Raw genomic sequence first — 63,005 nt, forward strand, 5'->3', positions numbered from 1 at the left:
TGGGAGTGGGAGTGGGAGTGGGGCTGGATCAGGGTAGACAGAGGGGTAAGATAGGAATGGGAAGGAGTCATAGCTCAGTGCCCCCCAACCTATGGGACCCCAAGGCTCAGGCCTATTCCTCTGATCCCAGCTCTGTCTCAGTTCATGGACCTGTATGTCTCCCAGCTGTAACTCTGTGAAGATCCAGGGCTCAGACCAGCTCCTTGATGGACCCAAGGCCCCAGAGTACAACAGGGCCAGGTCTCAGCCTCCAGACTCAGATTTTCTCTCCGGGACCAGCCAAACTGTAACTCAGTCTTAAAACTCAGCTCTGGAGCACCAAGGCTACTCCTGCCCTTGACCCCGGTGCGCTGTCTATATAAGACATTGCTTTGCAGAGGCTGGCAAGGAATGGGGGGCGGCAGGGGTGCGGTACTCCAGTTTACAGCGGGGTTATGGGAAGGGCTAGAGGGGAGTCTCAGACCCCAGCCCTCATTAAACAAAACAACTCCCCGGCTGGAAGAAGGAAACTTGGCTTTCTGTCATTGGCAGGTGCTGTTGGAAAGTCAGGAGAGGGCTGCTCAAAGCAGGCATCCGTCCCATCTCTGCAGGAGGCCCTAAGCATGGCAGCAACTCAGCCTCATAATCAACTGGCCTGGGTTTGAATGATAATGCCCTCATTTATTCACTGTGTGATGCTTACCTTCTCTGAGCCTTGATTTCCTAATCTGAAAAACAGAGATGGTAATTATACACGGGTCTATGGCTAACATCTGTGAGCCCTATATCTCTTCCAGACATATGCTTTAGATGCGTTATCTCGTCTAATTCTCATAACAGCCCAGTGAGGTAGATATCATTGTTATAACTCTTCTGCTAAGGGGAAACTGAGGCTCAGAGAGGTTAAAGTGAGTTAGCTAGGGAAAGAACAGAGCTTTTAATCCAGGCAGCATGAGATAATGTATGCAAAAAGTAGGGATAGTCTCGTTAGTGAGGTCCTCTGAAGGAAATTGGGGTTGCATCTCTCACTTCCTTCACTCCACCAAGACTGTGCACTGCGGGTGAGTGTCTGGGAATCAAGGGAGGGACCAAGGCTTACTGAGGTTGAGGATGTGATGGGTATGGGAGGGGAGACTAGCTTTGACCCAAAAAACATCTGAACTGGTAGGGTTATGAGATCATCTCTAGGCCAACCCTTCAACTGTGGAAACAGAACAAGAAGGTAAGGCCTCAAAGAGGAAGTGATTTGTCCAAGGTCACTTGGTAAATGTACAGCTCAAAACACCCCCCCCCCCCCACCCTCCCCACCCCCAACCACCACCATCACACTCAGCCTTTGGACAAGTCAAGGTCAGAAGAGGCTTAGAATCCCTTGCAAGGGTTGGGAAGGATGAAGGAGAATCAGTTCTTTCCACTTAGGGGGCTGCCCTGGGACTTAAACTCGCCCCATCAGACTGGTGGCTTCCCTACTTCCCTGTGGCCCACCCCACAGCTCCTCCAGCTTCCATTATTCCCTGTAAGAGTCCCCCATACCTCAGCAGCCCTCCCCTCCAAGAACCTTTGAACACGAGGGCCTAACCACCCCCCCTACCCCCTACCTTGAATGAATATGCTGAACAAACAGTATTGTTCCCTATACAATGGACACAAAGAACTTGGGAATTCACAGAATGGTCCTGAATTTCAGCTTCCTTCCCCTCCAAGCCCCGGAGAGATCTATTGTCTGTAAACTCAACTTAAAATATGCACCAACGCTCCAGCTGGGGAGCCACTTAAGACTTGAAGAAAAGCCTCCCCGCCCCCACCCTGGTCCCCTCCTCCTCTCACCCTTTCAGAGCAAGGCAGGAAGGAGGGAGAAGAGCAGCCACCAAAAATGAGGCTGGAAACTACCCTGCCCCTCCCACACCTCTCGGTGCCTCGGGCCCCATTTTACAGCCGAAAGGACTGACTAGCAGTGGGGTTAAGAGATCTGATCCACTGGTAGACCCCTAATCACAGTACCTTGCACTGAAATGAAGACTTCAGGACCCCAGTCTCTCTTCTGTCTGCTTACAGACCTCTAAGGACAGGGAACTCACTACCTTATAAGGTACCTACCGGTTCCACTCCTGAAAGTTCTCACTATTACAAAGCCTTCCTTAGAAGGGGCCCCACTTACCTTGCAGTAACAGCCTAGTCGTTCACTTTCTGGCTCGCACATTAACATGCTCTTCCTCTGGCATGTGACAGGCTTCCTGGAATTTGAAGGCTGCCATGGTAGCCCCACCCCCCAGGCTTTTTTTTCTGCAGGGAAGAACCACCTGCCCCCCACCTCTTTCCCTAGATACCATTAGTCCCTTCCCCATCCTATTCCCCTCCTCTGTGCTTCCTGGTGTGTCACGGGGGACTCTTAGTGGTAGGGCCCAGAGCCGATCCCAGCATCCATAAGTATTTATAACTATTTATTCAATAAGTATTATGTGCCTTCCAGGTACAAGGCACTGTGCTAACAGCTGGGGATACAGACGAGATCCCATCTCTATGGAAGCTTGTAATCCTGGTGGGGAAGTAAGATATTAATATCAGATAAGCACAAAAATTAATACATAATTACCAAGAGAGATAAGGGATCTGACTGAAGGAACTTGGTAATTTGAAAGCCTCCAACAAAGGAAACTGACTTAGTGTGGGAGGGAGAGGGTGGACCACCCTGAGCTTCCTGACGTCTAAAAATATACACTTCAACTAGAGAAAGAGGGTAGGGAACAGCATTCATGGTGGTGGAAACAGGCTGTGCAAAGTCCCTGTGGCAGGAGGGAGCTTGTCTTGTTCAAGGAACCGAAGAAGCCAGTGGGGTGTGAGAGTGGGGTCGTAGGCCTCGGTGAGGAGTTAAACTTGATTCCAAGAGTAATGGAAGGATTCAAATGTATATAGGCAAAAAGAGCTGATTGAAATTTGTCTCAGAAAGACACAGATCCCTAGAGAGGCTGGTCCTCAAACAGTTCTAAACTTGTATTTGCTCTTCCCTCTGATGGGATGCACTGTTTCCAGGTTTTTCAGAGGCTGAATTGTTCCCATCATTCAGAGCTTTGCCCAATCCATCCAGCCTAAAGGAGCTCCTGCTACATGCCCTGTCACTCTCTATCCCTTTATTTTTTATAACACTTTCACAACTGAAATTGAATTATTTATTTCTTTGCATGTTTACTCTTGCTCTCTGCTCTCACTAAGAAAATAAGAAAAAAAGCTCTGTATAGGCAGGAATTTTGTCTGTTTTAGTGAATGCTGCATTATAGCATCTGACATAGTGCCAACACACAGTAGGTCCTCAATAAATAACAAATGGACAAACAAATGAATTACTGAATGTATTCCAAGATAAAAGGACCAGGGTTTACCCACAAATACACATATATAAATGTATAAATATTTATGGGCAAGTACATATGTGTCCCAAATCACACAGAGACACCCCTCAACTACATAGACCACCTCTCAAGGGGTTAGACAATCCAGAGTCATGACCTACGCAGTTCGTTGCACTAGTTCAGCTAATCAAAACCCACCCTCTGGCTGGATGAGGGCTTGTACAGGCAGGCATGTGTCAGGTCAGCTGTTGGATAATCCAAAAGGAGGGTGGAATTTTGAGTGCCCTATAGGAAGAGCAATCAAAAGAGATTGGTCCCTGTCACCTGGAAGCAGTAGAGCCCTTCCCAGGATTCATCTTTTTCTCTTTCATCCCCCACATTCCCGCCCAGCCCACTTCCCACAGTTCCCATGTCCTATACAATTGAGAGTGGCTGAACCAGACATTGTATGGGAACTAGAACAGAGGGTTTAGAATTTAGTGGCATTCACGGAGTTTGGGAATATGACATGTTGGGCAACTTTTTTAACAAGTATTTACTGACTTATTGAGTACCTACTAAATGCAAAGCATGGCTACATACTGCCACACTCATTCATAGTAGCCGATTTAAAGAAGATTGTGAAAAATGATTTAGGTGGAAAAGGAGTAGAATCTTTATGTTCTCAGACTACATACCTATGGACTGGGACAGGGTGGGGAGGCACAATCAGTTCCCAGTTGGGATAGCTTATTGCGGTATTACTTAAAATAATGACTACATTGATCGAGTACTTTGTGTTAGGCCCTTTTCATCTGGATTTTCTTGCTTGAACCTCACTACAAGCCTGTGTGTATGCGATTGCTATTATTATCTCATTTACAGATCAGGAGACTAAGGCTGGGGCGGTTAAGCAACTCGCCCCAATTTTCAACCATGATTAAGTGACAGTAGATTTTCAAGCTCAAGAGGAGGGTCCAGATCCCTACTCTTAATCAGAATGGTGGTCATAGCTATGCCTAAAGCAAAGGTAGGACGTGGGTGGGCAGATAGAAGTGCCCAGCTTGAGCAAGCTGATGCCAGGTCTGCCTGTTTTTTAAAACCTCTGGTAGCTTGAGATCCTGGAAAATTTTAAAAAGAAAGAAAAGTCGGCTATTACTGCAGACCTTTTCCTCTCTCTGGCCTTTAGCAGATTAGCCTCAGGATGCATTCCTGCCCTAGGTATGCCTTCCTCTAGTCTCCAAACTCTTTATGCAAGAGTGGACTTGTAGGTTGGGGGGACAGTAGGTACTTAAGGTGAATTGGTCTTCTCCCTACCCTGGCTGGGGATGGGGGCCACTTGGGGACACTCTCTGGGCCTAGCTGGTCCTCTGCCCATCTGCATCCCTGCCTCCTGACTCATTTCATTCCAACCAATAGATTGGTAGCATGCAAATTTGATGAATAGGCAAAGAAATGATTGGCTCATTTTCCCCTGATGTAATAATGCCACTATTCAAGCAATTCCTATGTACCCCACCCCCACCCCAATTCAGGGCTTTTGATCATGTTTCTGGCAAGAAACTTCAACTCCTCTATTTTCCCTTTTCTTTTCTCATTCTGAGTTAGTGAGTCACTTAAAAATGTCCAACTCATCTCCCAAGGGTTGGGATATGTAGAGGACCAGGAAACCAGCACCCTTAGGCTCCAACTACTACAGTCCTGCTCCTATGCCTCTGCTGGCTGGGAGTAGCATCAAATCCAGGATTACAGAGCCCATTTGCTAAAAGATTTTTGTGAGAATCCATGTCCAAAGGCGTCCTGAAACCAAACCCCAGCATATCGGCTGTTCCTTTCAGCCCCTAATTTAGTAATTCTATTGAGAAAAAGAGATTGTGGGTTTTTTTATTTGGTGTGATTTATTCTTTATCATATAAATAATAATAATTTACACAAAGCTCTTCCCCAAACAGAAGAGAATCTGTACATAAAAATAAACAAAAATTAAACTGAGCTGGGCCTGGTGCCCAGAAAACCAGCCAATTCCAAACATAACCAGGGGGAAAAATTCTTCCAGGTCCTGGGAGCTCTGGGGCCTTGGCTAGAACTCTGGGTGGAGGCTCTGATCCGGGAAGCCACTGGTTCCTCTTCCCTTGATTCTGTGCAGGACGATGGCACCCCTGGCAGCCAGCACTAATGGAGAGCCAACCATCAGGCTCTTAGAGCTACAAGATGGGTGGGTTTTGGACTCATAGGAATTATCAATTTCTAACACCCCTGGACAGTGTTGCTTGCTGCTGTTTTCCGGGGACTGCAGGAGCTACTGTGGCTAGGAAGATGGGGTATTGGCCACCACCTAAAGTGGGTGGAAGCTGCCTATGATTCCATCTTTTCCTTGTAGCTCATTAGAAGAACAGGTTGGGCAGAATATCCTCTGATCTTCTTTTCTCTTGAAGCTTTGCCCCGCCCCCCCTCCCTGGAGGCTTGTTATTTCTATAGATATTGAAAGATGACAAGCAATCTCCTTGACCATTGATTAATTTCCCTCAACAGACGCTCTTTGGCTGTTTGCAACATCTTTCCCCGCTACCCCTCTTATTTTCAGAAAAGTCTCTAAGAGGAAGACTGTCATTCCACACTCTGGCTTCCTACCTTTACTGGAGGGGGAATACATATGGTGCGAGGAGTCTACAAGCTCTCTCCTCCCATCCCAAGGCAGGAGTTATATCTGCACGGGTCTCTAGGTTCACAGTCATTTACAACTAAGAGTTTTGTGAATGGTAAAGGGGATGCTGATAGTGAGCATGATAACATTGAAGATGATGATGGCAAAGATGACAGGGAAAATCAAGAGGACGGGGAGTGTGCTAGCTGTTTGGAGCCTGCCCTATGTCTGGGGCAATTATTGGGCCTAGATTGAAATGAAAATGAGGAAATGGTGGATTGTGAAGGTGAAAGTGAAGGCAACATGATGTTTGAAAGTAAGGAACGGGAGAAGGGGAAAGTGAAGGTAGATGTGTGCGGGTGAAGCTTTAGGTGAAGAGCAGCAGCATACAGGGGTTAAAAGCCAAGATTCTGGGCCAGACCTTCTGAGTTCAAATCCCAGCTCTACCACTTATAGCTTAGGTTAGTTATTCAACTTTTCTGAGCCTTGGCCTTCCCATCTGTGAAATAGGGATTATGAGAATGCCTGTCTCATGTGGTGGCTGGGGATGCCTGCAAAGTGCTGGCTCATGGTAGATACTGTATAAGGTTGTGTGATATCAAGTATTGATGGGGGTTATAGCTACATCCAGAGTGAGGGCTACAAAGCACAGCAAGCAGTGTTGGAAGGTTCAGGAGACCTTAATTGGCTCTGTCACTCACTTCACATGATTCTCCCTGTCTAGGCCTCGGTTGCCTTGTGAGTGAAACAGGAATCAGAGTGAATAATATTGAGACTTCAAAAGTTCCCCTGAGCAGTGAAGCTCTGCATGTGTGAGTGATACATCCAGGCCCAGACAGGACCCCTACAGATATGGAGGTCTAGGTGTCCATTCAGTAGACATGGCTGGAGCAGGGGTTAAACAGAGAAAGATGCTGAGCAGGTTGTACTGGCCTCCTTCTAGGGGGAATAGAGAGGTAAGAGGTGAGCTCCTGCCTGAGGGAGAAGGCTCCAGCTGCCCCTCACTCCAAGGCAGCTGCCAGGTCCCAAAGTGTAGCCCCGATGGGGCCACACTGCAGATCTCAGTTATACTGTGACTGTGGCCATGTTGACATCTGCTCAGTTATATTGTGATGGTGGCCATGTTGACATCTGCTCCCAAACTGGGCACATGTGGGGTTTCCCTAACAGAACCAGCCTTTCCCAGGTCTGCCCCTTGTTCACATTCCCACTAGTCCCTTTTTCCCTCTATGGCTAGAGGACAGAAATGGGAAGCAAAGGTCACTCATGCACAGTGTCTGACTAAACCTTTTCTGAGCCCTCTTGTTTGGAGCCTTGCCTAAGAAGGTCAGAGCCCTCTAATGCCTCCAGAACCAACAGGTGGCTCTCAGAGGCTACAGGGGAGTAATCGACCACAGAAATCCTCCTTCATTCTTGCCCCAGAGAGAGCCTGTGCTTTGGGCTCACTGGCCCCTGAAAATCAAAGGTGGAGGAGTGGGCTTGGCCTTCAGTGTCAAGGACCCTTCAGCAGTCCTTCACCTTTCCTCCTGACAAAGTGCTGTGGCCTCTCTCTCATCAGCCACTTATCCTCCTGAAGAAGGGAGAAGAGCCCCGCCATGTCCTGAATTCCAGTCCCGACTGTCACTCATGTTTGTTCTATGGCTATGGCACGATTTCCATCCAGAAGCCGAGGCCTGCCTGGTGGTGTCTGCCCTCCACCTATCCCTGTCTCAGGTCCAATCCACTTGAGCTTGGTAGACTTCGAGCTGTATGTTTGTACCTTTGCATCTGGTTGGTACTTAGAAGACATAATACAAATATTAACAATCTGCTTATTGAGCTCTTACTACATGCCAGTCTTTATGCTAGATGTTCCACATGCGTTATCTCACTGAATCCTCATTTGCAGGTGAGGAAACAGGCTTAGAGAGGTTAGGTCAGTTGTTCAAGGTCATACAGTTGAAAAGCATCAGAGTCTAGATTCACATACCTCCTGATGCCAAGGCTGAGCTCTTACCCACCTGGATGGACATGAGGTCTCCTTCCTGACACTCAGTCAAAAGGGTGTGCTGAAGACTGCATGGAAAATCAAGGAGCGGCCACTCATAGGCCTCGGATCCTCCCGTCTACTTGTGATCTCCTATCTACCTAAAACTGTCCAGAAAGCACCCCAGGAAAGCTGGAGCAGAGCCCAGGGCTACCCAGACAGCTCGAGGAGGCCACCAAGTCTCTGCTGAGTCAGCAAACCCCCATCTTTAGGCCCCACCATGAGCTTACCCTAAGAACTCCCCAGACACCTCTTTTTAGCCCTTGCTTCTCCATCAAAGTGACTCTCCACCCCTCTTCCTCATCACCTCTTCTACCTCCAGAACATTCTCTGAAGCATTCCCAGGCTCTCTTTTCCTTGTTGCCCCAGATCCGAAAAGTTATATTGGTCCAACCTGCAAATCTCCCAGTTGGGCCTGTCTTTGGGGTCCCAGCTTCAGACACATCTTTGCATCATGCCCGTAATCTATGAATCAAATGAAGACTTGAGCCCCCTCGTGGCTTCTCTGGACCCCCATCTCCCAGCAGCTTCTCCTTGCTCACCAGCTGCACGATGCAGTCAGGGGAGGGAGGTGGACCAACAGAAACCAACTTGTTTCTGAGGCTGGAAAACAGAACTGTGCGAAATTAACAGGCTGAGAAATGTCTGTTCAGCTCCTGTTTGTTTTGCACCCTCAGTCTTTCTCTCTGAAGCTCCCTTCTCCTGCCCTGGCTACCTCCGTGGGCTCCCTCACCCCCACCATTCAGCGTGGGTGCCCGGGGGCTAGGGGTTGCATCTTGGTGTGTGTGCTCCCTGTGTGTGTTCCTGCGTGTGTGTATGTTTAGGGATGGCAGACCTGCCCCTCCTTCCTAGGCAGCTTAGCCAGAAATGCCAGAGGCAGAGACAATTGTGCGGGTGGGGATGCTGAGCACAGAGCCGATAGAGCCCGCGGGCAGGCAGAGAAGCACCACACAAGAAATTGATTCCATTAAAAAGTAATCTTAAATTTAATAAAAGTTATGATTTGATTATAGCCACAGAACCTACAGGCAAGAGGAAAGGGGGTGGATTCTAGTGATGGATAAACAGAAAGAGGGAAAAAAGGTGGGGGAGGGGCAGGGGAGAGATGCTTAGGTTTGGATGGATGAGAGAATGGAAAGACCTGGGGGTGGGGTAGGAAACCATTTTCTTTCCTTCAGAGGGAAGAAAAAAGCCTGTGGCTGGTTTCCAAAGAAGAAGCAGAGTGAAGAGTGAGTGAAGATTCAAGGAGCTCTCAGGAGATAGAGCAGTTAGAGGAGGCTGGGGCGTGGAGGCAAGACCTGGGAGAGGTGGCTATGCAGGAAAGATGGCCCTGAGCCCTGGGAAGGTAGATAAGGAACATAGAGCACCAGTTTAGCAGCCAGGCAATCCTGGGTTTAGATTCCAAGTCAGCCTCTTTCTAGTAGCATGCCTTAACTTTCAGACCCTCATTGTCTTCATCTGCTAAATGGAGCTATGGAGATAGGACCTAACACACAAGGTGGTCATGAGGATGAATGAAACTGTGCAGGTGTGGTATCTGGCATCTCCTAGGTGCTCAATAAAGGATAGTTCCCTTCCCATCCCTCCCCCACTGAGGGCCATGGCCCCCACCCTGTCCCCTCCCATTTATTTGCAAGCACCGGTCAATCCCAGTCCTTTTTAAAATTATTTTTGCAGTGGTGGGACTGAGTGGCCTTTGTCTCCCATCTCAATGTAGAGAGTTGGTTCTCCTGGGTAGACTCATAGTTTGTCTTCATCCATCTCTCTAGAGCATGAGTAGGGCGTGGGGAAAGCAGGGCAGCCACTCACTCTAGGACCCAGTCCATTATGGGCTAAGGGACCATCTGGAGAACACATTTTCCCCCTCCCCACCCAGTGCTTTTTCTCTCCCCCACAGGCATAGAGCTAGAACTCCCCCAACCCCTGAGAAGTATCCCTAGCCCTCGGCCACTATAATCAGCTCGTTACACACAGCATTTGGCTGTCATGCAAGGCTCCTCTTAGTTCCTTCCAGCAATCCTGGGCCCAGCAGAAGGATCCAGGGGCCTGCAGGGTCAGCACCAACACCTGTGAGTCCGGCCTGGGAAAGAAGCCAGGACATCACTGTGAGATGCTAAGTGAGGTGAGAGCCAGAAATCTCAGCTACCCTGGAGTCTAGGAATTGGGAACCAGGAAATAGAGTTGCAGTAACAGGAATCTCCAGGGGATACAAGAAATCATTCTGGAGATGTGACCAGTTCTGATCAGTCGTCTCCCTTTCCAGGCTGTTTCAGCAAAGTAGCTCCACCTGAATTCGTTCTTACCTTTTGGCATATTAAAGACACCTGCTGGTTGGAGACATTGAGGAAGCTGGACTGGTGGTATTAGCATCTCCATTTTATTGATGAAGAAATTGAGATCAGGAAGGGTAAGTTATTTTCCTCAGACCACACAGCTTTTAATAGATGAATCTGGGACTGAAAACCAAGTATGCAGACTCCCAATACAGAGCTCGTTCTTCCAGGCCCCCCCAGCCTCCCTAACCAAGCCGTCACTCACCATGACCACATTTACTAGAGCCCTTGTCACCATTGCTGTCACTATGCTGTCACCATACTGCTCAGCTCCACCTTTTTTTGCCAAAATCTCCACCCTGGCCACCCACTGCAGCAGCCCCTGGGCTCACACATCCATCCCTTTCCAGGAAGGGCAGCCTAGTCCTGGATTCTCATGTCCCATGAAGTCTCCAGAAGGAAGAAATTATAACCCCGAAGGTTGGGGGAAGGCACTTAGGGAGAGTGGAGTACAGTGACTTGCAGCTAAGAGGCTCTCAGCGCTGCTTGGGGATCTGACTGGGACTATGGACACAGTTTGGCCATCACCCCCAAAGGATGGCCACCGTTGCCAGTGCTTTGTATCTCCTCATGAGCTACGCTTCCCCCTGGACTGAGATGGACAGGCCACCTCCTGGGCCGGAGTCTCCAGCAGGGCAGCCCTGTAGCTTTCTATATGCACGCACACGTGTTGGCTCTCGGAGACACAGATTCATGCTGTTGCCCACTCTCAGCCCTGTCTGCTGTACGTGTTCTTGCTATGTTCTCCACGCAAAGAGTGGTCCAGCACTCCCTATGATAAAATCCATCCATCCCACTCTTCTTCGTCAGGAGGGTTCCTGCCTGCCAGCCCCCTCTGCAGAGACTGAGAACATGGAGGGATGTGGCTGGGGTGAAAGGAACATTTAGTGAAAGGTCCTTCAGTGGATGTCACCAGGCTGTGTTCTTAAAAGCAGATCCTTATGCTTTACTTTAAATGGTCCCTAGCTCCAAGAATTGCCTGAGTGACCTTTAGAAGGAGCCACCGTGGAGTCCTAACTTATACATGACATTCGCTAATAAATCACCTTCTCTGGCCTCTCCCCAGAGCTGGCCTCCATGATGAGTGCAAAAAAGAGGTCCAGACAGGGAAAGGGCACTAACATTGGCCAAGAGCCTACTGTGTGCCAGGCTGGTGCTAGAGGCTTGACCTACAGGATGTCATTTGATCCTTGTAACGGCCTTGTGAGGAGGTTCTTATGATCCCTCACTTTGCAGTTAAGGAAACAGAAGCTCAGGTGGGTTAAGCGACTTATCCAAGATCACACAGGAAGAAGGTGGAAGAGCTAGGATTTGAACCTGAACATGTAGACTTTGATTTGAACCTGAATATGGACTTGAAAGCCCATGCTCTTTCCACCCCGGGTGACTTTCATCTCTGGTTCAACCCCGGAGAGGGCTCCTTCACAGGAAAAATGTTTCTACTCCAACTTGGCAGCATCTTTCAAAATGAAAAATTCATACACACTTTGAGCCAGCAATCTCTCTTCTAGGAATGAATCCTCAAGAATGAATCCTATATGTGCACAAGGTGTATTAGGTGTTCACTGCACAAAATGTGTTAGGTGTTGTTGTTTGCAAGCATAATAACCCAGAAACGACATAAATGTCCATCAGTAAAGAAGTGGATAAATAAACACAATTACCATATAGCTGTAAGAAAGGATGAGGCAGGTTTTAACTGGACCGACATGGAAAGCTCTCTAAAACACAGTAATGGGGGATAGAAATGACAATACTTGAATATGGTATATATCTATACATATTATATATAAAACATATATGCATTTTGTTCATGTAGTTTTCTTTTAAGGCATCAGTTTTGTTTTGTTTTGTTTTGTTTTGTTTTCCCAGTGAGGGGAAATAGGAAAAGGTGGAGAAAGATAAAAAGAGAAATAACTTCCAAGCCTCAGGAACTGACCTTCCCCACTCCCTGTCTTTTCTTCCTTTAGGGCCGTATCCTCCTCTCACCCTTCAGAGCTCTCAGTGCAGACGCCAGAGTGCCTGAGACAAGGGAAGGGAATTTCTTATCAACCCCGGGCATGACTTCCTCCAACCATCCACATCCCCACCTGCTACGTCCTACAAGCACTGAAAATAAGGCCTGAAGCTGGTGGTCCTAGGAGGTCATTTCATTAGGTTATACTCAATGGGATTTCAGTGCATCTTGCCTCTAAAGGGTAAGGGGGACAGTGGGGAGTCACTCTCTTTGGGCTGCGTCTTGTGATATGTTGGAGCTGTGCAACCTAGACCACATATGAGTCAAGCTTGTGACTTAGTTCCTCCTTCTGGTTCTTGTTTATCACTAAGTTTAGTATCCTGTAAATCAGATGAAACCTGGGGACAATTGATAAGGAAGGGGTCGAGGGGCGGGGGGGAGGGTGGCGGTGCAGAACACATGTGATAAACAGGGGTTGGTTGAATGTTTTCATTTGTCTTTAAAGATACGTCTCGGGATGAGGTTTACGTCATAAGAGCTGTTTATAGGGACATCCATTGCAACTAGGTGCTGTCAAGATAAACTCCAACTGACTGTGCCTTCTTCCCCACCCACATAGAGACGACCCTGCCCAGACTGAGGGCACTCAGACGAACTTCTATCATTATGCAGATAGACAGCCTCTGTAGCAGTAAAAAAGCTTTCACCCCACCTCAGATTGGCCTGGAGAATCAACTTTGGTTGTGTGTTCTCTCCAATAAACTCTGGTATTCCTGTTTTGCTGTTGAATGCCAGTTCTGTTATCCTAATGGACCAGCCCTCTCTCTGCCCACCACATACCTGCCTTCCCATCGGATTTGGTTCTCTCTCTCCTGTTTCTCTAAGCTGACTTAGAGTCTCTTGGATGCAAATTCAACTCAAACCGGCTTAAGCTTTTTGCTCACATAATTGAAAAGCCCAAGGATAGACAGCAGGTGTAGCTGGATCCAGGCACTCAGACAATGCCGTCTGGCATGTCTCTCTCCAACTCTCAGCTCTGCTCTCCTTCATGTTAGCTTTACTTTCTGGTAGCCACTCTTCAGGTGGTGTAAGCAGGTCCAGACTTAAACCTACCGACATGCCAACCCCAATAGAAAGAAAGCACTCCTTTTCTCATAATTCACCAAAAGATCCAGTGTTGATCTTACTACGTCAGCCTTTATTGAATCATGTGGCCCAGGGATGGAAAGCACAGATGGGCCAGCTCCAGTCACGTGCCCATCCTGGGATCCGGGGTCCAGTCAAGTAAAGCCAGACCTTTCTAAACCACAGGGACAGACAGAGGACATGGATGGTTCCCTAGGGCAAATCTGGTCATGCTCAGCAGCAGAAGCAGAAGCAAATCAACATGACACTGACTGGACGAGGTCTTCGTCTCTCAAGATCTTACTTTTCTCTTGTAGAAAACTGGGTGCGATGTCCAGATCGGATTCTCTGCTCCTGCACACTCCCGCAGCCTGGTTTCTTTTCATAGCCTTGGGCAAGTTAAAGCAGCTCCCAGATCTTTCTGTGTTTCCACTGCTTTCCCCATTTCTGCTCTCAGTGGTACAGGAAGGACGAGGAGGAAGAAAAGAGAAGGGAAGAGGTGGGATGGGAAAGGAAGAGAAGTGAAGAGCAACAGAGACAGAGAAAGGGAGGGAGGCAGACGCTCATGAGCAAACTTCCCAGGCTGTGCTGGTGCTGGGCACCTTGGCCCACCCCCACCCTGCCCACACCCCCCAGCCTGTGAGTGGTGCGTCACAGCTCAGCTGTGCCAGCACCCTGGCCAGGCTGGGCTCCAAGCCTCCGCAGCTTTGTCAGGGTATCATTATCCCCATTCTGTGGCTCTCATCACCTGGAGGTTCTTTCTTCTCTTCTGGCCCACACCCCAAACCTGCACACAGGTGCCTCTCTGCTTGCCTCCTGCCAGGCTTTTGGTTCCTGGTAATTGCCACCTTTTTTACAGCCCTCTCCACTGCCACATAGTCCATGCCATTGTCTGTCTCAATGCCAGCCCGGCCCCAAGCCCATTTCTCCTCTCCTCCTGTCTCCCTCCAACTGGGTTCTCCATTCTTGGTCTAGAGAGAGCCAATGCCTCAGCTCCAGGGAGCCTCTTTGTCCTCTCCAGGAGAACAAAGGTGGAAATGCCAGAAGCTGGAGGTTAGAGGAGGCACCACCGAGATGCTAGATTGATGACCTAGTGAGAACTGAGCCCCAGAATTGGTCTGTGATGCACCGAGTCTTCATAGCTTCAGGTTGGCTGCTCCTTAACTGCTTATCCCATACTCAAGACTTTGCTGGTTGCCCCGTACTAAGGATCCACTTTCCCTGGGCCCCATGTCTTGTCTAGTTGTACAACTTTCACCTGGGTTTTAGGAGACAGCAAGAGCTGTGAGATCTGCCTCCAATTCACTATGTAAACCTTGGACAACTCTCTTCCCCTCTGGGGTCTTCAGCTGCTCCACAATGAAGACGTTGAAACTAGATCAGGGATGTAAATTCTAACACAGATGCCACCATTTCTAATCCAGTGCCTGTGGCAGACATTGCTAATCAATAACAGCACTCTCTTCTCGGGACACACTCCCAGCAGCTGCTATTCATCATTCAGCTTTAGTCCGTGACTTGAAACTTCGTTCCCATTCTTGGACTGCTTGATCTCTAAGGGCCCTTCCAACACTGACAGTCAAGGATTCTTTTGGCCTGGTTGAATCAATAGCACTTTCCCTACGGCCCATTTCTCCCTCCAGCTCATCTTTTGATCACTCCAATCCCTTCCTCTCTGCCATATTGCCTTATTTCTAAGTTCCCGCTGCAGATTCCATGCAAACCCTAGGTGATGTCTGGGTCTCCAAGGTTCTGTTCACTGTCACTCAACTTCAGGCTCCTTGAAAGTTACATTTTCCAGGCAGTCACACTTACACATGTTGGGTGGTTCCGTGGCATTGGCTCGGGGGAGGGAGGCTGCGATAGAGATTTCAGAGACGGTCAGAGGAGGAGCAGGCACGATGTGACCAGAGACATATTAAGAAAGAGATAACTGGTTGGGCAGACAAAGGGGCTAGAGTTAAATTTATATATCAAGGCCAAACTGGTAGGAATGGGGAGAGGGAGTTTGAATGGAATTTATCCTGAACCCCAAGGTCACAGTGGGAGGGAGGACCAGGTAGGACTTAAAAGCCAAGGACAAAAGGAACATATATAAATTAGTAGCTCAGCTGGCAAACATGAAAGGGACAGAGGGGCTCTTTGGGGGCAAGGATTTATCAAGAATTGCAATAATGAGATTGACTTACAGTGGGGGCTTCATGAGCATTAAAGCACCCACTAGTTATTGATCAGAGAAGTTTGATACAGGAAGGTGAGTGCTGGCCAGCAGCAAATTAGAGGCTTAAAGCAAAGCCAGACCCAGGTTGTAGGACATGTCTATCTCTTCAGAACAGCCTGGAGAAGTTTTAGAATTTTGGGAAATCCTGCCAGTTTATCTGAGGGGCATGTGTACTTCTGGGACATACGCAACGATCAATCAGCTGGGAGCAGAGTGGCCACAAGAAAGTCACTTATCTGTGGGCCTGGGTTCAAATCCCAGCTCATCTACTTACTATGAGAATTTGGCCTCAGTGTTTTCAACTGTACAATGAGAATGAATAGCATGAAACTCATAGGTCTTTGCAAATATTAAATGTGTGTAAAGTGCTCAGCACGGTGTCAGGCTGGTGGCTGACAACAAACAGTAGCTGCTACACTAATAACGTTAGCATTGTTATTACCATTGGTGACACATCCAAGGGGTCCCTTGAGCCATCTCCCTAATTCGCTTGTAGTGTATGTGCCAAGTGCTGGCCTAAGTGTTTACCTGTTACCAGCTTTAATGGTAAGATTCTGCCAGGCACACCACCTAATTCCCATGGAATAGATAAATTTGGTCTAAATCCAAAAGGCTGTAATTCAACATGCCTTCTCTTGGGTGGGGATTGTGTATGGTATAGCAAGAGCTGGACAGCTCCCCTCGGCCCACAGGAAGAACTCATTTTTCCCCAAGATGCAAAAGCCAAGTGGGGAAAGAGCACTATGTCTTGGCTACAGGCTAGGAAAAGGCCCCAAGAAGCTGACTAGAGAGGGAAGCCAGTCTGTGTTTCCTTCCCAGTCATGCTGTGTTCGGATCCAGACAGGCTGCCAGCCCTGCCCAGCCCTGCCCAGCCCTTTGAACTCCCCAAGGAAATGAGAAGGTAAACGGGGCTTCTACTGCTGCCATGAGGCTGCTGCAGGAGGCTGTCTGTCTGGGGTTAGCAAGGGTCAGCCAGGTCTGTGGGCTGCAGTCAGGATGCCTGTCACTGGGGACAGGGATCTAGGGATGAGGCTGATGGGACAACTTCACAGATGCCCTGAAGCTGGCCTTTATGATGCTTTCCAAAGACTTGAACTATAAGTAGCTGGGAGTGGAAGGAGCCAGAGATCATCTGACCCCGTGGGTTGTGCCCATGTCTGTGCCACACCGTGCAGAGAGGAAGCCCAGGCCAGTGGAGGAAATCCAGGCCAGCACAGGAAACAAATCCTGCCTCCCAGCAGGCTTCTAAGAACACTGGGCATGCGAGTGGTGCCCACCAGAGCCTTGAGACCAGTCAATTTCAAGATGTCCCTCCAGCAGGGCGCCATATCCTAGGGCCACAACACAGAAACCGAGAGGACAAGGCTGTGGAATCACACGGTCATGAGTTCAAGTCCAGCTTTGCCATTTACCAGTGTGATCTAGGGATAGGGCCAGCTCAGTGAGAATCTGTGCCTCGGTTTCCTCACCTATAAGTTAAGAATGATAAAAATGGGCTCCTCAGAGGATTAAGTAAGAAAGATACAGATGTAGTATTTATCCCAGGTCTGGCACATAGTAAGTGCTTGAAAAATGGTGGCTATTCTTCTGATTATAACTATTGTTTGTGAGGTCCCAAAGTGTACTGTGATTGAACAGTTAAAACCATTTCAGCCAGGAAGTCCATAAGAACCAGTGTGGGAGTGGATCTCACCAAAGTCTAGTGTGATTTTTTTCCCAGTCCTTCTGCCACCCTGAGGAAGTGGCCTGGGCTGGCCATAGAGGGGCCTGAGTGTCTCTTCAGGCCACTGCAGAGCCCCCTTTCCAAGGCCTTCCGATCACAGCTGGGAAAGACAGAGATCTCAGATGACGCTCTTCCCGGACTCCCTTTGGCCTCTGTCCTGGCCAAGGTCCAGGAGGAGGCAGAGGGATGGGGAATAGATGTCTCTGAACAGCGCTGCCCAAAGTGGGCAACGGGGCAGGGGAGAGGCCCCCCACCTGCTGGAACTTCCCTGGGTTTTAATCCTGACCATAGGGGTAAGCAGCTCACCACTTCACCAAGCAACTGCTGAGAAAACAGGAGAGCGGCAGCTCATGATGACAGTCAAGGGAAGCCACTAGGAGACCCCAGACCTCTTTGTCAGGGACCTTAGCTCAAGAGCCCCACCCAGCAGGGAGCTGTTCCCCGTCCTGTGCCCGTCCTCCACAGATGCCTTCTTTCTCTTTAACGACAGACTGTGTTCCTGTGTTTACCAGGGAGTGAGGGGAGCTGCTGTGTCTGGTATTTCTCTGTACACTGGCCCTTCCTTGCCCCCCACCCCAACGGATGTCTGGGCTGGATTGTACATTTCCGGGAGTTGCCTACTTGAATCTCGGGCTTTTATTTTTAGAAGATTACAAAGACAGGGGCTGGGAGGAGAAGCCTGGGGGCCCAGAGCTGAGTGGAGGAAGAAGCTCAGGGGCCTGAATTTGGTGATTGTGGGATGGGAGTGGAGTTAGACACTAAAGGGAGTAAGTGAGATAGTGGGAAAAATGAGGTGAGGAAGGAGGAGGAGAATCCCACTCTCCCAGCACCCTGAACAGAGATGGAGTCTTTACCAGCTGGGGTGGGGAGGGCTGGCATGTGGAGGGGGATGGGTCAAGGGTCACCTTTCTGGCATGTAGCTGGATCCCCAGGGAGGCTGAGGAGCCTGGGAAAGAGACTGAGAAAGTCCTTCCCCTCCCCCATGCCCCCAGGGCTTTGGGACTGGGAGAGCAGCTTCCTGCACAGACAACTCCTCAGCCTCCACGCCCCCCACAACTCCCCACCAGCTAGGGATGTCTTAACCCTTCTGGTGCTGGTATCAAGGAAAGCAGAGAGCAACACAGATGTGCACACATTTTCTCCCGGGCATGACCCAAATGTTGAGTCCCACACAAGTGGGCCTGACACTTGCTGCCTTGCTCAATACACTCATCCTGGAGTCCCAACCCCAAAGCCCCAGATTGCCTGAAGGGCAAGAATTTCATTGGTTCTCTTCTCCCAGAGTGCAGAGGGAGGGAAATGGGGACTCTTTCCTTAGGGATGGTTGTTACAAGCTCTGCTCCTTCACTGGTGGGTGATGAGGGGACATCAGACAGAACTCAGAGTTTACAGGGTTAAAGTCCCCATCTTGTGATGGATGGGAGGCCCCCTGACTGAGGGAAACTTGCCTTAAAGTCAAGAGACCTGGTTTGTCTGCCTGACCCTCTTGTGACCTTGGGGACTTACATCTCTCTGGGCTTCAGATGCAGCCTCTGAAAAACAGTAGGAAATCAGACCAGAGATGGTCTGGTGTTCTAAGGGGCAGACCTTTCTTTGGCCCTTCATTTCCTGGAGTCCCCAGACCAAGACAGCCCCAAGTGCACAGACACTGAACTTCAGAGCTCTTTTCTCCACCTGCTCCATGGAGGCAGAAAGCCATGTGCTGTCTCCACCTGTGTGCCCAGCTTAGTGCCTTGCACACATGCCTGTGGATGACATTATGTGAGGACTTATGCAATAAGCAATAAATGGACCACCCAACTTTGACTTAGGGATAGGATGTCTTTTTCTTCTTCCATTGCTTCCTCAAAAGCTTTAGACTAGGAGTCAGAAAGACCTGGCCTGCAGTTAAGTCCTGACTGTCACTCACCAGCTGTGAGGCTCTGGGCAAGCCACAATGCCCCTTCAAGGCTCAGTTTCACTTATTTGTAAAGTAGGGATTAGAAATAAAACAACTACCTTATAAATGTGTCAGGATAAATCCAAAGAGCCTTTGTAAACTCTAAAGTGATATGCAAAAGCAAGAAGTATTGCTATCAGTAATATTGTTGATTCTAGACCTAATTCAGGGGTAGTACAAAGTGTGGAGGTTTTATGAGCCAGAGATGTCTTGATAGTTGTGGGATCTTGGGTGAGTTTCTTAAGCTCTCTAAGCCTCAATTTTCTCATCTTCGAAATGGGGATTATAATAGCAAAGAGTTGTTATGAATATAAATGAGAGAGTAGAGTGAAGTCCTCACACAATGTCCTCCATAGGCTGGGACTTTAAGCAAAATGACATATACCAAAACCACTTTTACCATAGGCTAATTGATACAAACAAGAGTTAAGTTCCTAGGATATCTCGATGTTATAAGGAAACGGTTAAACGACGTTATTCGAGACTTGCTATACACATTAATGGTTTGCACAGTGCCAGGCGCATGATGACCCCACAAATAGTGGCTACTATTAGTTTTACTTTCCCCCAGGAATTTCTCGGGCTGCTTCACCCCCACACTCCCACTTGGAGATGGTTTCTTCACCCATCTTTCTTGTATGATGACAGTTATTTCCAGCCTCATTTGGATGAAAATGTATCTCAAAGAAACTGCCTTTCTTGCAGCCCTTAGAAGAGGCAGAGCAAGAGTGAGTGTTGTTCAAGGGAGGCCAAAGGATGAGGGCTCTGTGAAGGACTGTGTGGCAGCCAGGGGTGACAGATGGGGGTCAGAGGCTGTCTCAGCACCCCCTACCAGCCGCCAGGATTGAGGCCACTTTGCCTGCCAGGCGGACCTCATCGATGCTGGGAGCTGCTTATCAGGTTAGAGCGGAGTCGCTGTCTCTGGCTGTCTCTGCACATTACCCGACCCATCCGTCCTGTTCTCCTGTGTGCCCTGCCTGCCCCCAGCTCTGCCTGCGCTAACTAGTTAATTGGATCTTGGCTAACCTGGTTATGGGCTAAGTCAGCCCAGCTCCTCTGCCTCCAGAAGCCAGGGCGGGGGCAGAATAGAGCAGCTGTGCATGTGTGTGCGTGAGCATGTGTGTCTGTGTGTAGGAGCCTGCCTTTCAGCCCTTGGTCCAAACCTCCCAGGATCTCCCAGGTCCATGGAGAATGGATCTTGATGCCTGGGGTGAGCCCAGAACACCCCAATCTGCTGCAATGTTTAAGGGCATGGGCACTGTGTCATACATAGCACCTTATTCTAAAGCCGAGCTCTGCCACTAACATAATCTGCCACCTGAGGTCAGGTGGTTGCGCCTCAGCCTCCTTTTCTGTAAATTGTATTATAAAATAATAAAATTACCACCCGGAGTGGCTGTGGAAATTAAGAGAAACAGAACATCCACTTCAGTTCCTGGCACTTAGTAGGCACTCCGGGAATGATAACTGTGGTCGCCGTCATCATCATTAGACACCTCGGGTTCCTGCCACTTTCCCCCCACCCTGGGGGTGGGGTGGGAGGGATTTCGGAGCGGGGGGCGGGAGAGGCTTTCATTCACAGTTCCTCGCAGGTGTTTCCTCTGAGGCACGACTCCAATCTCCTCAATTGTTCCTTATGCAAATGTTATGCTAATGATCATGTCTACACCCCTGTGCCCCTACTCTGGGAAGGTGGAGGGTGGGCTGATTCCCCAGGTTTCACTTCAGCCCAGTCCATCTCCTCCCTCCCTCAAAGAGGAGCAAACGCTGATCCTCTGACAATACCGGTCCTCAGGGCAGAGTGAGGCGGGGAGAGACCCTGATTGAGAGAGAAACAAAGAAAGGCCCCAGTCTTGGTAGGAGATGGACAGCTTCATCATCGCCATAATCATCAACATCCAAAAGGCCTTTGGAAACGTCAGATTCTTCCCCGCCCTGCTTAGGCTACTCTGCAATTATAGAGGCCCAGCCCCGGGCCCTGGGGAGCTGGGGCGGGGCTGGGAGTGGGGGGTGGCGGGGAGGAGTCGGGAGGTGGGAGAGGGAAAAGCTAAGGTTTGCTGAAAGACAAGTGGCCGTTCTCTGGTAGTCCTCCAGGGTAGGGGCCACACTCAGGCCTCCCCCAGTGCCCCAGAAGGCAGGCTCGCTGGGGAGACCAATAAAGAAAGTGATCTCAAGTGATCTTGAGCCTGCCACAGAGTTTCTTGTCCTGTTATGCATTCACTTTCTTACCAGCTGCGTGACTTCCCCTCTTCGTCTTGTTTCCTCAACTATTAAATGGGCACAGCAATTCCTGCTTCTCCAGGTTCCTGCAAGAGAATTAAAGGAGGTGCCTAACTGGCAAATAGAGCGATGGCAAAAGAAAAGCTAAGGTCCATCCCTGTTTCGTGGACATTGGGGCACTCAGACATAACCGGTCCCATTTTGTACCTGGCAACATGATGTATCATCAGTTTTCTGAACCAAAGTAAATTAAAAAGTCAAATGGTGTGTGCCCTCCCAAACTCGGTGGGTTTGAGATTGGGATCTCCACGGAACATTGAACCTGCCCTCTGTGTTAACGTTAGACAAGATTTACAGTTAAACTTTAATCTTCTCTGCTGTCCTCTCGGTGGTATAAAAATAGGTGTGGGAGAGATGCAAAAATGACACTGTAGGCACAAGTACAGCAGGGGGCGAGGGGTGCTGATGAGGCCAGTGTGGAACCAGCCCCTTCCTACCAGGAACCGTTTGCGAGCACTATCGTTTTGCTGAGATGTCCAGACCTGCAGGCAGCTCTGCCGTGACCCCTCCAGTCCCTGTGGAGAGGAGCTCCAGCGTACAGAGCACGCTCCAGGGCGGACCTGGCCCTCCAAACATAGTAGGTGCTCAGTAAACACAAATTCATTGGCTTGGGGAGACAGCCATGAGGACACTGTCAAATAAATAACAAACTGTGTAAGCGGCAGCTCACTGTAATTAAACTAAGGAGGACAGTCAGTTATTAATATCAGGTTAACAGCCACTGAGAGTGGCTATAATAAAGAGTTACCTCCTCGCTCTCAGGGCCTTCCCTCCATGATGGCCTTCTGAAGAGAGGTGAATAGCACCAAGTACCCTCCGGCCTCATGCTCCTCTTGCCTTCCTGGTGCCAGAAATGGTCTCCGTCTTGGTGCCCCACAGTTGGGCCCTGGTCTCCCCCATTCCTGTCTTCCTCCTAGGACCCCACGGCCTTTTATCTGTACTTCCATTATGATGCCTATCAGTATAGAGCCCAATCAGGGTTCTTTATACCCAAGCCTATCTCTTTTGTGGGATCTTAAACTCCCCAGGGCAGGATTTATCCTGTGCCACGGCTGCATCCCCAGTGGTAGAAGCCAGCCCTGTCCTGTAATGGATGATTAATCAAAGTGTGCCGAAATGGAAAATTAGGGTGAGAAGGAGAAGGGGAGTTAGAAAGATGTGAAGGGGGAAAAGAACAGGCTAGCTCAAAGAAGGGAGAGAGGAGAGGGTAGAAGGAAGGAAGAGAAGGGAGAAGGAAAAGGGAGATGGCAAGGCAGCCATGTCCGTTCTCTGACTCAGAGGACACATGGCTAGCCCTGCCTTTGGTGCTTAGAGTCTGCTTGGAAAGATAAAGTGGCTGCACAGAGCACTGGCTCCTGTCCTCCTGCCCTGTCGCTGTGTGTCCCTGGCCTAGACCTGCTCTCTGCCCTATCACTCCCCAGCTCCCCTTGGCAACCCACCTCTGAGGAGGTGCTCCTGGGTGCCATCCAGGGGGTAGGGGCCTAGCAGGAACCACGCCAAGCCAGGGAGCACAGCCAAGAAGGAGTCGGCAAGGCAGATGCCGCCCCTCTCCTGCTGCCTTGATTAGAGAAATTGAGATGTTAATAATATTCTGAGATGCAAGGTGCTAATTAAAGTTAATTACTGTTTCCTTGTGAAGTAACCTCTCCTCGTGTTTACCAGGAACAAGGCTGCCAGCCACTCCCCTGGCTCGTGCCAATCACAATGCCCGCCGCTCAGTGTCCCCACACTGTCACAGGTGCCCTCAGCTGCCCCAGCCCATCCGGTCCCCATGATCTGAGGGTCCAAGGCCCTTCCTCTTGGCATGGTACCTGACCAGCCCTGCCAAGGAGCATAGGGACAGATGGGCATAAATGGCCCATGGGGCCTGGGGACAGGACTAGTAGCTTCAAGAACTAACACCCATCCTCTGCCTCTACCTCTCATGCAAAAATCTTGCCCTGTCTCTTTCCAGCTCCATGACCTGGAGCAAGTTACTGAACCTCTTAAAATCTCAGTTTTCATATCTGTGTATGGGGCTAATAATTCCTGCCTTGTAGCTGTTGTGAGGATCAAATGAGACACTGCCTATAAAATGCTTACCACAATCACATAACTGGGATTTAATAAGCTCTCAATTAAGGTTAACTGTGATTATTGTTGCCTTTGTTAATAGTCACCTCCCTCCCAAATCCCTCTCCTGTGTGGTCTGGCTGCAGGACTGGGGGTGGTTCAGTTGAGTATATACATGTCCTCTATACACACCGGGACACCACCCCAGGCACACTACACACATAATCCTGCACCAACACACTCGAGAAGCACACCCCACCTTATGGAGGGCCTCCCCTCCCCTCTCTGGCCCTCTGACACATCCTCATCTCATAGCCCTGGTCTCAGCATCACCCAGGGAAGTAGAGAGAAGAAAGAGGAAGCTGATAGCACTCTCAGGAATAATTCTACAAAGCCCAGAATGTGTGTGTGTGTATGTGTGTCCCCACTCTTGTGTTCCAGGCTTCATAGGGCTTTTGGGGGAGAGACCACCCTCTTGGGAGCCAAGTCAGGTTGCCATGACAACCATTGCAGGAGTACACCTCCAATCTCCATTTCCCCGACCATAGCCACTCTGGGCAGTTCTGGGGGAGATGCCACCTCTCTTATAGGAGTCTTCCCATCCTCACCCTAGGCTACCTCCCTGTCCCTTGCCTGCCGTCTCAGGAAGCCCCTGGACCCGGGCAAGGCAGAGCCTGCGAAAGGATTCCTTCCTCAACTCAAGCTTCCTCTGGTGGCTTAGTGTTAGTGAGTTAATACTATACCTTTGATTTCGGAGGACAGAGGCTCCTGAAGGGGCCTCCCTGGGTATAGCATGGGTGATCAAAGGGTCAGAACCCCCTGCTGGCTTTGTGTACCTCTTTCACCCCTGGGGAGGATCCTGGCTCTTTCTGAGAGGGTAACCCTGGCCAGCCTAGCCTGGAGCATTTCCTGTTTATGGGCTTAGAAGGGCAAGATGAGGGGACCTGAGGCTGGGCTTCTGGCCCAGATGTGGGGGTGAAGGTGAATTGGAGAGACATTGATAGCACCAGCAGGCTCTGGGAAACCCCCATGGCTCAGCTGTTCCTGGTGGCTTTAGTATCCTACCTACTCTGGCCCCAAAACCAAATTCCCAGTGTAGCCTTGCTGACAGCAGACCCTATCCTTGGCTCCCTGTCCCAAGCTTGACCTCTTCCTTCCTGAAGCCCCTCTAGCATCTCTGGGGGCCTGGACACCTTTCTCCAAAGCCCATGCCTCCTGGCTCTTGCTCCGTCACAGCTCCCTCCTCATACCCGCCTCTTCCCCAGGCTTCCTGACATCCACATCCCACCTCCTCCTCCACCACCTTCCCCCTCTTCACTGCAGTCCTTTTCAGGTACCTCCTTGCACACCTGCGGCCCACTCTCCCTCTGGCCCCCTTTCCTTGCTCTGGCTACAGAAGCCCCAAGCAGATTTCCTCCCATTCATTCATTAATTCATTCACTCACTCATTCATCCATTCATCAAACATTTTTGAGTGGTGGGAAATAAGTTAAACAAGATTCTTGCCTCCCGTAAGCTTTTATTCTAGTGGGAAGAAACAAATTAAACAAGGAAACAAATGAAAAAACGATAGATTGGGTCTACGGCCATGCTACCCTGAACAAGCCCGATCCCATCTGATCTCAGAAGCTAAGCAGGGTCAAGCCTGGTTAGTACTTGGATGGGAGACCACCTAGGAAGATCAGGTGCTGTAGGCGTAAAAAATAAATAAGGGATCGTAAGCTGACAAGGACCTTGCAATCTGTGAAGTTAACCAAGGGTTGCCTTACCTACAAAAAAAAAAAAAAGATTGGGATAAGGTCAAGGAAAAGGACAAAAAGAGAGTTGTGAAAGAGATTACAAGGGCAACTTCTAACCTCCTACTTAGATATGGAGGAAAAGAGTCATGGAGAACTTGCTACAGTGGCCACCTGGAGGCAGGGAATCGGCAGGGCAGCCCCCCAGCTCATCTGTAAGCAGGGGACATGGAAGCCACTGGACTCTGCTACCACCTGCCCATTGCTCACCAGCTCTGATGGATACCTTCCTCCTCAGTCAACCACAACAGAGACAAAATCAGGGAGACCTCCTCCCTGCCATCCCCACCCCTACCCCTGGCCCTGCTCCCAGACCACCACCATTTTCCAACTACTTAGGTCTCCTAATACTGAGATTAGGGGCAAGGTTCTAGTCTTGGGGACCTTTAAGGGGGGAAACTGAATACACGGGCAAGAAGAATGTGACCATGTCAAAATGTAGCTTCAAACCTAAACAAACTACTACAGCGATAAGAAATTAAACATGCATGTGTTGAGAGGGTTTGGGAGGGCTCATGGCCAGGAAAGGGTTCTTCGGGGCAGTTTTCTGTGGGTGCAGCACTTTGAGGGATGGGGCACGTGCAGAGGGCACTGGGCATGTGGAAGAGTGCCAGGCCACGTGGAGTCACGAGCATATTCACAAACACAGCTCGGGACTTTGCCCTTCCCAGAACTGCAGCCCCATGAAATATTTAGGCTTCTGGATGCCGCTCATCCCTTATTGTCCCTCTCAGCAAGTACACTTCCGCTGCATCATTTATGGCTGCCCCCTCCTCCTCCTAGATGCAGAGAAGGGAAGATCAGATCCCAGACCAGAGGAGGGTCTGTCCCTACCCTGTGGGCCGGAGGCACAGGATCCAAGCTTGACCTTCCACACAGTACTCCCCACACAGGCAAAGAGAGTGAGTCTAGGAACTGAGAGGTAATTTTTGGCAAAAGAATGGGGAAGCAGAATAAAGAGGAGCTATGGAAGATGCAGATGTCCTGGCTCCTGAAGGGCCCTGGGGAAAGGGAAGGGGTCTGGGAGTGATGATCAAAGCTGCCTTTTATTGAGCACTTACTATTTATTGCGCTAAGTGGTTTACATACGTTGTCACCTTAAATCCATACTATAAATCTAGGATTTATTATGTCCATTTAACAGAGAAACTAATGCTCAGAGAGGTTAAGGAACTAGTCCAAGGCAATCCAGATAGTCCAGCTACAGAGGCCAAGCTCCACACATTGTGTTCTCTGCAACAAACTCCTTAGAGGTAGAAGGCTGAGTTAGCGACAAGGCTTGGTGGGAACAGAGAAGTGTGCATATGTGGTGGGGGTGTCATGCCAGGGCCACGCCTGCCCCATTCCCTCTTATTCTCCAAAGATGAAGCTCCTCTCAGTATAATCCCTTCCCCCTGCTCCTCTTCTAATCCAAAACGGATCAGCCCCTGTCACAACTCCTGTTTATTAGACAAACATTATCGGCCGGAGATTGGGAGACCCTGAGGAAAAGGGGCAAGGAGGGTGAGGAGACAGTGTGGGAGAGCAGGAGAGAGGGTGAGTGAGAGCCAGAGTGAGAGAGAGACAAGAGAGACACTTGGGCAGAGCAGAAAGCAGGTGATCATGAGGAGCACTAGTGACAGCAGGACGGGGTGTTACAGCGACCCACAGCCTGGACAGGTGCGAGCCAGCCCGTGGCGATAGAACGGATGAAAGGTGACAGAACTCCCACTCCCCACTCCCCCCCAGCTGTCTCCACCCACCCATTCCCCTTCGCACCCCAGCTTCTCCTTCCCCTCCCCCACTGTCCTCTCCAGAACAATTCTAATTAGACTAAGTGACTAAGAGGTGGTTTGAGCCTGAACAGCCAATTAGGCCCAGAAGAAGGGAAAGTGGCTTCCCTGTCTCCCACCCCTATCCACCTCTTCATCTGCCTTTTACTCAAAGTATCAGAGCCCAAGACCCCAGACTCTTTAATCAAGTTCCCCTGATCCTGCTTCTCCTTCAATACCCACTATGCCCCCATTATCTGTGTCCAGACAGCCCCCAGCCCACTGCTTAGTTCCCACCTTGAACCCCTCCACCCTCAGGCCCTGAGTCCATTCACGTCTTCGTGGCAGGGGGTACGAGGAAAGGGTGGGGGCTTCCTTGGGAGGCTGTCTTTCTGAGTCTCTTTATTTCTGCTGTGTCTCCTCTCTCTATCTCTCCCTCTCTCTCTTCTTCCTCTGGCACTTATTTCTAACATCCATGGACCAGGCCTACTGGTTGCCATGGAGACACAGTGTGCAGCTGGATGGTGAGTGTGTGAGAGGAGCTGTGTGCACTCTGTAGCTCGGGTGGCTGTGAGCGAAACATATCTATGTGCAAGGAAGCATTCTGTGAGATCTCCCTGAAGTGAAACCTAGGCCAAGGGGGAGACTTCAAAAGGCCCCAATAACCCTAAACCCCTTGGCCATATTCATGTGAGACACATCCTGTCCCTCAGCCCCTGCAGGTCAGTACTAAATGCCGCTCAGCTCAGGCTCTGGATTGGCAGATTCTGAAGGGGCCCCAAGCTGCCCTTCCTGTTCAAGGAAAGGACTGGGAACCCCGGGAAAGGAACAGGAGTGGGCAGAGACCTTTCTTGTAGGGAACAGCTGGGGTAAAGATTAAGTTGTACAGATGGACTGACTGACAAGAGGCCAGCAGCACCCCCAATACTACTCCAGGGAGTGGGGGCGGGGAGGTTGGTCCACCACACTGGAAATTCCCCTTATTTCTGTTTACTGTACCCAGTATTTATCCAGAAGGCTGGGAGAAGTAGAGACCTAGGTTCCTGCCCTCAGGAAACTTAGCATCTTAAAGAGGTCAGGCTAACTTCTTTATGGGCTCCCATCTCAGGGCCTTGGCAGCTGCAGCTTCCCGTACCTGGAATGCTCTGTTTGAGCTCTAAATCTTCAGGTTTCCTAAGAAAAGCTTCACAGGACGCACTGAGCAAGGCAGCCCCTGCCTCTCCCCCACCTCCGGTTACCCTCCTTCATGTCCCACTGTTTGTTTCCTTCACAGCACTTTAACACAATCTATAATTAGCTCATTTGTTTGTTTATTGTCTGTCTTCTCCACTGGAATGTAAGTCCCAAGAGACAGTAGGGACCATGCCCGTCTAATTCAGTGCTGTAATACCAACACCTGGCACAGGGCCTGCCACACAGTAGGTGTTAAACATGTGTTAAATAAAAGAGTGGACAAATTATTTCACTGAAGCCCCACAAGAATCCTCCACGATGGTAAACATTCTCCCCATTTTACAGATGAAGAAACCAAGGCTCAGTTTACCTGTCCAAGTTCACACCACTAGGAAGTAGTGCAGTCAGAGTTCTAATGTATAGGTCTCTGACTCCAGGTATTATGGAAGAAGGCATGGACCACCTTTCCTAACCTACCTTGCGCCTGGTTCCTCTTCCTGTCTGTCTGTGGGTGAGTCTCCACACCCAACCCAAGCATCCCCTGAGAAACCTGGGCAAAGGAGGGAGGCGGTAAATTAGAATCTGTAAAGAGTGTAAATCTGACCTTTTCTTTCAGAGGCTTAGGATGCTGCAATAGCTCCCTCCTGCCGTCCTTAGGTTGACCAGTGGGGCCTTCTAGTTCTAGCCCCTGCCTTCCTCTCCAACTTCTCCTGCCCTCCTGAATGACTTCACAGTCTCTTCCTCCACCTCTGGGCCCTTGTGCACACTACTGCCTCAGCCTGCGACACTAACCCCTTCCTCAGTGGGCTGTTCCCCATCTGCCCCTTGAAACTCAGCTCTGGTACCACCCTTTCCAGGAAGCCTTCTGGACTCTTGCTGGAGGAAACACCTTCTTTGGCTCTCCAGTCTGGATTTATAGTTCAGGGCAGGGCTGAATACATGATGGAGAAATGTTTACCTATCTGCCTTTCCTATAGAAACCGTGTGTCATTCTTGGGGTGTCCCAGTACCCTTGCGCTGAGCTGGTACAAGGGAGGGGCTCAGGAAATGTTTGTAGAATGAGTGAACCAACCAGGGGGGAAGTACCCAAGTCCCTTGACCCCTGACATCTTTTTCAGAGCTTGGCCTTAACAGAAGATGCTCATCCCCCACTGTCTGGCCAAGTCAGGGGTGGGGATGATGTGAGGCCCTCCCACTGATTCGGTGCCTCCTCTAAACTGTAAGTGAGACCTCTGAGTTAGGTGCCAATCACCCTGGCCACTCGTGGAGGGAAGGTTGGTGATTCTGTAACTGGAGGATTAGTGAGGGACACAGGGGTCTTCCGCTGAGCCAGGGAGCTGACCTGACCTTGTGGATTCATACTGCCAGAGGGGCCTTTGCCCTTCCTTTCCTTCCCCTAGCCTCTTACCCTCAACACTAGGCTAGGGAGCACATGATCCAGGCCTGATCTTGGTGGTATCCTCTTTCCCACCCCCACTCATCCCCCATAGCAGATCCAGCCTAGCTTCTCCGAACATAGTGAGGGCACTTGATGTGGGCACCAGGCCCTGCGAAGCCCTGCATATGGGAATAGATGAAGGGGCGCCCACGACCCCCGCCGTACCCGCGGTCGATCCGGGTTTACACGGAGGCTCATCCAGGATTAGTCTCTGCGCTGGGCTAATCCCTGCGGCTGAACAGACCCTGGGGTCCGGGATCCAGGCCCACGCTGCGCGGGCGGGGGAGGGGTCATGCGTGCCAAGCGGAAGTGCATGGCGGGGGAGGGGCGCCCCGGGAGGCGGGGCCGGGAAACCTGCTGATCCGGTCTGTGTTCTTCGGCCTCTCCAGAGCCGGTGTTTACCCGGGAGCCCAACAGAGGAGGCTAGGGCTGCTCAGGCGGAAGCGGGGGGAGGGCATCGCCGTCGAAGATGGGAACCGAGACCTTTTTAGGTCCCCATATCGACTTCCAACTGTAATGCCTGAGCGTGGGAGGGAGCGACAGACAGACAGATGTCTCCCGCCCCTTCTACCATCCAGCTCAGCAGTTCCTACTCTGCCAAACGAGGGAGGGGAGCGGGAATGGCTACATCCCGGGTGGAATAAGGCAGCACGGTGTAACTCCTCGCCAGCGCCGCACCACCCCCACCCCCATACCAAGCCTGCACCTCAGCTCCTGGTGAGGCTGTGTCGCCTGGAGCGGGTCCGGCCCGGCGGACCAGCTTGGGGGCACTTTGATGTGCACGGAGTAAATGTCCTCAATCTGCATCCTCTTGCCGCCACTCCTGTTTGGCACCGATTAATCAATGTGGGTCTCGTCCCTCTTATACCAAGCACATCCCCTAGTCGCCTCCAGGGTCTCTACTACCCCAGATTTAGCCCCGACTCTCCGTGAAACACAGGCCCAAGGGCCCGGAAGAAGCGAAGTGGGGTCCGGTTTTCACACTTTTATTGTAAAGCTCGGGAATAATTACACGGGTCTTTCATTGACAGCTCAGCAAACAAACCGGAAACGAACCGAACCGGAGGGGGTAGGGGCGGTGCCTGCGCATGCTCGCGGCGGGGGTTGGGGGGGAGGTCAGAGAAAGACAGAAAGAGACAGAAATCATTACAAATCAACGGGATTGTGCTCGCAGCGCCAGGGATGGAGGTGGAGTGGGGGCGGGGCGGGGGCCCTTCCCAGGAGGAGCGAGGCGGTGGGAAGTGGCACGAACCAAGAAAAACACGACCCCAATGTGGGCACCTGACGTGCTCAAAACCCCCCTCCCAGACACGGCCCCCCTCCCTACTCAGATAACCCGAGGAGACACAGTCTCCCCCTCCCTGCGGGTAGACACACCCGCCTAGGAACCCCATGGGCGAGACACAGTCCCCCCTCCCAGAGAAGTCCCACGTAGAGACTTTCTCATGGCCAACAGAAGCCCTCCCGCCACCAGGAGACAGCCCCCACTCAGGGAAGAAATGGCTCCAGAGGCCGGGCCCTCAGAAGAGAGGTACCCCAGAGCTCTAGGAGAACAGACAACTCAGAGCTGCCCAGTCTCTTCCCAAAGTGCTGCAGGTCAGAGACCCCCCGGAGCAGAGATGCAGGGAGGGCCAGAAATATCCTTCCCAGGCATGCTTCGGAGATCGCCCCATTCCCTGGGAAGACTGACATGCCTTAAGTATGCCCAGGAACCCTGGGAGGAAAACAAGCTCCCCAGGGAGCCTGGGAATGGGGGAGACATGCTCCCATGGTCCCCAGTGGGAATACATGTCCCCTCAGAGACTCCCAAGGGGAGAGATAGGGGTTAGGGAGCCCCCAGAGGTGAGGGATGCTCCAGAGACTCTCCCCCGGGGTGTGAGACACACTTCAGGGACCCTAGGAGAGAAATATGTCCCCATATACCCTCCCCCTACCAAGAGACATGCTCTGAAGTAGGGGGGTGGGGACCGACTAGGTCCCCTCTAGGAAGACACTGACTGGGTCAGGCTGGGTTTGAGGGGGTATCCTCTGGCCAAATGTCGCCTATTTGTACATAAAACTGTACGCGACACAAGGCATTGGGGAAGGGCTTCACAGACCTAGGACCAACAAGAGTGGTCCCCAGTGCTGTCACCCATCCCCTGCCCACCTTTGGTTTCACCTCTCGAGTGCCCAGGTGGTGACAGACTCAGTGCCCTAACCCCAACCAGGGGGCTAGGGGCTCTGCTTTTGCCTGTGGGAAGGGCTCCTCCTCTGTGCTTCTTAGCCCTCCCAGCCATCTGGGCCACCCCTTCCTTCTGGCTTCTCCATTGTGCAAAATGCTTCTCTGCCCTTCCACCTAGTGCTCTGGGGTCTCCAAGACCAGAGCAGGATGCTCAGGCCACCAGGGGCTTCTGGGGGGAGTCTACTGACCCCAGGAATGCCTCCTGTCTGGACCACCCTCTCCATCAAGCAAATGGGCCTCATACAATCTTCTTGCCAGAATCCTGACCTCCCAGGACAGCCCTTGAGGCCACTGCCCCACCAGCTGAGCACCCCATGTTACCAGCTCCGCCACTATTGCACCTGCCCCGTTTGTGCAGGGGGAAAGGGCTGTCTCTTCGACAAGCCCCAGCCCAATTCCTGGGCCTCCCCCAGGGAAAGGAGCCTTTGGCCAACCCCTGGACCTGGCTGCTGCCACCCCAGCCCACTCTACCCCCTGCCCTCCATAGAAGGGCTGTGGATGCTGGGGCTATCAGCCTAACAATGTTCTCCTTCCCAGCACTGTTACTCCAAGCCAAGTTAGGGGCGAGGAGCAGAGAATAGGGTGACTCTTCAGCCCCCTGGCTTTTCCGGGGTAGAGGTGGGGTCTCTGGGGTTACAGGAGTCAAGACCCCAGCAACACAGCTCCCAAAGGCACCAGACAACCCAGCAGCCTGTACTCACCCCGCCCACCCTTGGGCCATCCCCCAAGCTTTGACTAAGTCAAGCAAGGGCCATACCCTGAGTCTCCAGCCTCCCAGCCTGGGCCCCTGGGGAGCTGGAGAGGTATGGGCCAAGGCAGTGGGGGTTTCTGGAAGGAAGAGGGACTGAGACTTTGAGATGGCCACAGTGGGAGATGGGGGCTCTACAGGATGCCCCTCACACCCTGGCCCCCCGAGGTGAAGAAAGGAATCCCACCTCATCATGGCTGACTGGGCTTCTCTGCCCCCCACTGCCCACCTGCTCCCCCATGGGACCTCTGACCCTGGCAAAGGGAAGCCCAACTGGAGAAGGGGGCCAGGAGCCCAGAGTGCCCTGAGGCAGCCCTTCCCACCCCCTGAGATCAAGGCAATGGTGGTTTTACAGGCTGAAGGGTCAGTCATGGCAGGGGCTGGGGGGTAGGGGGCAGAGAGGAAGCAGGGTGCAGGTCCCCCTTATTGGGGGCAGCAATCAGCCACCCCTGAGCAAACCTTCCTGCTCCCAACTCACCCAACCAGGCCAGAGGCACAGTCATTCCACCCCTGTCTAGCTGCCCCCCACAGCCTCAGGGCCCCTATATGATGCTCATCTGGATGTGGGGGGCCAGCCTGAGCGGGATCCCCCCCCAGGGCACAGCGCAACAGTTCCAAAAAAATAGAGATTTGTATTTTTAAAAAAAATTAAATAAAAGCCCAGCTCTGCTGATAGGCGAATGTTACCCCCAACCCCACCCCCACCCACCCACTGGTTCCCTGGCCTGCACCCCCATCCCACCACGGCCCCAGGGGTATTTACAACATGGAACAATAGAGGCCTGGGGTGGAGGGCACTGCGACAGGGAGAAGGGGGCACAGGGCAGGTCCCCCCAAGAGGGGTCCCCCAAGACAACACAATATCAACAAGAAAAGTTGCAAATCAGGCAGAAATGGGGACATCATTCCAAGGTCCTTATATACAGACACTGCATGACCAGCAGGGAAGGGGGGACCAGATGGGACAGGCATGGGCATGTGGTGGGCAGGTGGGCCAGCCCAGGAGCAGGAAGAGAAAACAAGGCCTCCGCCCCACTCTCACCCCCATCCTCACCCCACCTTTGGTAACAAAAGCCCTTCGGGGAGCCCCCGGTGGTCAAGAGTTTCCTCTGGGAGTTCCCAGGGAGAGGCGCTCCCGAGCTTAGCCCTGCCTCAGTGCTGGAATGGGGCCTCCTACCCGCCTCCGGTCGGCCATGCGGGGAAACAATGAGCTAAAAGTGTGCTGCCCACCCTTGACTCCCCCATCTGCCCAAAGTGAGGGAGTGCTCCCTGGAAGTCGAAGGACAGGAGCCAGTCACTGTAGAAGAGCCCTCTTGGGCACTGGCTGAGGGAGCCCCAGAAAGGGGAAGAAGGGGCTCCCTGGGGGCTGAAGTGAGGGGAGAGGACCTGGACCCTGCACGGGAGAAGGGCCAGCGTGGTCATGAGGCCAGTACTCGCCCCCACTCAGGGCTCTGGCCAAGAAGTCCACGCTGGAGGGGTCAGGAGTGGGGGCCCTGGAATGGACCCACGTGGGAGCTGGCCGGCAGCTGGGCGAGGGGGTGGCCGCCAGCCAGAAGGGGGCTCACAGGTAGATCTCGCGCTTGGCCGTCTGGGCAGATGCCGGTGTGGCTGCGGGTGGGAAGTCCGAGGTCTGGGTCAGGGGGATTTCCTCCAAGGTGGCCGAGTCCTTGCAGGAATCATGGCTACTGTGGGAGAAGGCACTGTAGGAGGGCAGGAGGCGCACAGGGGCCGTTTTGGTGTTCCGGTCTTCTGGGGGGCTGGGGCTGCCGACGCCAGCAGGCTCCTGCCCTCCTCGGTCCTGGTAAGGCACGAAGGTGGAGAGTTTGAGGGCGCTGCTCTTGGTCCGGCGGCTGGGGGACGACTGGCCAGGCATCCAGCACGTGTCGGAGTGACCAAACTCGCTGCACTCCCGGGTACATGTGCCCGTCATGGCAACATCAGGCAGAGGGCGCAGGTCTGCAGAAGACAGAGGGAGGACGGTCATCAGGCAGAGTGGCCTCGCAAAGCTCCACTCCATGGCCTCCCACTGGTGCCTCAGAACAGGGGTGCACACGCATTCCTGCCCACTGAGCACAGAGGCACACGCACCCTCGAATAGACACACATACTCCCATCATCCACCACACACTCACTTTCTCACGCACACACGATCTATCCTTAAATAGACACATTCCTTCCATCTTCACTCACCCTCTATCTCTGCTCACACACACACACCAAATTTGCCCTCAGACAGGTGCACAAACACACAACTCATCTACACACTCCATCGCCTATCTCCAGGCAGGCTTAGACATGCGAGTCTACCCCATCTCATTTAAGGACTCTCTCTTTCTTTGTCCCTCTCTGTCTCTGTCTCTGCCTCTGTCTCTTTCTCTCTCTCACTCTCTCACATATACACACACCTGCCCTCAGATATAGGCACAGATGCACAAATCTACACTGGGCAACTCTGTCTTCAGACAAGGTGGGCACATATCTTCCTTCTGAAACCCCTCAAGCCTCACCATGCTCCCAGCTGTCCTGGAATCCCACCGCACTCCACCCCAGCACAGCAAGGTTCTGCTTTCAAGCCAGGGTGAGGGTACGAGCTTCTGTGTGAGGAGTTCACATAGAAGCACACACTCACACACCCACAAGTACACTCATGCAGCCCCCCGTCACCTCACTCTGGCCCCCTATGCCAACCACCACCCCTGGCCTTGCCCCGGCTCCCTGCCCAAACACCCACGGGAAAAGGAGTTGGCTGCCTGACATCAGCAGTAGACCGGTGTGGTTGCTGGGCAGCAGAGTCTCCATGGGAACAGCTGGGCCACAAGCACTTCCTGTCACTGTTACCCTGTCCCGCCCTTGCTCAGGGACAGCACTAGGCAGTGACCCCACATCAGGGACTGATTGAGCAGCACTGCCTGGGGCAAGGGCTCCCTTGGCACCACCCACCTTGGCTTGGCCTCCTGCCAGTGCAAAGTGAGGAAGGGACAGCTCTGTTGTTAAGCCTCAAAACACCAAGGCCCTTCAGCTCAGGTGGAGTTGGGGACCCACCATGGCACGGAGCAGAGCACGGACATTGGGTGGGCGGGGCTGGGTGCTGGGCCGAGTCCCCCAGATCCCAGACCCCAGAGTAGCTCCCACATACCTGGCACTCCGCCTCAGGGCCTGCTCCTGCCAGCTGGCTCTGCGCGGGCACAAAAAGGACGAGATGGGCATGAGATAGAGCACGGAGGGGCAGGGCGGGGCGAGGACACTCTGAGACCTGGGGCCTGGGAGGTCAGACAAGGGCCCTGTGCCTGAGGGGCGGGAGTAGAACTTTTCATCTCTCTTTAGGGGGCTGGGGGCATTTAGAGAGGGAAAGGGTGAGACCCAAGGACAACTCCAAGCTGGAGAGTCTTTCCATCCCAAGGGGAGGTTTACTCAGTCTCTCTTGCCACAGGCTGCCACGGATGCCTTCACACGCACACACGCGCACACACACACACTACATATACACCTTCTGACAGCACGCCCACCACACACTCCACATTGACCTCTGCTCCGGCCAGGACCTCCCTTCTGCCATCACCCTCCAAGCCCCTCTCAGACAAGCCTTTCCCGTCCCCAGACCTCCCCACTCCATTTCTTCAGCCAAATCCTCTCCCGTTCCTCCCCGCAGGGGATCATCGTACCCTGCCCTGAGATCCTCAAAACATCCAGGGTCCCTTCCCTTTTCTCAAGGTTCTCCAACCCTGTTATGGGACCCTCATTGCCTCAAGGTCCCCTCAAGTTTCCCTCACCACTACCTGAGCCCTCTGGCCATCATTCTCAGGTTCCAGTCCCCAGGGACGCAGGAGAATGTAGTGATGAATGCAAGGTCTTTTGGAGTCTGAGAAGCCTGGGTTTGAATTCTTCCCAGCTCTGTCACTTCCTATGTATGATTGTGGGTAAGTGGCTCATCCTCTCTGAGCCTGTTTCCTCCACTGTAAAGTGGGCACAATAAAGTTCTCAGGTCAGAGAGCAGTTGTGAAGATTAAATGAATATATACCTGAAAGCACTCAGCACGGTGATTACTGCTGAATATACAATAAGCTCAATAAATGGAGGATATTTCTAAGGTCTCATCACCATTCTCTGGCTTCTATTCATTCCTGGGGTGTCCCAACCATGCTGACGATCCTCACCGTTCTCGGGGTGCTCCATCTCTCCTATGCTGCCGTCGGGGGTGGTGCGCTCATAGTGATCCTCAGGCAGAGCCAGGGGACCAAGTCGAGGCCCCGAGGATGACTTGCTGGACGGCGTCTCAGACTCTTCCAGACCACTGTCGTAGTAACTGTGCTGGGATGGGTCCTGCAGCTCCTGGGCCTGGCTGGTGGCGGAGAAGGTGACGCGGCGGTGAGGTAACTGCAGGGAGAGAAACTGTCACTGCTGGCCAGCCAGCCTGCCTCTCGGGGCCCACCACCACACCAGGCCCCAGCCTCAGCCAGGCCCACCCCCCGAGCTTCCAGCCCCTCAGCAGCAACCAAGAAGAAGCCCAGCCCCCTAGCATAGCACAGTCCCCAGAAGGCGCAGACCTCAGCAGAGGACTGCCCCTTAATTCTAAAACAGCTCCCAGTACAGCCAAGACCACACGCTGTAAGTCCCAACGAGCAGAGGCCCCAATGTTATTATAGCCCCCAGGCCACCACAGTAAGCCTAATCAAGTACCTCTTGTTACAGCACGGCCTCCCGATATTGGCACAGCCTCACTTTAATTCCAGAACAGCCAACACCAGAATAGCACAATACCAGCCAAGTCTCCTAATTCCAGCATAGCCTTTAAACACTAGCAAGCCTCCGGTTTCTAGAACAGCTCCCTAAAAGCAGTACAGACACCTAATTCTACAACAGCTCACCAATACAACAGTCCCCTAATTTCCAAACAGCACCCCCCAAACTCCAGCTCCTCACCTGTCTCATTGCTCTGTAACTTCCCATTGCATCCATCCAAATGAGGTGCCAACCTCTTTCTGATCCTGTTCCTCATGTCTGCTTTGTAATGCTGTAGGCAGCCTCTGGACTCTCTGCTGAGTCCGCTCCCACTCAGCCCCCCTGTCCCCACTTCACTCTCCTCCAGAGAGGCCTGGGAGTGGAAAAAGGTGGGTGGGGGAGAAGGAAAGGGAGCCTGATAACAAACCAGGGCACCTCGGGGGTGGGGAAGCAGAGCAATGGATACTCCCCTGCCCTCCAGATTAGGAAATAGTGTTAACTGTAGCGGGCACTGCCCAGGAAGACCTGGAGCTGGGGAGGCACTGGGGGCAGGGTGGGGTGTGGTGGTGCTGCTGTCTGTCAGGGGTCGGGAAGCCTGGCCTCAGATGGACTCCTTCTAGAAAATAGGTAGGAGCTTCTAGAAGGGGCCACCAGCTTGGTGGAACCAGGACTTAAAAGCTTGGACTGGGGGCTGGGCTGGGGGGAATGGAACGGTCACAGTCTGCTCTCAGCCAGCAGCCCTGTCTGCCTGCCACGGGTTAATGATCACCCCGGGAACCTGGCAACCTCAGCTTGGCACTTGGCACAACCAGCCAGTCACCCAAACACCCACCTGGGACCGCCACCAATTTTCCTGCCAAACAGAAATTAGGACCCGGGGTCCCTGGAGGGCATGGGTGGGAGCAACCCAGGCCCAGGGCCCTGCTGATGGGTCTCCAGGCTCCCACCAATTCTCTAAGACATTTTTGGTGCTTTGTATTTCCTCTAAAACCCTCGGTAGAAGGTTATCTAATGGCCAGAAGTGGTTCCAGGATTGTAGACTCACCTTCCCGACACCTCACACAATCTCCATTTCATTCAAGACAGTTGGGGTTGGGGAGGATGTCAAAACAAGAAGCTTTAGAGAGCTGATGGCGAGGCAGCCCAGAACTGCCTTCCCATCCTGGCTCCCACCCCATCTTCAGGAACAGGCAACCCTTCTTGGGATCCATGTTGTGATCTAAAACACTGATGGGTCTGAATGATGACAGACAAGGTCCCCAAAATTGATCCGGACATTTGGGGCCAAGAGGATATAAAGAAGCACCATCTACCTGGTGTTGGCGTGAACAGGCTCCAGGAGGGGTCTGGGAGGCACAGGGCAGTCTGATTGTCAGGTACTCTTCCCAATTTCTTTTCAAGACTTTAGCCAGCAGCCCTCCCTCCCTGCAGAACCTGCACCTGGTAATCTAAGTTTTCAGTCTTGTAAAATGGAGGGTTGGGTTATACTCAAAACCAAATGTTTCCTTTAATCCTATACTTTAAATCTTAAAAAGCCTAGATCTGAATACTCTCTTAAGCTCCAGTCATGAAGTTCAGAATACTTGCTGAATATTTCTAATTGGCTGTCCCTGCTGGCCCTTCAGAAGTATTCCTGAAACCAAATTCCTTTTTTTTTTTTCTCAATCAGCTTCTGCATGGGCAAGGATCTCATAACTAACTGAGACTCACCCAGACTCAGAAGGATGATGTCTCTCTACCTGGGAATCCTGGTAGCTCATCCCTATTCCCCATCCCTACCCCACATCCAATTATTCCTTGAGTCCTATGCGTCTTTTCTCCCTAAGTTCAGCCAAATCCATCCACACATCATCCCCATTGCCACCATCTTAGGTCAGACCACAGAGTTTCAACCCTGTACCTTTACCTCTACCCCTTTTAAGTCCACCACACACTCCAGTGAACTTTCTAAAACTCAGTCCATCCAAAACTCATGAGTTTTCCAGGACTACCATTTCCTCTTAAGGAATTTTTGGCAAGACATCTGTGTCTTCCACAACCTACAGTCCTTCCGGTTTCATCTCTCAGCTCTCTCCTAGACCCTTCGCTCCAGCCAGAATATTTTCCTTTCTGCCCATTCCCTGCCCCCAACCTGGTCATGCTCACTCCTGCCTCAGAAGTTGGCTCACAGGGTGAACCTCCTTCTCAACTCCTGCTTATCACTGAAAAACTGGCTCAAGTTTCACATCCTCCTTCCAGGAGCCCACTCCCATGTCCTGCTCACGTTTTCCGATACTGTGCTCCTCAAAGAAAGGGAGGGGCACTATAGTCAAATAAATTTGGAAAACCCAGAGTTACACAAAGTTTAACAGGTTTCCCCTTTCTCGCAGCCTTCACAGAGCCGCCAATATGATTGTGTAGTTCTTGCTACCGAAATTAACTTGATCATGGAACTCCTTTTTCATATAACGGATTTCCTAATGCTTTGTGTTCGAATTCTGACTTTATCGCTAACTAGTTTTCACTTCTGTGAAATGAGCATTATAATGACTTATGTCACAAAGAGTTACAAGCATTGAATGAGCTAATTCACATAAAGTGCTTGCACCTAGTAAAAACTCAAAAAAAAAAAAAAAGGAAGCGAGAAGTAACGGAAGTAATAGTAGTGAGACGAGCTGGGAAGAATTTTACTATGGCACTTCTCACTCGAAACTTAAGAATCTCAATTGCCCCATCTTTTCACTTGTATGTCTTATACACATGTGACAATGTTTCCTCAGGGTCTAGTACCATTGCTGAGCACACAGTAGGAACTCGGCCTTTGTGTTTTGGTGATGACAATGGCATTGTTCAGTTGTATCGAGAAGGTATTCAGTGTGGCGCCATGCATGGGTTGGATTGGAGCCAAGTAAGAGATAACCCCTCAGACCCTGGGAAAGAGAGAGGTGAAGGAGCTGAAGGAATAGAGGAGCTAGTGGCAGCAGATTAGGAACAAGAGAAAGAATGGTTGGTCAGGAGTTGCTGGAGGTCACTCTGGAGACGCTAATTTGTCTGGGAGAAATGCGATGAAACTAGATTTCACTTCCCCACACCCCACTCCTCCAAAGCCCCCAGGAGCTTTTACTTTGGGGCTATCCCCAGCGCATTGGGGAGTTTGTGGACGGAATCGGAACAGAGAGCTGGCGCCTTGGACCTCTTGGGAGTGTCTCAGGCCTCCTCGGTTGCCATGGAGTCAGGTTGCCTCTGGCCTCAGAAACTCACCCAGGACCTGAGGGCCCACACCCAGACTTTAGCCCTCTCCTTCTCAGGCACAGCCAGAGACAGGGCAGACCCAAGAGAGCAAGAAGTGAGAGACGGAGAGAGAGAGAGCCAGCAGCCCAGGTGGCCAGAGCAAGGAGCTGAAGGAAGGGAAGGGAGGGGGCAGGACTAGGATGCTTCGGCCCATTGGCCGGGCGCACCCTAAGAGTGGCGATACAGAGCAGGTCAATCTGAAAGATCTGGAGAGTCCCTCCCCTCTCCCTGGGCCCTCCCTCCCAGCAGTCCAGGATGGTGATTGTGGGGACACACTGGGCAGGGCCAGCAAATTGCTGGATGTTGAGTGGTATTGGGATGAAGATGCTGGGAAAGGGACTTGGGAAGATCCTGCCCTGAGGGAAGGAGGTGGTATAATCAAGAGGTTCTTGGCCTTCACCTGAGGCAGGGAGGCTGCATTCCATCCCCACCAGGAGCTCTGGTCTGCGTTCTATCAGAGGCTGCTCAATATGGGCGGACTGGCAAGGTCAAGTCCCAGCCAGAGAAGAAAGGGCAGGACTTGGGTACACCTCCACCTGCCCTTTCTTGGTGAAGGGTGTCATTCCTGGGGAGAAGGCCTCAAAAACATGGGGTAAGGTGACATCCTGCCAGACACCTCCACTTGAAGGCTGCTCAGAAGGGCACTTTATCCGAACGTAGGGGTGGATGGGAAGACGATAAATTAAGATAGGGTTGGGGTAAAGGGGTGGGTCGAGGATTTGGGAAGGGGCAGAAAGAAGGGATGGGGAAATCGGGTCAGGATGTAAGGAAAAAGGGCTGTTTCCAGTCTCTCTCACTCCTTCTCTCAGTTCCAGGAAAATAAGAAACCAAAACTCCAAAAATAGAGAACTTTATTGTCAAAGATTAGCGTTTGGGACTTGGGCCGGGAAACTGAGGCCCAGCCCCAGGAACCAGGGGTGCAAAAGAGGGTGACACACAGTACACACAGAAGGCACAAGTGGGGAGGCCCCTCCCTGACAGAGTCCCCACCCAGTCACCCACCAGGTCTCCCTGTTTCCCTCTAGAGGAGCACCACAGCTGGTCTTATATAGGGACCCAGGTTTGGAAAAGACTTCATCTCCACTTCCCTCCCCCTTCTGCCTGCAAACCCTTCTGCTCACCTGCCTATCAGCCCCGACCTGTAAGACCCAGCAGCTGGTCTAGTGTCCCAGGATTTGACAAGTCACAGGCCTCTCCCAGTAGGGAGGGAGCTGGAAGAGGAGATCACACCCTCCCTCAATTTTCACTTGACCTAACCCTCCATGCTTGGGTGAGGCGCATTACCAGGGCTCCAGCATCCCCAGATCTTTGGTCCCACATTCCACCACTGGCTTGGGCCAGCACCCACACAGGACCACACTGTCACTCCCACACCTCAGTCCAGATGGCCCCGTGGTAGGGGTGGGGTGGGGGTCGGGGCGTGCTGAGCCGCAAGGGCTGGCCTACCTGCTTGCTGGGGTATTTGGGGGGGTTGGTGCGGTAGCTGTAGTCAGAGTACTGCTCAGAGCCCGTGGACGTGGTGTCCCCAGTGCCCACGAATGTGTTTGCAGGCGGCAGGTCCTGCACCACCTGGTGCTTCTTGGAGGCTGAGGGTGACTGGGGCTGCAGCTGGATGGAAGGCAGTGGGGAGTTAGAGCGGTAGTGGCGGCCCAAGTCAGGGCTGCCTGGCGGGTAGTTGAGGGGCAAGTGGATGCGGGGGCTGTCCCCAGGGGCATCACTCATCAGGTTGAACTTGAGAGACTTCTGCAGCCCGGCCTCATCCTCGTCCTCCACTGGCTTCACAGGCTTCGGGGACTTGCTCTTCTTGCCCTTGTTTTTGTTTCCCTTGGAGGCTTTGCTGCTGGGCTTGGGGGCGTATAGGTCCTTGGTCTCCTTCTTACCAGCCTGGTAGCCACTCTTGGCCTCCCGTTGCCGGCAGTAGCGCACGAGCACTGCCAGGGCGATGAGCAAGGCCACAGCCACGACGCCAGCCACGACGCCAAAGAGGATGTTGCCACGCTGCTTGGAGCGCTCATATTCCGGATCCCCAGCAATGTCGATGTCCAGCGGTGTGTCTAGGCTGTGGCCCAACAGGGTCTCCAGCAGTGTGCGGTTGGCCAGGGTCTCATTGACATAAAGGTGGACCAAGGCTGTGCCATAGCGCGGGGGCTTGCCACGGTCACTGACCTTCACCACTAGGCGGTGCAGCCCATGGTGGCGTCGCTCAATCTCCTTCTCCAGGGTGATGGCACCTGAATGTGACCCAATCTGGAAGAGTCCGTAAGGGTTGCCACCAGCGATACTGTAGGTCAGCTCAGCATTGACACCAGAGTCAATGTCCTCAGCTGTCACCTGGCTCACTGTCTCACCAAGACGTGTCTGGGGGGTCAGCAGCCGGTGGGAAGTGTTGGAAGGGGCAGTGATAAAGGGCGCATTGTCATTCTCATCCAACACATTGATAGTGACGCCAACATAAGCTGAGCGAGGCGGTACCCCACCATCCACCGCCTTCAGCTGGAAAGTGTAGGTGCTTTGCTGCTCCCGATCGAAGCTCAGGCTAGAGAGGATGGTGCCTGTGCCATTCTGGATAACAAAATCACCATTGTCCTGCTCCACTGTGAGCTGTACCCGGGCATTCTCCCCTTTGTCCCCATCAATGACTGTCACCATGCCCACTGGACTCAGTGCTGGCATGTTCTCCATTACTGAGAAGTTGTAGCCACTCAGCATAAACTTGGGGTCATTGTCATTGCAGTCTAACACATTGATGAGGACGGTGGCCGTGCCCTGGAGGCTAGGGCTGCCCCGGTCAGCAGCCACCACCTTCAACTCATAGTTTTCCCGCTGTTCCCGATCAAGGGATGTCTTCACCCGGATCTCTCCAGTCTCAGGTGAGATGGTGAAGAGGCCCTTGGCAGCCGGCTCAGGCTCGAGAGAGTAAACCAGCTCAGCATTGGAGCCCGAATCGGCATCACTAGCAGTGACCTCAGCTACCACTTCACCTGGCTTGTTGTTTTCTGGGAAGGTGACCTCCGTGACACTCTGGGTGAATACAGGTGCATTGTCATTGACATCCACCACTTGCACCTTGAGGGAGTTGGTGCTAGAGAGTGGGGGGTTGCCAGAGTCCACGGCCACAATCTCGATGGTGTAGTCTTTGACTTTCTCGTAGTCAAGTGGGGTGGTGGTCTGCAGGAAGTACTTCTTCTTGCTGTCACTTCCCGTCTCACTGGCCTGGCGTAGCTGGAAGGGCACATCACCCGCCACCACACAGGTGACGGCTGCATTCTCTCCTTCATCTCGGTCAGATACCTGCACCAGGGCCACAGCTGTTTCCTCGGCCACATCTTCTGAGATGTTAGCCATCCCATCTTGATGGGTCACCAGCCCTATGCCCCGGATCTCAATGGTGGGGGCATTGTCATTCATGTCCTTCACAGTCACCACCACCTGAGCACGGGCACTCTTGGGGTTGGTGCCTCGATCCTTGGCAAGCACTGAGAAGCGCAGGGTACTTAGGTCCTCACGGTCCACGGGGCCCTGCACAGTGATAAGTCCAGTATTCCTATCCAGTCGCAGAAGACGCCTCACAACTTCAGGCGCCTGGTGGAACATATAGTCGATCTCTGCATTGGCACCTTGGTCCGAGTCATTGGCCTTCACCTACGGGGCAGGAAAGAAAAACGAGGAAAACAGGGATGGGTTAGTTTTGTATAGCAAATTAAGGGATGTATGCGCTGCCTTTCCACTGAGCATGGCAGACACGACTGATCTAACGTGGCACCCTTTCCAAAAGCAGTACGTGCACTGCCCTTTTCCCAATCCTGACACGGTGGCACATATTACTGATCTGTTTTCCTAAAGAGTGCAGATGCAGCCTGCAACTCCTCAGCAGTGCTGCAAGCGACTACTAGAGATGGGAGAGGGCAGAATTAAATTCCACTTCTTATTCCTACACTAGTCTGCCCAGATATAGTGACGAGGGTCCAATCGTCCGATTAGTACAGCCCTTTCACTCAATTAAACTGGACTTCAACCCTTCTGAAGAGCTGGAAAGGTGTGAGCAATAGAGATGGTGTGTGTGCATGACATATATATATGAAACGTGTGCATGCATATACATGTATGTGAAACCGATTACGTGTGATCGTGGGAGGAGGTATATGTGTTTGTGAACATGTGTGTTTGCACATGAGTGGAGACCCACATGTCCACCTGGAGGCTACAAGTGAGGGGATTTCTTTTGAAAGCAGCCACGTAGGGATATGGGTCAGAGGGAGCCCGCCAGGCCACTGCTCTGTCAAACCGGGGAAACCTGTTTCGGCAGCTTCTTCCCCTCCCTGCTGGGCTGGTGCTGGCTAGGCACCGACTTGAGGAATCTGGCCGAGCCTGTGGCCAGGAGGGAGGGGTTGGTGCAGGCCACAGAGCCCGCTGGCAGCGGCTGGGCTCCCAGCATCCAACAATGAGCTGCCTGTCCCTTTGCAGTGGGCACGCCCTCCCACGCCAACTGAAGCACACACAATCCAACTCTATACAAACATGGGTGGTAACGGGGCAATAGGAACCAGGTGGGAATGACCATGAGGTGTCACTGGTCAAGGAGAAACATGAAGGCTAGAGTTTCGTCACAGCTCGACAGAATGTAATGGCATTGAGGTGGAGGATGAGCGGGGAGGACTGAACGGGCATAACTTGGCAGAGTTCTGAGGGGCAGAGCAGAAGGGTTTGAGGTTCAGATCCCAGCTCCCACTTCTCAACTAAATATGTGACCTTGGGCCAATTATTTAACCTCCCCAAGTGACAGTGGGGATAATAGAACCTATTGCATTGTGGTGAGGACTAAATGGAATAATACATGTAAATGCCTAACGCTGCCCGGCCCGTGGCAAATGCTCCATAAATAACATTGATCTCTCTTTTTGTTCATCCATCCATCCATTTATCCATCTGCCCATCTCTGAAAATCAGCTAACACAGTGCTGGGCACCAAACCTAATGGGCCCTCAAGCCACTGCTAGTCTCTTCTCCTTCCTGCCAGGACTTTTTTGACAGTAAAGACAGCTGGGCAGGGGTTCCCAGCTGCCCAGGTCTCTGCTCACCTCTGTGAGCCAAACTCTCACCCCTGTGAAAGCCAACAGTTTCTCCTTGCCCCGCCACTCCCTGAGTCTGTCTGTCCCCAACTTTTTCATTATGGTTCCCTCTGTCACCTTGTCTCTATATTGGTCACTCAGCCTCTTTATCTGCCTCTCTTGACATCGTCCTTCTCTTTTTCTCTGTCTAGGACTCTTGACTTCTGTTTCTCTCCCATACACGCTCGGTTCCTTATGCCTCTTTCCACTGCCAGTTCTTTCCTACACTCTCTGTTGCTGCCCTGTGTACCCCTGGCCTCACCTCTGCCCCACGCTCCTGCGTCACCACTGGGAGGGGTATAAATGGTACACGCACACAGGCTCTGTAGCCAGACTGCTGGACACGGACAAGGTGGGATCTGAACATATAGTTGGATGATATCAGGCAAGTTTCCTAATCTCTATGGGCTCAGCTTCCCATCTGTAAAATGGGGATAATGCTTACCTTGTACTGTGGGGATGAAATGGTATAATACACATAATGTATTTAGAGCAGTCCTGGCACCTAGGCTATTATTATTCAACATCCCCGACTGTCTGTCTCTCTCTTCTTTCTCAGCTTCTTTTCTATAGTTTCCTGTCCACCAGCCTCTAAAGAAAGGGCTGAAACTCCTCCCCATGCTCCACTTCAGTTTGAGGACGTAGGATGAAGGCTTTCCCAGGACAGGTAACGGTGTCCAGGGCAGGCCGAGCCCTCCTCAGCAACCTCACATCAAAGATAGACAGCTTCAGCCCAGGGAGACAGAGAAAGGAGCTGGGGCTGGCAGGAGGCCAGGGCTGAGATGACAGCGGGAGATACGCCCACCTGTCTGCAGGGACGCTTTCTCTGCTCCCTCCCAGGCCCTGGCCCGATCAAGCTGCCCAGCCCCTGGGGCAGTTCCCATGGAGAGGGGTGCTGAGAACAGCAGAGGCAACCGACCCCCCACTGTGCTAAGCACCCACACCCATGGCCACGCAGCACCTACTGGAGGAAGCCAGCATACAGACATCTGAGTAGTTTTCCAGAGCTCTGAAGACTCACCTGTCTAAAACAATCTCATCTGACTGTCAAGGATGGGGGCAAACTAAGGCTCTGTCCTCTAGCTTCATGAAAACCTTATCTGGCTAAAGACCCTCTGGTTTGGAAGATACCCTCATCTTTGGAGAGATTCTACCTGGACAGAAGGTGATTCCCTTGTTCCAGCTTGGCTCACAGGGGTAGGGGGAGATCAAGTGACTTGGGAGGGGTTTTACTTCTCAGAGATTTCTCCAACTCGAGTCTGCCTTAAGGATGGGGGATTACTGTTCACATGCTATGTCACTCTCACTGAAGTAGCCTGACAGAGGAAAATAATATCACCTGCTGGGGTGGGCACAAGGGGTCTTACCCCAGTATCCTGGTGGTTCTCCATCTAAGTGAAAGGAACTCTCACCAGGTTAGGGTGGGCTCCCATTTCTAAAGATGGGTCACTCCAACAGTGAGGTGAAGGGGCCTCTCACCTGAATGACCGAGTGGCCGATGGGGCTGTTCTCTGACAGCTCAGCCTCGTAAGAGGGCCGCTCGAACTTGGGGGCGTTGTCATTGGTGTCAAGCACGGTGACGCGCAGAAGGGCACTGCTGGCACGTGGGGGGCTGCCACCATCCTGCACCTTGATGGTGAGATCATAGGAGTCCCAGCGCTCCCGATCCAGGTTGCCCATCACGATAAGCTGAGGCTGTTTCCCATCCTGGTCCTCTGCCACTTGCAGCCCAAATAGCTCCTGGGCCTCAGGCCCGGCCTGCAGCTCATAGGATGCCACACCATTGGGGCCAGCATCACGGTCTGAAGCCACTGGGATGGAGAAGAGTGAGCCAATGTTGGTGTTCTCAGGGATGGGCAGCGTGATGACCGGTGAGGCGAAGTTGGGTGTGTTGTCATTGATGTCCTGTACCTCTATCTGGCCCTCAAGCAGCCGGGGACTGCCGTTCTGCACAAGGTCCGTGATAGACACCTCAAACTCCAGGATGCAGGGCTCACCGGGGAGCTGATTCTGGCATTCACGGAGTCCCTCGCGGTCGATAGAAGTCTCGGTGGTGAAGATATCGCCTGTCTTGCCATCTACCCGCAAGTACGGGGCACCTACCTCTAGTTTGTACAGGTGGCCCACATCTGGAAAACCATAGTCAGCTGCGAGGCTCCCAATGAGGGTGTTGGGCGGCTGTTCTTCCGGCACCTTGTACACCACCCGAGTGGCACAGCCTGGGGATGGAGCCAGCAGGAGTAACAGTGTCAGCAGCACAGGGGGCAGCAACAACTGTCGCCCCCCAGGGCCTCGGCTGGGCCTCAGGGGCCCCATTCTGGCAGGCTCCAGAATCAGGAAGGCTGCAAGGGGAAGAGGCAAAACAGGCAGTCAGCTAGGAGGAGGAATCTGGCCTGAGGGCTGCCCAGAGCCAGCCTCCTGCTCTCCCTCTCCCACCTGCACACTATTCTCCCAGAAGGAGAGCTCAGCCCAGCACAGCACCCTCATTCCGGACCACAGAACCCTGAATCTCACCCACAGCTGGGTGGAGCAGTCACGTCAGCCCCAGCTGGAGGAGCCGGTACAGGACCTGGAACAGGTCTAGAGCAGCTCCCGCCCATGGAACGCCCTGACCCACTGACACTCCCTCCTTCCCTCCCTGCTCTCTGCTCAGTGCTTTGCCCAACACCTCCTTCTCACCAGCATCCTGCCTTAGTCACCCACGGTAATTACCCTGATACTGAGATAGAGACAGCTAGCTAGTGGCAGGGTGAGGCCTCGAGCACCCCCCACATGTGGTAGGAGAGACATGGTACCTTATATTCCCCAGACCCTGGATCGTTAGCGCTCACGCTGAGGGCCACTCAGGTTGGCTGGAGGGAGAGGAGACAACGTCTTGTTTCTCTCCCTTCTGCGATGCCAAGTCAATGTATGTGTATGAGGTATGGCATCTTAAATCCCTCGTCTGACAAAAATCACTCATAGTACCCAATGTCCCCCACTGCCCCATGAAGGGCCAGCTTGAATTGGATACCAATTAAGGCCTAAAAAAGTTAGGGCTGAGGAGTCCTCCCTAACCTCCCCACCCAACACATGTGTGTTCCCAGGACTCCTCCCCGCTCCCTCTCTGCCTTCCACTGGGGCAGCATGGGGCGGAAGAGGGTATATAAGAGAGAGCGGACATCAAGATTGGGGTCAGGACCATGGTCAGGAATGACAAACCCTGGAATTGGAACTGGAGCTGCCTTGGCTTGTCCTTAGCACCCGGGAGCCCAGCATGTCTGACTGGGACAGAGCCACCAATGACACTGCCTGCCTTTCCCTGACCACCCCCCTACCCCCCAGCTCACAGTCTCTCAGTGAACATCTGGCTCCTATTTGATTCCTAGCCCCACAAACATCTGGCCCCTATTTCACATCTGGCTCCTCCTCCTCTTAATGGGTCCAGTTCCATCTCTCCCTGCCCATCCCCAAATCCTTCCAATTAGAGTCCTGTATGCTCTAGCCATCCATTAGCTGCACCCCATCACCACGATAACCCACTTCTTCTGCCCATCTCCCTAGCTTCGAGGCTGCGCATTTGCAGACCCAAGCCAGACCTTCCAGCTCCTATACTGTCCCCGTCTTGACTCCTCCTCTCCAACAAGACCATGGCCAAGCCCTTTATTCAAATCCAAAGTCTTTGGCCTAGAATTTTCAGCAAAGGGCTGAGGTTTCATCTCTTTTTCCCACCTCCCCATTTGCATCTGGAATACCTGTCCTACGCCTGGAAATCCCATCCTAGGCTCTGTCGCAGACCACACCCATCTTACTAAACACAGGCTCTGGTCCCCTTGGAATCCTTCCCAGGCCCCTCCAGCCCCTGGTGACCTCTCTTTGCTCCAACTCACAGCCGCTTATTGTCTGCCTCAGTCCCGCCGCAATGAATCACTGTGCTGCCTGGGACACCGCCCGCCTGCCTTCTTCCGTTCCAGTATCGTGCACCTATTCCTGTGTTCTCTGCCTCTCCAGGCAGATGCCAAACATCCTGAAGGAAGAGACAGGCTCCCTACACTCATCCCCCACCCATGTTCTTTCACAAAGCGGGGTACATTGTAGGTGCTCATTCATGCATTCAATAAACATTTATTGGGCACTTACAATGTGCCAGGCTTTGTTCTGGGACTGGGACACAGCAACAAACAGGACAGATGCAATTGCCATCGTGGAGCTGAACTGGTTCTAACTCAATGACTATTTCTCAATTTTGTTTGGTTGTACCCATTTGACACATGTCAGGCAGCAGGATGGAGAAAAACAGGGATTATGACCTCAGACAATCTGAGGCAAGCCCCAGCTGCCCACTTTCTGGCTGAAGCAAATGATTTAGAGCCTCAGTCTCCTCAGTTTCCTGATCTGTAAAATGGGGATACTACCTATTTCTGAGGGAGTCTGAAATCACGTGGGCTAAATGCGAGTCCTCAACAAATGCCCCTGAAAGCACTTCCAGTTGTAGTTATGTAGTTGTTTGGGAAATAATCTTTGAATTATTTTGTCTTTCCTACAAGATTGAGCAGAGAGCAGGAAAGTCTCTGCTTTGTTTACTCTTAGATCCTCAAGACTTCTCACCCTGGACTCCCACATACAGTAGGCACTCAGTAAAATAATTTATTATTTTAGCTCCCAGGCTTAGCCTACCCTGGCACTTTCCGTGTGGTCCTTGCTTGTCTCCTTGCCCAGTTCCTCTACTGACAACCTGCTGGGGTCAATTTAATCCCTCTCTGTTTAGGTCCGTAGTAGACTCTCAGTAGTGCTCACTGAACACACAGATTCCTTAAACATGAGTTCAACACTTCCCTTCCTCCATGTAGCCAGCCCAAAACACAGCAAGCCCCTCCCTGGTCACTCAGAATGTGTTCAAAGTATTGGAGGCTGTTATCAGATTAGTGTGTATTTGTTTCCAGTTGCAATCTTAATCTCTTTAAAGAAAGAAAAATTTATCTGATAGTCCATTTGCATCCACCCTCCAGCCACTTCCCCTCTACCTGCGTGGGCCTGGCACAGAGCTCATCTTACCATCATGCCCCAACCCAAAAACACACCTGTCTCCAAAGAACCTCATTCCCTTCTGGGACCCCACCTCATAGCCCACACACAACATGGGATTACTGTACGCACCAATTCCATGCATGATTCTTGGCAGGGTGAGGGTTACAGGCAATTACCCTAACCTGACAAAGAGAAATATGGCAGTGACTGCTTGCCTCTACGCACTCACTCCAGATCAAGGATTCTTAAGCTTTTTGGGTCACATCCCCCTTTATGAATTTTATAAAACTATGGTGCAAATTTTTCCAAAAAAAATGAATGCTCACAAAATCTGGCTACAAATCAGAGGTCTGTGGCCTGGCAGAGTTAGACTGACTTTGATTTGGGGTCACAACCTGGGACTCTAACCCCTCAGGCCTCCCAGGCAACACAAACACAACATGCTTGTGACCCACACCCCCCATCTCCCCAAGAGATTCCTTACCTCCAGCCAGCACAGGAGGCAGGAAAGGACTGTGGTAACCAACTTCTGAGTTGGAAAGAGAACCACAGAAGAATATCCAAGGCAAGGAAGGTATGGGGGGAGGGGAGTTCCTGGGAGGTAGGAGGAATGTGGGGGGGAAATGGGATTGGGGGAGGGTATCCTTAGTAGTGGCAAGAATTGAAGAGGGTTTAGGCCCTTGAAGCACCTGGAGTGTTCCTTTAAAATGAGGATTGTCTGGCCCCACCCTTAGGAATTCTGATTCTGAAAGGTGGACCCAGAGAAATCCCCAGGCAGCAGGTTGCAATGGCCCTGACCTGCTGGGAACAACTTTAAGATACACTAAGTCCTAGAAGTTAAGAGAGAAGTGTAAACTCTATCGTCATCACCTTTACCATCATCATTGCTGTCATCGCTAGGTCCCAGCTAACACTCCCTGAGATTTTACTATATTTGCATACATTATGTTATCTAATCCTCCCAACCCTCTGAAATGAGTATTATTTTTTATTACACCATTCCCCATAGTACAGAAGATAAAACTGAGGCTCAAAAGGAATAATTAATTGTCTTAGGCCACAGAAGTAGTAAGTGGAAGTCAAGATTTGAGAAAGAATTCCTCTTCACATCCCAGAGTCTGGGGGAAAGGCTGGATGGGGGAGAGGAAAGCAACAGAAATCACCCACTGAGGCTAGAATATGACATTTGTAATATGCCCCCCCACCCCCATCTCTGGGCTGCTAAACCTGCCAGGCAAGGAGGGCAAGGGAAAGGGAAGGCATAAGGTTCAAGGACTGAAGGCCCCAGGCCCTCCAGGCTGTTTCAGGGCCCCTAGGGATGCAGGGAGTCAGAGCAGCCAGAACAGCAGTTAGACGCCCAGCTTCAACCTTGCTCCCACATCCCTGAACTTTGTCCTGGTGGTTGGTTATTGGGAGTCATTAGTTCCAGGTGGCAGCCTTTGAGGTGGTTTGTGCCTTATCTGCCCTTCCCCAAGCCCTGGCTGCCTTCCTGGCAAGGGTGTCCTCACCTCTGCCCAGTGACATGGGCACCCAGAACCCTGAGAACCCAGAGCCTAAGCAGAGATACTGACTCATCTTCCTCAGGCTTAAGAAGCACAGTGAGGTGTGAGGGGGTAGAGTCCAGGGAGGGCCAAGGAAAACACTATCTGTGTCAACATCTAGGGAGGGAGGAGGACAGTGGTGAGGGTTTACCTGGAACCTTCATTTCCAGCCCACCTCAGGCACCAGGGTCTACTTCCTGCTAAATGTGTGGCCCGAGAAGAAACATGCAGAGGCAGCTATCACTGTCCCAGTGACCAGGTCAGCCCTAGACCCCCTCCCACACACACACACCTGCACTATTACACAACAGCTACTGACACTGTGAGCACAAAACACCAAAGGGACAAAGCTCATATCTGGGAGAGGAAGGTAAGCAAGCAGGGCTGCATGGGGTGGAGCTCTTCAGAGGCCTCCCACAGTGAACAAGTGCCAGCCCTCAGCTCCTCTCCCTTCTCTTCCACAACCCTCTATTAGCCTCCACAGGGCTTCCAGGCACCTGCATTCTTGAGTCAGATTGTTGGGGTTCAAACCCTTGTTATATCACTTCCTAGCTGTGTGACCTTAGTCAAGTGACTTCACCTTTCTGAACCTATTTCCATATTGTGAAACGGAAATAATAAATCCTGCCTCTCGAAATTATTTGACAGGATTCAATGAGATCTGATGCATTAAGGTCTATTCTATTGTAAAGGGTTTAATATATATATATATATCTTTCAATCCCTGAATAGAGCATTTTATTGCCAGCATCAGGCACACAGTAGGTGCTCACTGGTTTAATAAATAGATGAACTAATCCCCTGCCAGTTGGGAAGAACTATGATGGCAAGGATGGCATGTGTATGTTACTACTGTACTGCATCCTTGCCACCCATCATGGGCCCTGGCAGATAGTAGGTGCTCAATACATTGTTGAAAGAATCTCTTTCTGCAGCACCGACTATCCTTGCTCATGGTAGGGGCAGCCCTCACCCCCATACAAGAGGGCCTCCTCCATCTCCTCACCCTCCAGCCTTGATTTCCATTCAGCCACACCCCCACCTCTGCAGGCCCTCTCTTGGCTTTTCCACTCCACTCTTACATGCAGTTATCTCACTCTCTCAAGTCCAGCTCCCCCGAAGAGGTAGCCACAGCAGCAGCCCCTCTGCCAGGAGGATGCCAGATCACTATGACACCCCTTTCCAGCCAAAGTCCCTTTTGGAATTGGGGACTGGTGTGGGAAGCAGGGAAACCAGATCTGCTCCCCTACCACACTGTCCCTGGTCCTCTCTGGAGGTCCTAATCCCTCTTGCGTCAATTCCACCCCATGCCCTGGTCTAGTTGCAATTACAGATTTCAATCTTTACAGACCCCCATGTCAAGACGTCAAGAAAGTAACACCCCGCCCCTTCTCACACACACACCCAGACCTCTGGACTGTCACAAACACCTGCCTCTTTACAGGCAGCAAACGAAAGTTGGCCCAGAACAGGTATTAAAGGCTCCCTGCGTCTTCCAGAAGGTCCAAGACTCTGCGGGCCAGGGCGGCCCCCTGTCTACACAGCCGTGGCCAGCGGGTGCTCCCCGCACACACCCAGTGCTTGGGGCATCTCCTCCCAGAGGACGCAGGAGGGTTGGGGACCGGCGGGGGTGACTGTGCCTCCACCATCCTAGGGCTCCGGCGGCCCCACCCCCACACCGGCTGCGCTGGGCCTCCAGCAGCTCCAGGCTAGGAGGGGGCCTAGCACGGTGAGAACGCGCGGAGACCAGCGGGCTCCTTGCACCCCCTAGCTCCAGGGGCCAACGAGGGGAATCTCCCCTCCGCATCTCAGGCCCCTGCGTAGGGTACCCCGCAAGCCAGCGTCCGCCGGAGCCGCGCAGCAGGCGCCGGGAGGGGGCGGGGAGGGAGCTGGCGCCGGAATCACAAAGCCGTGAGCCCCGGCGGGCGGGGACATTCTCATAAACCGACCCTCTCGCGGCCCGTGGAAAAGGGTTTTTTGCCTCTCGCTCAATCTTCAAAGACCTCAAGGCCGCCCCGAATATTTCCTGCTAGAAGGAATAGTCGCCATCACTGCTGGGGAAACTGAGGCCAGAAGTCTGGGCTACCAAGGGTAGCTAGGGGGAAGGGGTGCGAGTCCATCTCACCTACCAATTTTGCTTCTGCGGGTGCCGCGATCTCCCTTCTGGCCCCAGGGCCTTGCCCGCGCACAACTCTAGCCTGTAGCCGGGACTTGGTGGAGGGGGCGCCCAAGTGTGAGAGGGACACAGGTGTGCTGGGACCCACGGAGCTCGAAGAACGCAGCTAAATGGTCCGAAGAGGGTCGCAAACACCGCCCCAGGCTTGCACCTCTGTAAAGGGACTAGGGCCATAGAGCCCTGGGGAGGCGGGATGGCGCGGCCTGCCAGGTCCAGCTCGTTCCGGGAATACCCTCTCGGCCGGCCCCGGAGTGGGGGTGGGGGAGGCGCCGGCGGGGGAAGCCGGTTCCTCCCGCCCCCAGGGTTCCCGCTGTGCAGATATTTACAATAACAATGTCGTGATTAAGGTGAAGGGGCGCTAGGGGCTCGCCAGGCGTCTCTGGTTTCCCCAGACGGAATGTAGCCTCGGAGGGAGAGGGGCAGAGTGTGTGTTTGTGTGTATATGCTGAAAAGTGTAATGTGACACTGCTGGTGTAAGGTGTGTGTGACACCCACTGTTAAGACGTGTGAAGCAATGGATTCTGTGCTTGTGATCGTGAGGCGCTGCTGCAGGTGCCACTTACTGTGTTAGGGTGTGTGCCATTAAGGCCTGTGTTGAGACACTGGGTTATGTTTCTGTGGATGCAGTCGAGGGATGCATGTGTACCTATGTTCTAGCCAAGGAGTACGTAACATAATTTATGTTAAGGCGTGTTCCTTAAAGGAATATATGTGTGTGAGGCTAGGTTTTGAGTATTCATCTGGCGAACTGTGGCCGTGATACTCCTATGGGAGGGCACAGGATTTTGTCTGTGTGTCCGAAAGTCACACCCGGTTGTGTTACGTTGCTGGTTATGGCCATGGGTTGTGTGTTTATGCTGCTGAGCATGCAGACGCTGAAGCGGATTCTGAGCCAGTGACGGTGCCCCAGTGGGCGCTGGTGTGCGGAAGGTACGTCTGTGTGCACATATGTACCGATGTAGGCATGTGTGTACATATGTCAGTGGTCTGGCCCTCCCGGTGCCCGCGGGGAGCTGGAAGCATCCGAGTGAGCAGACCTAGTCGCCCAACAAGTGTGTGTGTGTGTCTTGTGGATGAGGGTCCTTGCTGCTACGTCCTCGGGGAGCTTCCTCCCCCAAAACTGGGGGCTGCGCGCTTCCCCAAAACCATTTCCATCCTGCGCGCTCCTAGAGTCCCCTTATGCCCGCGGCTCCAAGCGCGCAGGGGTGCGGGAAGCCGAGGCTGGGGTCCGGTGCAGCACCTCCTTTCCTCGCTCGGCTACTCGCCGCCTTGGAGGCCAGGGTGCCCTGGCCTTAATCCCCACTCCGAGCTCCCAGTGTCTCCCACCTCTGCCCCGGAGCGCCGACAGTGGCCTCGCTCGGATGAGCGCCCCTCCCGCAGCTCCCGCCGGCCATGGCCGCTCCCGGCTGGGAGCCACGCCGCCCGCCTCCACCGCCGCCGTATCCATACCCGCCTCGGGGCAGCGCCGGCCACAGGCCCTGCAGTCCATGAGCCACCACCAGCCCCGGCCCGGGCTGCGACTCGGCACGTCTCAGGCTGGCACTGCGGTTCAGGCTCCGGCTACGGCTGGCTCTAGGTGCAGCAGCCCCGGCCGCTTCGCGTCCGCGCCGCGATCCCGCTCCCCGAGTGTGTGAGGCGGCGGCGGCGGCGGCGGCGGCGGCGGCGGCGGCAGCAGCGGCGGCGGAGCCAGCAGCGAGCGGAGCGCACAGCCCGGCCCGCCCCCTTCCTCCCCCTCCCTCCTGGCCTGCCTGCCTGCTTCCCGCCCGCCTCCCCGCCCCCCCTCCCGGCCGGGAGGTGGAGCTCCGGACCACTCTGGTCCCACTGGGAGGGGACCCCAAGCACCGCTCCCCAAAGCCAGGACCTCCCCCCCCACGGTTTGCTATCTCTCTGCTACCCGGGGCCCGGATACACAGGCCGTCCCCATCCCTGGCTCTTCACCTTACACTTTAAACCACCCAAGCGCTCATCTGGGACCCCTCCCGAATTTCCTTCCTAACCTCGCTCTAACACCTGTCCCCTAGGCTGTCCCCTGGGAAGTCGAGGCAGGGGTAGGGTCTTACCCAGTGCCTTTTCCCCTGGACATCTGCTTCTCCAGATCCACCCTCTTCCCGACAGGACCCCCAGATCACTCGATGTGGCCCTCCCTTTCCACTGCGTTCCAAGGAAGTCCACCCTTCCCCCTCTGGCCGAAGCCGCAGAGCGGTCAGCCTCGGGGCCGCAGCAAGCCGTGGAGGTGGGGCTATGGAGGGGACCATGAAGAGGGGAGGGTAATGGGACCCGGGAGCTCCTCTAGAATGAGGATGGGGGAGATATGCAAGTGTGAGAATGAGGTGCCGCGCCCGAGTCGGGCTATTGGAGGGGCTCCCCCAAACACCTGCCCTCAGGGCGGCAAGGAGTTGTGGCCCACGCATTACCAGTGACATACATACATTCACACAGAGTCACACAGGACTCTGCCTCTCGAGGCCGCGCAGTGTCACGGCCTGTGTCACACGCCCTCGCAGTGCCACCCGCTCCCTGTCACATTCACACTCACCGAGTCACACACGATGTCACACGCAGTGTCTCACACACTCGGATACTCAGTTTCTTCCTCAGCTTTGGCTCTCTGGCGCCATCTAGAGGTCTTGGAGCAGCTTGGGAACTCCCTTTCCTGTGCTCAGGGTTTGGTACCCCAGGTTCCCAAGTGCCCCAGTTCAATATGACTTTCCCTACTTAGAGTCCTCCGTGGAGAGTTCTAGGTCAGAAGAATGAGGAAAGCTGTCCTTGGCAAGGCCTGGCGCTGGATATGGAAATGCCTATGGGTGGCTGGTTGCTGGACCTCTATTTGCCATAGCCTAACTCTTCCTCCTTGTCCTCCCCCATTTTCCCATTTCAACCACTCTTCTATCAGTTGTTTCTTTCCTCTGCTTCCTCCCCTTCTCATACCTGGCCTTTCTATGGGAAACTCTTCAGGATAAGGGTGGGAGCTAAGGCTTGCTAAGGGGCAAGCAAGGACTGCCCAGGATTGTTCCCAGAGCAGCCCCCCTCAACTGGACTCCCTTTCTGGCCTGGGCCCTAATCTAGTCCCCACCCCCAGCCCTCAGCCCCAGGAGCCCAGGTAGGGGGTTTAGATGGGAGGTAGGGTGAACTAGTCAGAGGAGGATCTGTCCTGTAAGTGGATTTCTCTGTCCTCTTCAAAACTCATACTCTCCCCAGCATTGAGCACAGCTCCAAGGAAGTAATCAGTGGCCCAGAGAGAAGAAATCTTCCACAGAAGAGCAGCCCCAGCCTCCCTGCCCCCAGCGTGTGCCTGCTGCCCACTGCAGCAAACCCTCCCCAGTCTGCTTGCTGGGAGCCATTCAAAGGCTCCTCTGTTCTTCTCCCTTGCTCAGGGCTGAGCAAGATAGGCAGCCGCAGAGCTGGGCAGGAAATGCTAATCTCCCAGATGTTCTCCTCAGTCCTCCCTGCTCCACCACTATCAAATCCAACTCCTGCACCAAGTGGTAGGAGCAGAACTGGGTGAGAGCAAACCAGGGTGTGCCCACTCTTCCCCTGCCCCCACCCCCTCCTATCCAGCTGCCAGGCTGGGTTCCTGAGCCTACAATGTAGATATGGGAATTGGGGCTATCTTCCCCAGGAGGCGGGGCAGGCAAAGGGCAGGAACTGGGAGGTGACATCTGAAAAGGAGAAAAGCCAGGCTTCTAGTCCCATACCAAACTAGAGGAGGACCTGGTTGGCAAGTAGAGCACTGGGGGGAATCCTGAAACTGATGGTACTTGAGATTCCAGCTGAAATTTTATCCAGGGATTAGAGCCTGGGGGATGCTAGGTGTGGGAGTGGTTGGAATACCTGTGGCCTAAGGCTCTTGCTGTGACATGTATGTTCCTAGGATGTATCTAAGAAAACTGGAATTCTGTAGGCTCTGGCACTATAACAGAAAGGCTGTTGCCTTTTATTGCAGCTGGAACACTGTTTTGTTGCTGTGATACTGGTGTGCCTAGGCTAGAGCCAGAACAATCAGATTGCCAAGCTGTGTGTGTGTGTGTGTGTGTACATGTTGAGATGCTGTTGGACCTGAAGCTATAGGTGTGCGGCTGGCACACCTGAGACTGGCAATAGTTGAGAATCTGTTTTCTGTTATTATGACGTAAGGTGGGGCTGCAGCTGGATCCATTGCATAGGACCTAGGGGATGAGAGGCTGTTGCTAGGAGCCTGTACTTGAGAGACAGGCTGTTACCTGGGATAAGAGCAGAGCTACTGTTGTATATAAGACTGTAGGTGGGATGCTATTGGTCCTGAAGCTATAGCTGTGATGACAGTGTACAGGGATTGGCTATAGCTAAGATGCTGTTACCCAGGCTTGTGGCTGGGCTGTTACTGTGTGCAGGACTCTAGCTGGAATGCTGTTATGCTTGCAGCCATAGCTCTGAAGCTCAAGTGTAGCTAGGAGGCCATTTCCTGGTAGTATAGCTGGACCACTGTTGTGTGGGGGCCATAGCCCAGACGTTGCCTAGGAGATGAGAAGCTGTTCCCTGGGATGCTGTTCTGGGAGGCAGGATGCTACCTGAGATGGGAACTGATCTGCTGTTGGAGCTGATCTACTGTTGTGCTTGGGCCGGTTCCCAAGTGGCTGTTGCTGCTTCTGTGGCTGGCTGGGTGGGGGAAGGCAGGCAAGTTCTGCCTTGAGGTCTGGGAGATGCCAGGAGCTTGAGGCTGGGCGGGGGCTGCCGCTCTGGGGAGGCTTCGGCAGCTGCTCTGCTGTGGAGCTGGGAAGCCTGTTTTCATTACTGTTTTAACTCTTTTTTTAACCTTGTTTTTCTCTCGGCTGCACTTTCGCTCACTCATTAATTTTGGTATTTTTCTCACGGTGCCTCAGCCCCTGTCAGGGCTGCCATGGAAACAGGAGGCAGTGTGCACAGTGCCAAAATATCTCATCAAAAAATAACCAAAATAAGCAAACACCAAAACGGTTGTAGTGGGGGCTATGGCCAAGGGAGAGCCGATGGCTTAGGTCCAGGAAACCCTACATTCCCAAGGGACTCCTTTCACTCCCCACTCTTACCAGGAAAGCTTTGCTGAGCCTTCTGGTAACCTGGGAGGCCCCTTCCCAAGCAATTCTCACAACACATTCTCCCAGGACTCCAAGATTTCCAATGGTCCCTGCCCAAGAGCCAGCTCTGTCTGAGGTGGGAACATTGGGAGGATGTGAGGGCTGGGGCTCATTTCCCAGGAGCTGAGAGTCAAGCCTCTAAGATGCTCCCTACCTACCCAGCCTCACGCTTCTGCACCCACCCCTCTCCTGGCCCTTCCTTCCTTAGGCTTCTTCTATCTTCTCTGCTCTAAACCCCTATTTGACCACCTCCACTTTTTTCTTTCCATATATCAACATCCTGACAAGATGGACAGAAAGGAGGCAGCTGCAGTCTCCAGCCCCCTGCCCCCCAGTTCCTCAGTGGAGGTAGTAGGGAAGGATGCTACAAAAGCACCTGGCACTCCTAGGCCTTTGGCCACTTCTAGCCTAGGGGAGATTCCTGAACAGCCCTGAACACCGACACCAACTTCAATTTCCTTTCCTATTTCTTGTGGCTTTCTAGTTTCCTGGGGCGGGGGGCTCCTTCTCTCAAGTGGGCATGTCCCTCAGGAAGGATAAAATGATAGACCCTCATGTGAATTAGGAAGAGGCAGAACTCTTGGTACTACCTGTCTTCCTTCCTTATTCATCCACTAATTTCCCCACTGAGGGGGCTTGTCTAGATGTCTGGAGCACTGAGAACTAAAGGAGCAAGAATGAGCCCCTCAACTCTGCCTCCATCAGGTCACCCAATTACAGCTCTGGCCCCACTTCCTGATGCGTCTCCCTCCCACTCCCCTAGTGTAAGTCTCACTCCCAACAGGTCATCTCCCCTTCTGGGAATAGATAGAACTCACTTCCTGCTCCTTACTTTCAAGTCCTATCTTCCCCTCCTCCTCAAGATCAGTACTGGCCTTGGCCTCCTGGCAGAGCCTTCCTGGGCCTGTTTCTATAGAAACCGGGTAGTCTGTGCATTGCTGTAATGGGGAGACATGAGAAGGGAAGAGAGACTATACCTTAGGGCAGCCCCAGAAGAAGAGACATGGACACTGAGAGAAGAGGGGAAGCTGCCCCATCCCAAGGGAGGGTAGGACCTTGAATTGGGGAGAGAAGAGGTAGCAAAAGCTTCATAGGTTCTGTCCCCACGCAGCTTGCTGTGCTGCCTCCTGAGGAAGGGGTACACACTGGTTCCTCCCTGGTACAGGGAGAGGAGTTCCTCTCTCCTTGCCCCCCCACCCCACCTCAGGAACTGCTTGATCCAGGATGAATCTCCTTTCCAGAAGCCACCAGTTTCTAAGACGGGAGCCACAGGACACCTCCTCCCCCAAGCGTGCTCTGGAGGCTAGGCAGCCGCGAACCCGGTGGCCGCCGCTGACCCCTGGCGTGCGGCTCTCAAAAGCTCCATTCAGCTCTGGGGGCTGAAGGCGCCATTGTCCACGATGGGAGGTGGTGGGGGAAGTGGGGAGGTCTTGACTCAGAAGAAAGGAATGCGTCTGGAGAAGTTGCCCCCAGGGCTCCAGTCTCCAGGTCCCCACCAGATCTCCATCGGGACCCCTTTACGACCCGGAGCCCTTTCCCCCACTAGCTCCCAGCAGCCTTTGCGCATCTCCTGATGGTGGGGACTGCGAGGCGAGGGGAAGCCTAGGCCCACCTCTCCAGCTGACTCCCGAGAGGCTTTTCTGGGGCTGGGAGCTGTCCAGCACTTCGGGTCCTGACGGACCGCTGATTCGCATAGATGCCATTGAACAAGAGGGTGCTTGGCGCGAGCCCTGAGGGCTCGAGAGCTGTCCTCCACCCCGGCTAAGACCACAAACCATACCTGGCCAGCGTGAGCATGGGCGTGGCTCTAGACAAGGGATTCATTGGTGCTGAGAACTGACTCAAGGAGCAACTTGACCCCTGCCCTATCTGAGCAGAACTGAAAGGTCAAGTTCCTCCAAGCCACTCCCCTGGAATTCTGTCTCAACCCGGGCAAAAGAAAAAACCATGAGAGGTCAGGTTCTGCCTCTCCCTTCCCCCATATCTCCCCCTTGCCTGTTTCTGTTTTCCTCCCTCTCTCCCCCTCTTTCTCTCTTTCCCTCCCTGCTGAGTTGGGGGGCTGCTGAATTATCATTTCTCAGCTCTGCTAATGTGCTCCCTGCTGTGGGGAGGGATCATAATTCTGGGAGATGATTAAGTTTCAGATTGTTTTTCTTTGTGTTGTTGAAGATGAGGCTTTAATACGGTTCCTCCCCAGACAGGGTGCTTGGCCTGGCCCCAGCCTCCTGCTCCCATCTCTCCTCTGCTAACCCTCTCCTCTCTGATAGGCCAGGTCTAGGACCATGTTCCTCAGGGTTTTCTCTAAACTTTTGTGTGTGAGGGGGGGGTGTATGGACCTATCTTTGACTCAAATAGGAAGACATATAACGTAGTGGTGTGAAACACTGATTTTGAAGTCTGACAAGTCAGAATTCAAATCCTCACCCTGCTACTTACTAATAGTGTTACCTTGGACAAATTACTTCAACTATCTGAGCCTCAGCTTCCTCCTCTATTAAATGGAGATAATTTAATAATTTCCTCATCGAGTGCTTGTGTGGATTTAAAATGATAATGCATGTAAAGTGCTTTGCAGATTGCCTGGCTCATGGTAAAACTTGGCAAATGTTAGTGGTGGTTAGTACACATATGCCCCATCCTGTCGGATCCTGCTTCCTCCATTCTCCCTTTGTTGTTAAGTTCAGTAAATGTGTATCTAATACCTACTATCTTCCAGACATTAAGTTATCCAGGAGTGAGGGGGTTGGTTTTCTTGCTTATCTGCCCTCAAACACCCCTTCATTCACCTCTTTCCCTCCTTTCCATTTAAGTTCACTCCCATTACAGCCTCCCACCTACTTCTAGGTTTTCCTTCATTATTCCCACTCCATTCTTCCTTCTTTTACTGCAGTCTTAACACTTCACTTTGATTCTTATCCTCCTAACATGTATACATCTTTTACTTTCTATATTATTCTTCACCCCATTTAGGGCCATCATCGTGAATAAAGGGGTTGAACTTTCAAACTAGGAGAGAGAATCCTGAGTCATGATGTGTGTGTGTAAGGGTCACACACGTTAATTCACATTCCATGGTGGATTTATAGCCAAATTCTGAACTCTCACATTTAAATTGTGTGCTTATTTCCCTGTCTATCCTCTATGTATAAGTCATGTAACCCTTGAAATATAAGTCTATTTCTTTGCCTACCTACTTACCTGCTCTGCCCCTGCCTGTATTTTTGTTATACTCTGAATGAGAAAGCCTGCTGATTGTTCGAGAAAAGAGGATGGTTTATAATAACATATTTTTGTCTCTGCTCACTGGCTTTCTACTCTTCACCACTCTTGCTTTTAAATCAAGTTTCTCAAAGAA

The 63,005-nt window shown here is 52.5% G+C and overlaps 1 protein-coding gene and 1 pseudogene across 4 annotated transcripts; one reads left to right on the forward strand and one right to left on the reverse strand.

The window, feature by feature from the left end:
- Positions 1–25,183: 25,183 nt before the first annotated feature.
- On the forward strand, positions 25,184–25,302 carry LOC111744417 (annotated as a pseudogene).
- Positions 25,303–33,052: 7,750 nt separating this feature from the next.
- PCDH1 (protocadherin 1) lies at positions 33,053–56,706 on the reverse strand. Of its 4 annotated transcripts, XM_023534933.1 has the most exons (6): positions 56,007–56,196; positions 47,313–48,175; positions 42,172–44,367; positions 36,891–37,110; positions 35,872–35,910; positions 34,658–34,691 (listed from the first exon to the last, which is right to left on the reverse strand). In XM_023534933.1, exons 1-5 carry the CDS (start codon positions 56,044–56,046, stop codon positions 35,885–35,887), a joined length of 3,345 nt encoding a protein of 1,114 aa, XP_023390701.1. In that variant the 5' UTR covers positions 56,047–56,196; the 3' UTR covers positions 34,658–34,691; positions 35,872–35,884. The 4 variants fall into 4 exon arrangements, with proteins under 4 accessions (XP_023390699.1, XP_023390700.1, XP_011365733.1 ...); XM_023534931.1 differs by lacking the exons at positions 35,872–35,910; positions 56,007–56,196 and adding an exon at positions 56,618–56,706 and having other exon boundaries at positions 33,053–34,691; XM_023534932.1 differs by lacking the exons at positions 35,872–35,910; positions 56,007–56,196 and adding an exon at positions 54,511–54,536 and having other exon boundaries at positions 33,053–34,691.
- Between the last annotated feature and the right edge of the window lie 6,299 nt (positions 56,707–63,005).

This window comes from Pteropus vampyrus, unplaced genomic scaffold (genome assembly GCF_000151845.1).
Source record: "Pteropus vampyrus isolate Shadow unplaced genomic scaffold, Pvam_2.0 Scaffold134, whole genome shotgun sequence".
Taxonomy (NCBI): domain Eukaryota; kingdom Metazoa; phylum Chordata; class Mammalia; order Chiroptera; family Pteropodidae; genus Pteropus; species Pteropus vampyrus.

Bases quoted from the DNA above. Each gene is read 5' to 3' on its own strand.
- PCDH1 (XM_011367431.2), bottom strand. From the start codon at position 56,046: ATGGACTGCAGGGCCTGTGGCCGGCGCTGCCCCGAGGCGG. The intron at 48,176-56,006 runs GTATGGATACGG...TTCCCCTTGCAG, and splicing joins CCGGCGCTGCCCCGAGGCGG to CCTTCCTGATTCTGGAGCCT. The intron at 44,368-47,312 runs GTGAGAGGCCCC...CCTGCCCCGTAG, and splicing joins TCGGCCACTCGGTCATTCAG to GTGAAGGCCAATGACTCGGA.